Source organism: Anthonomus grandis, chromosome 9, assembly GCF_022605725.1.
Source record: "Anthonomus grandis grandis chromosome 9, icAntGran1.3, whole genome shotgun sequence".
In the NCBI taxonomy this organism is placed as follows: Eukaryota; Metazoa; Arthropoda; class Insecta; order Coleoptera; family Curculionidae; genus Anthonomus; species Anthonomus grandis.
In genome coordinates, this window is record NC_065554.1 from 16,906,039 (window position 1) to 16,960,875 (window position 54,837).

General features: G+C 32.3%; 1 protein-coding gene across 1 annotated transcript; it reads right to left on the reverse strand.

The window, feature by feature from the left end:
- Positions 1–4,431: 4,431 nt before the first annotated feature.
- Positions 4,432–53,782, reverse strand: LOC126740364 (hornerin-like). The gene is made up of 20 exons (XM_050446343.1): positions 53,612–53,782; positions 29,676–29,784; positions 16,590–16,722; positions 15,295–15,419; positions 14,990–15,244; positions 14,652–14,930; positions 13,364–14,455; positions 12,880–12,957; positions 11,236–12,825; positions 11,014–11,133; positions 10,849–10,884; positions 10,575–10,620; positions 9,481–10,388; positions 7,971–9,319; positions 7,708–7,906; positions 6,090–7,637; positions 5,448–5,618; positions 5,265–5,386; positions 5,027–5,190; positions 4,432–4,945 (listed from the first exon to the last, which is right to left on the reverse strand). The coding sequence occupies exons 2-20, from the start codon at positions 29,743–29,745 to the stop codon at positions 4,804–4,806; spliced, it is 8,427 nt and encodes a 2,808-aa protein (XP_050302300.1). The 5' UTR covers positions 29,746–29,784; positions 53,612–53,782; the 3' UTR covers positions 4,432–4,803.
- Between the last annotated feature and the right edge of the window lie 1,055 nt (positions 53,783–54,837).

Genomic DNA, 54,837 nt, shown 5'->3' on the forward strand with positions numbered 1-54,837 from the left:
ATGATTTTTAAAATGGTATCCTAACTGCAAAATAAAATATATAAATTCCATTAAATATAGTCCGTCCATAAACGAAATGTTCAAAATTAAATATATTATATACTTTTAATTTTTTATTTATTTTAAAACTTGCTGCGGGAATATCTGACACATGGAAATTGAATATTTTCTGCATATCTGCTAAATATATACCTTTTCAAATACGGTATTTGGCACATTTGTAGGATATTCCAGGCACATTGCAATGTATTTCCAGTTTTAGGAAACTATGGGACTTGATACTAGATTTGGTGGCATTAGACGAAACTCATAAAGAGAAAAACCGAAAATTCATTAAAATAAATTCTTTTCCTGATATATCCGAAAATAGTGACATAATTATGTACAAAAACCACGCAAATTCTCTGAATAAGAGGCAAAGAGAGCCTGATAGTAAAGAGAAAAGTTGTATATTGTTTGATGAGATTTCTGAAAATAATAATGTTATGGTAACAGTATTTTTTTAAAACGAAGCCTCCATTACAGCAGGCTGCAAGTAAAATAAAACCCTCTTTCTCAGATTCTTCAAAAATTTCACTAATTTTACTAAATACGAAAAAATTAAAATACTTAATGAAACAATTTTAGCCCTTTTTGAAGTCCATGTGCCATTAAGGGAGGTTAAAGTCTCAAAAAAACCGGCTCCGTGGCTTAATAACGAGGTCGTAACGGCACAAAATAAACGAAACTTAGCTTTACAACAATTTAAACAAACCGCTCAAATGAAAATCGCCTCTTATACAACCAATTTCGTAACAACCTAGTTAAAATAGTAAAAAAGGCTAAAAAACAATACAATCTGTGCTCAAAATAATTCATCTAAAACCTGGAAATCTCTATCCAACATTGGCGTTACGACTTCCAAGAGCTACAACTTGCCTTCTTATCTATCCAACCCTGATTCTATAAATAATTATTTTGGATCATTTCTATAGAATGTTTCTACCAAAGGTACTGAAAAAATCAACTTTTACAAAAATAATACATGGAACGAAAACTTATCTTTTAATTTTACTCTTTCCACTTACTAAATGTAAATAAATTTAACTATAAATTTAGGGAATATCTATTTCAAAACAACCGTAGGAGGGCATGCCATCATGTACATTGTACATACAGGCCTTTAGCCTTAGATTTTATATGAACAAACAAGATTCTTATTATTTTATAAAATTTATTGTTTAATCATATGTATTTGATTTTGAATGGGCTCCTGCATCTATAACCTTATATATTCTTTGTATATATTCTTAATATTAAATTAAAATACGTATTACTTTATTGATCTCTCCCGGCAAGACTCTATAAACCTCATTATTGTTATGTTTAACCTATAAATATTATATTATAGTTTTATGGAATAGAATCTTAATTTTATTATTGTTAGTTTATGTAATTAAAAAAAACCATATGCTTTTTGTTCTTTTTGTGATTAAGTTAGAGTAGCCTTTAGGGCTAGACTTCGCCATTACTCTAAAATCTTGTATTTATAATGTATATTTATTGAAATAAAAGTCTTTATTATTATTATTATTATTATTATTATTATTATTATTATTATTATTATTATTAAATGGACAACCATTGAGAAATAAATCTTTTTGCGTGTTTAGGTAGCATTCTTTATAATGGTATATTAATTAATGAGTTAATGAGCAGTGGCTAAAACCGGGCAAATATTTCTGTATCACTGAATATAAGTCGACAAGTATTTCAAATAGAGAAGAGACATACGAATGCACAATGTGCTATTGTAAGCAGCTTAGGTTATATATTATTTGTTTGTACCGTTCACCCTCCGGCTTAATGAGAGAATTTTTTTACCCTCTGTTCTATCAAATGTTACATCTTCTTCAAAGGTTATTTTGGTCGGTGAATTCAATATTTATTTTAATGATAATGATTCTTTAAATACTAACCTGCTTGCAAATATGCTTGTGACGTATTGATTAAATATGCATATTAACGAACCAACTCAGATTATTGTTAACTCTTAAACTTTGATTGATTATTTTTGTTCAAATTGTGACAAGATACCCTGTTTATTTTAGAATGCTGGTTTCTCTGATCAAGAGGCTATCAGTTGCACAAAATATTTAAAGAATATCAAGGCAAACATTTAAGAGTAGGCCTGGAATATTCAGTAGTGCGAATTTTAATAAGTTGTATGCTTCATGTTATAGAGTTGATTGGCAAAATTTCAATCTTAGTTTCGATCCGATTGCTGATTTTTATATGATGTTGTGTGGTATATTAAATAAGGCCTTTCCCCTACTATTATTTACGAAAAATTCTAGGACTAATAAGCTCCGGCTTACTAAAGGAAATTTTTTTTATTACTATTTCGCTTTTTAAACTAAGAAAATTTAGTGTTAAGGAGTTGTTTATTAATTATTGTAATAGTTATTGATAGAAAACTAAAGGCTGCTAAGAGAGTGTACTACAGTGAACGAGCTAGTCTTAAGTTTATGAATTTCGCAAAGACTCTGCTCATATTAGCACAGATATTGATCAAGACCAGTTGAATAAATTTCACTGTAATGCAGCAAATAATTTAACACAAACTGTAGCATCTACTTCGGACCTTTGTCTTAAAAATGTTTGTAACACTGGTAATTTGTTTTTTTATGACACAAACCGGCAAGAAATTAGGAAAACAATTTCTGAAATAAAAAACAAAAAATGTAGTGGTGAGGATAAAAATTTCTTCTAAAATACTTTTGCGACTACCTGATAAGGCTCTGGATGTCTCAGTTAATATTATCAACACTTTTTGGTTTGAAGACACACTTGCAAACCAAGAAGGGTTGACATTGATTTCCTACTTGTTTCAAGCCTTTTTTGGTAGTTCCCGTATTCGAGGGTGAAGCTGAAAATCCTTATAATTACCGTCCAATCTCTTTACTTCCAACCTTATCAAAGATAATGGAAAAACTGCTCAAGAAAAAGGTCTACGATTACCTTCAATTTTTCAGAATTGTAACTGATGTAACACAATTTGTATTTCAAAGATCTAAGAGTACTCAGGATGCTATTTCCAGTTTTCTTGAGTGTGTTTATTTTGATTTGAACGTGGGTAGTGCATCGACGGCGGTCGTCTGTGATCTGTCCAAGGCTTTTAATTGTGTGGATTACGGAATTGGTTTTTGCGTAGCATACTACTGATTTAGATTTTACCTTTGAGGGTCGATGACAATCTGTTGTGCACTCAAGTAAGCAGTCATCGATTCTTAGGATTAATTGCGTACTTCCTTAAGTCTCTGTTCTTGGCGCCGACTTGTTCTTATCATTGATCTTGTTAAAATTAATATTTTTTGGAGATTTCAAACTGTTTACGGACAAAACATTAATCAAGCAAATGACCTCAAGATCATGTGATCATCAAGAGACTTGTAAGGGTTTTTGTTTAAACCTGGGTAACACTCACATAGTCCGATTTAAAAGTACGTCACATTTGGTCTGCTCTTGAATGATAGTCCATTGCAAGAAATTATAAAACCTAAGTTTCTAGGTATTCTAATCGACCAAGAATTGCGTTTCGAGGATCATATACGTACTAATTTTAGGTGACTCGCTTTCATCAAGATGTTTCGCTGTTCGAATGGCAAGGAAAGAATTGGTTTTTTTTTAAATTAGTTGAGCCTCACCTTATGTATGGTATATTTTTCTGGGGTGTTGGTAAGCAGGGCTTATTGAATGTTCTGTAAACTTTTGAAAAAAATGGCAGTCTGCTTTATTATCAACGTCACTCAAAGGAAATCTTGCAGACCACACTTTGTTACTCAAAAATATATATAGAAGACTTCTTCTCTTATCTTTAAAACCTGTGATGTGTTCCGGAGGCCTTTTCCTCAATATGAGACACCTGAAGTTTACTTTCTTTCTATACTACCAATTCCCAAATCTTCCTTTTTAAAAAAAATCCCTAATTTACAAGGATCAAACAATTTTTAATCATTTACCAATAAGTTTGAGAACAATTCGCTCTGTAAAGACTTTTCGCTGCCTATTATAAAAACTACTTTTGCATAGGGCATTTTACCATACTAAGTACCATAATAATTTGATGCGCTTAATGTTATTTATATCTACATACTTACCATGCTTTGTCAACAAAATTTATATTTTTTGATCAATGTCAAATTTTTTAAAATTAAATTAAATGAAATACGAATATTGGGTGCCGTTTGGTTTCTTTATGGTTTTTGCGTGTATTTTAACAGAAATATCTTTCTTTCAGGATTTTTATGTTTTTAAATTATTGTTTTAGTGTACTTATTGTTTAAGTAACACTAAAACGTGCAAATGCATTTTACAATTTTCTTTAAATGTTAATACAAAACGAAAAAATACTCATATTTTATGTTTTCACTTTTTTATTACAATATTGCGATAAAATAAATCACATGAAATGGCAGTATCAGGTGACAAAATATGTCTGAATAAATAAATAATTTAGCATAGTCAGTTTCAATAAATTAAAGTTTAGTTCCCACTACCAGATCCCAAAAAACAACTTAATAAAAATTAAGTTTCTTTAACTTGTAGAATTTACAAATTATAAGTAAGATATAACATCAATCACAATTAATTTTAGTTTCTTTTATGGCATAAAATATTTTTTTAATAGTACCTTCGCATTAGTACTTTTTATAAAAAAGATACAAAAGTAAGTAGTATTCTCTAATTGATATCGCCAACACATTTCCCGTTTATTCGTGAAATATGTAGGCAAATGAGGAAATTATTTTACAAAAATAAAACCTACGAACTAAATATTAATGGCAAGGGTAAGTCTTTTCTTCTTCTATAAGAAACATCTATCGTTTCTAATGGTATTTCCCATTTGCTACGTTGGAGCATGTAACCTGCGCAGTGTAGAAGCTTAGTTGTCCTCTCGCATCGCCTAAGGAAAGAAATTATGATAACATGATATGAATGCTAATATAGGTCTTATACAGACGTGTAACTAATTTGATTAACTTACCGACTAATTTGCCAATAAGCAAATCCTTCTGGACATTGGTACATGAAACCTTCTAATTTTCTTGAATTTCTTTGGCATTTAATAAATTGCTCGGAACACTCGGAGGGCTCCATTTCGTAAGAACCTTCAGTTGGGCAAAGGGATCTTTTAGTTGGTACTTTGATCTGAAAAAGATGTTTATAAATTAAATTGTATATATATAATTGTATAAATATAAAAAACAGATGCTATTACATACAGGCGCTATGGCGTTTATATCCATCATCCTGTACAAACTAGATTGAGCAATTTGAGCGGTACAAGTCTGAGTAGTTTCATTTTGTGGCAAACACTGGATCTTTTGGTCGTCAAATATGGTTCCTATGAAATATTGTAATAAATTAAAAAACTTATTTTTTAAATACTCGCTATAGATACTCACCGTGAGGACAACTTAGCACTAAGACCTTATAGTCATGTTGGTTATTAACGGTGCATTGGTAGAACAAATTGCAATATTTTGGATGCCTTCTAAACCCAGTGGGACAAACTAGAGCGATCTGGTCGCCCTCTAATTGTCCGATAGGACATGGTTCCATGTGGGTTCCGGTGGCTATAATAAAAATGATTTAAATATTTATTTTGTCATTACATGCTTTTCTGACTTTATTGCATCAATAATTAACCGTTACCTTAACCTTTTTAAAATTATATTTTTAATTTGATTCCCAGTAAGTTTTTTTGGATATCCTGTGTATGTGCCCATGTAAATGCTCAAATTAGCTTATGTAACCTCTTCTTTTATATTTACCCATACAAGGCATCTTACTTGAAACCACCCAGTATGACAGACATGCTTTTACGTCCGTTAAATAAAAAATAAAATTAACATGTTAGTCACAAAAACGCGTAAAAAATTGGTTAGCAAAACATACATATCAGTGCAAATAATGTGCTCAGTGCAAAAAATATTAAAACAGAAGACGATAATGAAATATGCATTTGCAAATGTCTGCGTGTGATCGTGAGGTGCAAAATAGTGCAGAGATATCCATGTCCATCATTCCGTTTAGTGATTATTTACCTCCAGAAACCGTAGATCCAGTAGGGATTACAGTAGTTATTTCTGTTTGTATTTCTACAGTTGTAGACCCCGTTGTATTATCAATAATGATGTCGGTGGTAGTTTCTTGAGAATTAATCATTGTTGATTGGGTTAGAGTGGTTGTTTCTAGTGTATCAGTGGTAAATTCTGATATTGTTGAACTCGCTGAATTAATACTTTCCGTAGACACTATGGTAGATGGGCTAAATTCTGAGGAACTAACAGGTTCAGTTTCAGATGTTATTGTGGAGGTTTTTATAGACTCCCCGGAATATGTGCCTTCTGTAGAAGTGTATTCTGAATTCGGGTTATTAGTTGACGGTTCAATCACCATACTGGTCAACTGTTCTGTCTCTGTTGCAGGTTGTGTAAAAGATATTGTTGAAGTGATTGACTGTTCTGTTACCGTAGTAGTAGACAGTATTGTAGAACTTGGTACCTCAGTTGAGTATTCGCCGGTCGACGCATCAGTATTTACAGATGTAGACTCAGTCGTTTCCAAAGTTGAGGTTTCTTCGGTGTTGGATTGTGTGGAGAGCATTGTAGAAGTCTCGTCTGTAAATACTGTTGTCGAGCTCGGTTCTCGAGTTGAGTATTCACCGGTCGACGTTTCAGCATTTACAGATGTCGATACATTCGTTACCTCAGTTGTGGTGTGTGTAGGAAGCATTGTAGAAGCCTCTTCTGTGAATATTGATGTTGAACTAGGTTCCTGAATTGAGTATTCACTAGTTGACGTTTCAGCATATACAGATGTAGTTGAGTATGGTGTGGAAAGCATTGTAGAAGGCTCTTGTGTAAATATTGCTGTTGAACTAGGCTCTTGAATTGAGTGTTCACTAGTCGATGTCTCAGCGTTTACAGTTGTAGATTCATTTGTTACCAGAGTTGAAGTTTGTTCACTTGTAGATTGTGTGGAGAGCATTGTAGAAGCCTCTTCTGTAAATATTGTTGTCGAACTAGGTTCTCGAGTAGGGTATTCACTAGTCGAGGATTCGGTGTTTACAGATGTAGACTCATTAATTACCGTGGTTGACTCTTCTTTAGTTGTGGATTGTGTGAAGAACATTGTTAAAGTTTCTCCTGTAAATAGTGCCGTACTTTCAGATGAAGTACTTTCAATAGTTAAATTCATTTCTACAGTGCTGTCAGTAGTGAATACATCAGTAAATGAATTTTCTTCTGTAAATGAAGTACTTTCCGTATTCATAGATAGACTGGATGCCTCTGTAGGGATTTCAGTAGAAGCGTTTTCTTCTAAGAGGCTTATAGTCGAGCTCTCAGTAGTAGAAATTATTGCATTATCAGGTAAAGTGCTGGTTTCAATAATTAAAGACTCAGATGTACTAAAAGTGTCACTTGTACTAAAAGATTCGGTGTTATATGTTGTACTTTCTAATTCTGCGTAAGTGTTTTGTGTATCAGGTGTAAGAAAAGTAGTAGAATCTGTAGACTCAGTAGAAGTAATTATATTTTGATCAGATGTTGTGATTGTTGGTGTTTCTGTTGTCTGGCTGGAAATAGTCTCTATGGGAAATTCTGGTTAAAATTAAGTATCTACAAGATGTACAAAAGAAATATTAGAAAAATTCCTTACCTTGAGTAGTACCTTCAGTGGTCCAGGTAGCTATGGTGGTGGTACTAGGTGGTAATGTGGTTGTCGTTGTTGGTTGAGTAGGCTGCGTTGGAGCAATTGTTGCTGATTGTGTTGATTGTGGAAGTGGTTCTGTCGATGGTGATAAAGTACTTCCCGTAGGATTAACAGGAGTAGTTCCTTCGTTAACTGCAGTGGTGGTCTAAAAAAATGTTGCATAGAAACTAAGATTCTACTGCCAAAAATATATATAATTTATTCCTTACTTCTACTACCAGTACGAATTTGCTACACTCTCCTTGAACAGCCCAGGGATAATTGCAAGTCAGACTCTGATAATCCCAAACCGTTCCGGATCCGCAAGTAAACTCATAACTAATGTATCCCCCTTGTCCGTTATCAACACATCTGTAGAATTTGGAACAGTTTTGAGAGTCTCCTACAAAACCGTCTTGAGTACAGGAAGGTTTTTGGGAGGGCGAGGTGGATGACGGTTGTTCTACTATTGGCGCAGAGGTTGACATTTGTGGACTCTGGGTTGAAGGGGTACCACTAGGATATTCACCGGGCTGGTTAGTGACAGTGCCTCCTGAACTCTGACTACACTTTCCACTAACAGCGCTCGGGTAGTTACAAGACAAAATGTTTTGATCCCAAACAGTTCCAGCGCCGCAACTGTACTCATATTTAATTAAACCTCCTTGGCCATTATCTACGCATCTGTGGAACTTAGAGCAGTTATTTTCATCACCTGTAAAACCTGCTCTCGTGCATTTTCCATTTACTATTTCACCAGGAACTGCAGGGGCAGTTGTACTGCTGATAGGTTGACCTGGTTGGCCAGAAGTGTCCGGTTGACCGGATGTTCCTGGTTGTCCTGGTGATCCCGGCTGCCCAGGTTGTCCCGGAGATTCTGGTTGACCAGGAGTTCCTGGTTGTCCCGGAGTTCCTGGTTGTCCCGGAGTTCCTGGTTGACTTGAAATGCCAGGTTGTCCTGGAGTGCCTGGTTGTCCCGGAGTGCCTGGTTGTCCCGGAGTGCCTGGTTGTCCTGGAGTTCCTGGTTGTCCTGGAGTGCCTGGTTGACCTGGAGTGCCTGGTTGTCCCGGAGTTCCTGGTTGTCCCGGAGTTCCTGGTTGAACTGAAGTGCCTGGTTGTCCTGGAGTGCCTGGTTGACCTGGATTGCCTGGTTGTCCAGGAGTTCCTGGTTGACTTGGAGTGCCTGGTTGTCCCGGAGTACCTGGTTGTCCTGGAGTGCCAGGTTGTCCTGGAGTGCCGGGTTGTCCTGGAGTGCCAGGTTGTCCGGGAGTGCCTGGTTGACCTGGAGTGCCAGGTTGTCCGGGAGTGCCTGGTTGACCTGGAGTGCCTGGTTGACCTGGACTGCCTGGTTGTCCAAGACTTCCTGGTTGACTTGGAGTGCCTGGTTGTCCCGGAGTACCTGGTTGAACTGAAGTGCCTGGTTGTCCTGGAGTGCCAGGTTGTTCTGGAGTGCCAGGTTGTCCTGGAGTGCCGGGTTGTCCTGGAGTGCCAGGTTGTCCGGCAGTGCCTGGTTGACCTGGAGTGCCTGGTTGTCCCGGAGTTCCTGGTTGTCCCGGAGTACCTGGTTGACCTGGAGTGCCTGTAACATATGACCAATTTTTGAAGAATTTGGAATGATGCAAAATAGCATCTTTAATATCATTTTCTTCTCTTTTTAACCGTTGTTTTACTCCTGCTTTACACATGTAATCTTAAGAGACTAAGCTACAAGAAATTCTAAAAATCAGAATATGTACTTACCAGGTTGTCCTGTACCACAGTTTCCACCAACAGCGCTAGGATAGTTACAAGACAAAATCATTTGATCCCATACGGTGCCGGTACCGCAAGTGTATTCGTATTTGTTTAATCCTCCTTTGCCGTTATCTACGCATCGGTAGAACTTGGCACAGTTATTTGAATCGCCTGCAAACCCTGCTCTAGTGCATTGGCCATTTACTACTTCACCTGCAACTTCTTCATAGATTGCAGTGTTATTGTTACACGGTTGAGTACTTTGTTGGCCAGGTTGACCTGAAGTGCTTGGTTGACCCGGGGTTCCGGGTTGTCCAGGAGATCCTGGTTGTCCAGGTTGACCGGAAGTCCCTGGTTGTACTGGACTACCGGGCTGTCCTGGTTGTCCCGACGTGCCTGGTTGGCCTGGACTACCTGGTTGTCCTGGTTGTCCTGGTTGGCCTGGTGTACCTGGCTGTCCTGGTTGCCCGGGAGTACCAGGTTGTCCTGGTGAGCCCGGCTGTCCTTGTTGATTTGGTGTACTGGGTTGCCCTGGTTGTCCTGGAGATACTGGTTGATCTGGTGTGCCTGATTGTCCTGGGGTACCTGGTTGTCCCGGAGTACCGGGTTGTCCAGGCGAGCCAGGTTGTCCTTGTTGACTAGGTGTACCGGGTTGGCCTGGATTACCAGGTTGACCTGGCATTCCTGGTTGTCCTGGTGAACCTGACTCTCCAGGTTGACCTAAATCACGACATCGGCCGGTAACAGCATACGCGTGGTTACAAGAAGTAATACTCTGATCCCATACTGTTCCATTGCCGCATGTGTATTGGTATTTTATAAACCCTCCTTGGCCATTTTCAACACATCTATAAAATTTCTGGCAATCCTGCTCATCAGCCATGAAGCCGTTCTGAATACACGAATTTTGTCCAGGTTGTCCTGGTTGACCGGGCTGTCCACTAGTGTCTCCAGGTTGTCCTGACTGTCCAGGCTGACCGGGTTGTCCTGGTTGACCGGGCTGTCCACTAGTGTCTCCAGGTTGTCCTGGTTGACCTGGTTGTCCTGATTGCCCAGGCTGACCGGGTTGTCCTGGTTGACCGGGTTGTCCTGGTTGACCGGGTTGTCCTGGTTGACTCGGCTGTCCACTAGTGTCTCCAGGTTGTCCTGGTTGACCTGGTTGTCCTGATTGCCCAGGCTGACCGGGTTGTCCTGGTTGTCCTGATTGTCCAGGTTGACCGGGTTGTCCTGGTTGTCCAGGCTGACCGGGTTGTCCTGGTTGACCGGGTTGTCCAGGCTGACCGGGTTGTCCTGGTTGACCGGGCTGTCCACTAGTGTCTCCAGGTTGTCCTGGTTGACCGGGTTGTCCAGGCTGACCAGGTTGTCCTGGTTGACCGGGTTGTCCTGATTGCCCAGGCTGACCGGGTTGTCCTGGTTGACCGGGTTGTCCACTAGTGTCTCCAGGTTGTCCTGGTTGACCGGGTTGTCCAGGCTGACCGGGTTGTCCTGGTTGACCGAGTTGTCCTGATTGCCCAGGCTGACCGGGTTGTCCTGGTTGACCGGGTTGTCCAGGCTGACCGGGTTGTCCAGGCTGACCGGGTTGTCCAGGCTGACCGGGTTGTCCTGGTTGACCGAGTTGTCCTGATTGCCCAGGCTGACCGGGTTGTCCTGGTTGACCGGGTTGTCCTGATTGCCCAGGCTGACCGGGTTGTCCTGGTTGGCCGGGTTGACCATTGTTGTCTCCAGGTTGTCCAGGCTGACCGGGTTGTCCCGGTTGACCAGGTTGACCGTGTTGTCCTGATTGGCCGGGTTGACCATTATTGTTTCCAGGTTGTCCGGGCTGTCCACTAGTATCTCCAGGTTGCCCTGGTTGACCGGGTTGTCCTGGTTGGCCAGGTTGCCCACTGGTATTTCCGGGTTGCCCTGGTTGACCAGGCTGTCCACTAGTATCTCCAGGTTGTCCTGGTTGACCGGGTTGTCCATTGGTATCACCGGGTTGTCCTGGTTGACCGCTAATATCTCCTGGTAGACCAGGTTGTCCTATTTCTGGCTGAGCTGAATGACATCTCCCAGTAACAACATATGGATAATTACAAGCCTGGATGGCATTATCCCAAACAGTCCCTTGACCACATGTAAATTCGTATTTAATAAACCCTCCTTGACCATTTTCTACGCATCTATAGAATTTTTTGCAATCCTGTTTGTCCTCGGCAAAACCAGAAGAGACACATTGACTATTGAATACTTGCCCAGGCTTTTCGGTTACTGGAGGAGTTTGAGTTGATCCTGAAGATTCATTTTGATTTTGTGTAGTTCCACTCTGATTTGATTGATTATTTTCATTTTGGTTTTGATTAGAAGTGTTTTCATTTTGATTAGATCCAGAAGATTGGTTTTGGTTAGATTCACCTTGAGTTGACTGATTTGACCCAGTTTGCTGTTGGTTTTGTTGAGATGTTGTGTCGGTAGATTGATTTTGTTCTGAAGTACCCTGGTTCGAACTTGAACTACCATCTGTTGAAGCAGGAATGCCAGGTTGTGCTACAAAACACTTGCCGGAAACGGCGTAAGGATAATTACAAGCCAATATTTGTTGATCCCAAACGGTGTTGTCCGGGCAAGGAAATTGATATTTGATGAGACCACCTCTTCCATCTTCTACACATCTATAGAATTTCTTACAGTCTTGATCGTCTGCTACGAAGCCTTTTTTAACACATTGGCCGTTATTAATTTGTCCAGGTTGAGCTTGATTTTGCGAACTAGTCGTTTGGTTGGTAGATCCAGAAGATTGGTTATTAGATGAGCTTCCGGACTGGTTGTTGTTGTTAGAAGAAGAACCTTGATTATTAGAAGAGCTTCCTGATTGACTATTATTGGATGACTCTTGGCTGTTTGAGGAACTTCCAGATTGGTTGTTGTTACTTGAAGACGATTGTTGGTTATTAGAAGATGAGCTTCCCGATTGGTTATTATTAGACGATGATCCTTGGTTGTTTGAAGAGCTTCCTGATTGGTTGTTGTTAGTTGAAGACGACTGTTGATTATTGGAAGATGAACTTCCTGATTGGTTATTATTAGACGATGATCCTTGGTTATTTGAAGAGGTTCCTGATTGATTGTTGTTACTTGAAGACGACTGCTGATTATTGGAAGATGAACTTCCTGATTGATTATTATTAGAAGAAGATCCTTGGTTATTGGAGGAGGTTCCAGACTGATTGTTGTTTGAAGATGAGCTTCCTGATTGGTTATTACTAGAAGAAGATCCTTGGTTATTGGATGAGCTTCCAGATTGATTATTGTTACTAGAAGATGACTGTTGGTTATTGGAAGATGAGCTGCCTGACTGTTGCGATGAACTTGAGCCTACCAACATTTAAGAAATATATTACGGGAATTTATAGAGTTTGATGATATTACCTGATTGGTTGTTGTTGTTATTAGAAGATCCTTGATTGGATGATGAACTGCCGGATTGTTCTGATGAACTAGAGCTACCTATTAATATTTTTTTGTTAGAAACAAACTAAATATTAAAATGTATTTCAAGTTTTATCAAAATCATTGTTAGTAACTAATTATTCTCTATGGTGCAAAATCTACTAAAGAAGTAATGTGCAAGGCAGTCGGTGCAAATTGTGTGAAAATCATAAGGTGCATTAACAAGTTACTATTTGGTGCTTGAAAAAAAGTTGTATATTGCCAAGTTTTAGTTTAAATCAGGTTTTAAGTTTTAAATTACTCAACTTATAAACTGTATTACCTGTGTGCTTATTTAACAACATTTATTAAAACAAAATATCATAGGGCTGTAAAATATTCATAAAACTCATTTAACAAATATAAAAGTTAACACAGTTAATCACACTTTTTCAACACTCATAAGAAGTGAAATTGTCCTTACCTGTTTGATTGCCACTGCTACCTATGGAGCCTTGGTTAGACGAAGACGAACTTGAAGATTCATTATTGCTGCTTCCAGAAGATTGTTGATTTGATGATGATTGATTTGAAGAGGTTCCAGACTGGTTGGAAGTGTTTACATTTTCTGATTGGTTATTGGAAGAACCTTGGGAGGAGCTCCCAGATTGATTAGAAGAAGTTGAAGAGCCCGACTGATTGCTTGATTGGTTTGAAGAGGAGCTTCCGGATTGGTTAGAAGAACCTTGGTTAGAGCCAGATGAACTTGATTGGTTGGATTCATTATTGTTTCCGGTAGACTGTTGGTTAGATGATTGGTTGGAGGAGGAGCTTTCCGATTGATTTGAAACACCCGACTGATTATTTGATTGGTTTGAGGAAGAGCTGCCAGATTGATTGGATGATCCTGATTGATTTGAAGAAGAGCTTCCAGATTGATTTGAAGAACTTGAAGAACCCGATTGATTAGATGACGAGCTTCCGGATTGATTATTTGATCCTGATTGATTTGAAGTAGAGCTTCCAGATTGATTCGAAGAGTTAGAAGAACCTGATTGATTAGATGATTGATTTGAGGACGAGCTTCCGGATTGATTGTTTGATCCTGATTGATTTGAAGTAGAGCTTCCAGATTGATTGGAAGAGTTAGAAGAACCTGATTGATTAGATGATTGATTTGAGGACGAGCTCCCGGATTGATTGTTTGATCCTGATTGATTTGAAGAAGAGCTTCCAGATTGATTGTTTGATTGATTAGAGGACGTGCTTCCAGATTGATTGGAAGATCCTGATTGGTTATTTGATTGATTGGAGGAACTCGAAGATCCTGATTGATTATTTGATTGGTTTGAAGAAGAGCTTCCAGATTGATTGGAGGAACTCGACGATCCTGATTGATTGTTTGCCTGATTGGAGGATGTGCTTCCAGACTGATTGCTTGATTGGTTATTACTGCTTGCAGAATTACTTGAAGATCCTGATTGGTTGCTGCTTTGTTGTTGGTTTAATGATGATCCTGATTGATTGGAGCCAGACTGATTTTGATTGGATTGGCTATTGCTTGAATTGCTGCTTCCTATTTTAAAGAGTTTTTGAAAATACTTGCATAGTTTTCAGATCATATTTTGTTTAATTTATTAGATATTTTAAAATTGATTTTCCGTCGCAAAGTCAAATATTTTTTTAAAATGTAGGATTAAACAAGTTAACAACTTGATCTGAATAAACAGGGTGCAAAATTCTACAGTGCATTGGTGCTAAAGTGATCTTACCTGAATTTGAGTTTGAAGTGGTGCTATTAGTATTACTTGAGAAACTAGAGCTAGAACTAGAGCTAGAGGAGCTAGAAGAAGAACTACTAGAAAAGGAACTAGAACTGTTTTGTGCTGACGAATTGGAAAAAGAAGTGCTGTTTTGCCAAGAGTTGTTATTTTGCAGTGAGTTTTTAAAAAGCAAGTCAGACTGACCACCGTCTTTCTCTTCAGTGCAATCGGTTCTTTCCACAGCACTAGGATAATTGCATGTAGTTGCAATGGAGTCAAAAATAGTTCCTAAAAACATAAACGAGTTAGAAGAAGTATTAAAACCCCTATAAGGCTTCTCCTATTACCAACAGCACATGTAAACTCATACTGAGTATATCCATTTTGGCTATTTTCTACGCATCTATAGAACTTTCTACAGTTGATAGGATCAGCTCTGAATCCTGATGCTGTACATCTGTTTGGTGCAGGCTCATTTTGTTGCACTGTAGATCCTACAGTGGATGATGCTACTGTACTACTAGATGTGTAAATTGGTTGCGATGTAGTGGATGGTAGAGTTTGAGGATCTGACGGTAGTTTTCCTACTTCTATATTGTTTCCTATTATAATATGGATCAGAAAGTGCATCAAATTGTTATAGTTTAATTACCTCCACATTCCTCCCTGCTGCTTGCGTAAGGATAGTTACAAACTGAAATCGCTGGATCGTAAACTGTTCCTTCACCGCACTCGAATGTGTAAGGGATATAGCCATTTTGTCCATTTGAGACACATCTAAAAGTTTTTAAAGCATATTTTATGATGTACATTAATATTTCATTTAATTTATAGCAAATATATAAGGTCGGGAATTTATTATTTTATGTCAAATTTTTTTGATTTAATGAGAGCTATACATACAGTTGGAAAATTAGAGTCAATGAAAATAGTAAAGCCTTTGGTTTGTCCGTAGAAAGGTCTTTAAGAGGAGCAAAAATGTAACTCGTATAAAAAACTGTGCTTTTAGAAAACATGAATATGCCAGAATCCACATCTTGTAAATTATTTTACTAGATATTAAAAAGAAGACCTTTAAATACAAAGTTATTGAGTGTTTTCTGAATTCCTGACCAAAAAAATGCTGAAAAATCTAAAAACGGGAGGTACTGAAAAAAGCCTTTTGTCTATAGGAAAGTCACGGAAAGGTGACAACATATTATAACATTTAAAAAAAGTCACCAGAATGAAATTTCTATGCACTTGTTCACAAAAAAAATCAGAAATGAGCCCTTCAAATAAAAAGAAAATACACTACTATGCAAGTTAGTGTTTTTTGGTTTTCTGAAAAAGTTTTTCTAGGACTCTCTCGACTTTCTACGAATTTCTTCCACTAAAGACCAAAATATGTTGCTAAGATATTGGTCTTAAGACTACAAAACTTAAATGTTCCAATTCAGAGAGAAAAGAAAAAAGTATTTTGTCAAAAGCCTCCATTTCTTATAGGAAACCCAAAAAGAGATTAAAAATATAATTCCCTGTGTAAGAACCTGTATTTTTTTAAAATTGTCATTTTTGAAATTTTTTACAGATTCTAGTTAACTTTCTACATATTTTTTTGACTAAATATTAAACATTTTAAAGACACAATACTAAAGAATCTTCCGATGTAAAAAATGTGTTTTATAAAAAGAACTGTAGAAGAAAGTTCTTTTGATTTAATTTTTCATACAATAAAAGAAAATATAGAAACCTTTTATAGGAAATTAAAAAACTTTTAATTTTCACAATTAATTCCTGTTATACTTCTATTTGAATTTATTTTTCTTTTACGTATTAAGCATGACAAAGAAACGAAAAAAAATTCAGTTCTCGTAGTTTATATTATATACGCGCTATTTCTTCAAATTCACTTAGCATGAAAGTACGTGAATTACATAAATTAAATAGATTTGTCTAAAAACCTACCTATAAAAAACTTTACAATTCTGATTATCAGGAAACGTTCCTTCACTTTGGCAAATAAAACTCTTGCTAATAATTTGCCTAGAGTTTCTGCTATATGGCTCTAATAAGTAGTCATAGTCGAAAAATCGATAATCTGGAAAAAAAAAAGAAAATTTATTTTAAATATGTTAAGCATTTTCTAAATCACAGTTACAACTACAAAAGATTCTTTAACCCTATAAGCATATTGAACTTTTAAAAGAGTCACAGCAATTAAAATACCGCAGAACTACCAACGACACGCCAAGAACGGCGGGCACTTTACACTGGATTTACTCGGTACCACTTTTAGTTTCGCGACATTTTTTTTTAACGTTGCAAGTAGACACGCCACATCAGATACGTCTATAAATTTTCTTTGTAATGGAGGTGCAATGAGACTTGATATTAGCAAACTTGTTTTTCATCTTGTTGGGAGGTAGTTTTTAATTATTGCTAAAAAAACTCTAATTACCCTAGAACAAAAGCATTATTTGACATATAGCCAAAAGATTGTATGACGATTTACTCTTTGTTTGTTATATCTCTAGACATAACAGTTTTTTTATGGAGATATAAAACTTTAATATTACAGGACAAGTGGGATTTAAAAACGAAATTCTCCGTGATTTAATAACGTAATTTTTCAGAAGGGTTCTTCTGTTTTTTTTTCAGCTAAAAGTGTTTAAAATGCAAACATAATTCCAAGATATTGAGTTTTTTGGAGTTTTAGTCTAAAACTAACTGAAAAATCTGAAAATGAGATGTATTAAAATAGCCTTACCTTAAAAGCCTCTATTTCTCTTTGAAAAGGACAGGAAAAGAACTAATTTACATAAGATACTATTTTTTTTGGAAAAGTTTGAAAAATGTGCAAACATGATTTTCGAGAGTCGATTCTCCACACATTTTTTTGGCTAAAATAAGAAGTGCTTAAAGTTCAAAAAAAATCTTTTTTGAATTTATCACCAAAGCTGCCCGAAAAATCTGATAATAAAGAGTTAGTGAAAAGCCGCCATTTCTCAAAGGAAAGCCAGAAAAAGATAGGAAAACCTGTTGTGTTTAAATAAATTGTATTGTTTAAATAAATTGGAAAATTTGTAAGAATCCATTAGAATCGAAATTAAGAAGAATTAAAATATCTAAAGTTATTTGTGTATTTCTTTTTATTTTGTAAAATTTAAAAATAAAATCCAGAATCGCTGAATTTTGTTTGTCTTAATCAAAAAGAAGTCTTTAACTCCAATCCCAAGGTAGTAAAACAAAGCCTCCATGTGAATGAATGAATACAAAAAATGACTAAATTAATGTTTTTTTTTTTAATTTCTAGCTAAAACTAGCTGAAAAGTCAGAGGTGGTAATTAAGCCTCCTTTTTTTTTAGAAAATCCATATAAAGTAGGTAGAAATCCCATCATATAAAAACCTATGTTTTGGCAAATTTCGAATTTAGCAGAATCGAAATTAAAAAAGGAGCCCTTAAAATGTCCAAGTTATTTGTAACAAGGGTAATGCCCAAAAAGCCAATGAACTCAAAAGGTTACCGATGAATTATTATTATTGAATCTTAATTGTAGCAGCATAAATTAAAAAATTCTTGAGTTGGATGTTCTACTGATTGAGGTCAATCTAAATATTTTTTGTCTCTTAACACTGGCTAAACAATGATGACATAAAGAAAGCACACTTGCAAGTTGGTCTGCCACTCTGGAAGAACTGAGTCTCGAGGTGGAGGCACAGCTATATATGTCAAAAGCCTAGAATGTTTTCACAGACGTAGATTTATTTATCACAGAAATCGCAGAACTTCTAAATAAGATTTATTGCACTAGGAAAGGTTTAATTATTAATTAAGATTCTAATGTAAATTTCTCCAATGAAAGTCATCTTACACTTTCAGCTTTACAGCTATTTTTGGGTTATGGTCTCATATAAATGAGGTGATTAGAGTGAGCTCCACTTCTAGAATATGCATTGATCACATTTTTAGTACCCTAAGAGATGTTCTATACCATGAAATGGGGTGAATAGAAACTGCTGGGAGAATAGCAACAAAAACGGGAAACTTCTTTAAAAAAAAAATCAACATCGGAATTAAACCTCCCAACGCTTCAAATTTGTTCTCAAACGGTCAACAGATGTCGCCATAACTACTTTAACAGGCCAAAGATGTTTTATGTTGGCAGCCCTGATTGCAGTACCAATCACCCGTCGGAGTGAACACATGTGCTTTTTTCATTACTAGCAAAACTTTATTCACAGTGGTTAGCTAAAAACAGGTAAGACATTGAGTTTTTGGTTAAAGTAACTGTAAGGTATCTGGTTTATATTGCCTATTTCAGAAATTGCTTGTCTTGCTTATTTTTTTTGCTATGATGTAATATAATACATAACTTTTAAGTAATTTCGGATTGGATAGAAACAGCGTTTCTATTCACCCAATAATTGTTTTTTCTTTTGCAGGAAAATGCCTCGCGTTTATAAACCAGACCCTCGAGGTAAAACATATAAGAAAATTGATGAAAAAACTCTAAAAATAGCCCTTGCTTCAATTGACAACGGGATGAGTTAGAGTGGCTCACGAAACATACAACATTCATTATTCTGTGCTTTATCAGCACCACAAAAACCGAAATCTAAAGCGTCATGGAGGACAAACAGCCCTAACCAAACAAGAAGAAGATATTTTAGTCCATCAACTAATAATTTGTTTCGATTGGGGGTATCCACTTGACCATTTGGACGTCAGGATGATGATAAAAAATTACCTAGACAGTAGAGGTAAAACAATAACGAGATTTAAATATAATATCCCTGGCAGAGACTTTGTCTATTCTTTTCTAAAACGTCACAAAAATGAATTAAGATCTAGAATCTGCCAAAACATCAAGCGTTCAAGAGCTGCTGTTTCTCCCAATACTATCAATGCTTATTTTTGACAATTTTGATCAAGTCTTGGAACGCCTTCCGCAGCAAAATCTTGACGAGAAAAATGATGAGAATCAGAACATTGAAAAAGGACTTAATAACTCTTTGGTAAACCTTCTAAGAACAATGATATATGGCGATGGTCGAAATGTGAAGAGTCGACGTCGCAAAATTTAAGTTCCTGCTGGCAAAAGCGTTACAAGTGCAAATTTTGAAAGCATGTTGGTTCAAGACAGTCAAGAGGATAATGATTTGGAAAGACGTATGGAAACCTTAAGATTCAGACCCGGAAATGAATTTGCCCCTTAGTAATATCATGCCAATAATTCATCAGCATCAGTCTGCTTAATTAGGGTAAATCGTTCCGATGTGTTTCTCCTAATTCGCTTGATTTAATATATAAAGAAACTTGGCTTCTGGTGTGTTTTCCAACAAAATATCGAAATAAACAAAGAAATAAATATTTTATCGGACAAGTCATTAATATTACAGAAAATGACATTGAAGCTACTTTCTTAACAAGTCGCCCGACTAAACACTCGTCAGGATATATTTATGGATTTCCAGAAGTTCCGTATGTTTCCACCTTTCATTTTAGCCAGGTTGTTGGAGAGGTTTTCGCAATTCATGACGACATAGAAACATCTACGTCAAGAAGAGACGTTTTAAAATTTAATTTGCATCAAAGTTGTTTAATTTAAATAATATGTTTAAACTTGTTACATTTCTATAGAAATAAATGTTTTTTTTTTTGTAAAATTGGTGTTTTTGTCATTTTTTTTTGTGTATTTATATTTTTTTATCAATTTAAATTTTTTTTCAGGTGTTCCTATTCGCCCCATATTAAGGGTGAATAGAAAAAGAGCGTTTTTTTGTGGACAAACCTCTATTTAAAAAAAATCTATTATGCGCTTTTTGATCTACAAGTCGAGACCTGTAGATTCCTTATTTTTTGTTGTCAAAAAGGTGACTACCATTTTAGCAACAGAGTAGGAAAGGTCCGAAACTGTTTCTATTCACCCCATTTTACGGTAGTGTCAAATATATATTACTGATATCTCAGATCACTATGGTCAGGTTCCATGTAGTAGAAGCTCCGAACAAGGTCAAGTACATAAACAAACGTTTTTTTCTAATACAAAAATTATGAAATTTATTAACTATATAAAAGAAGAGAATTAGCAGGAGGCCTACAATGCAAAAAAGGCAAATAAAACATATACAAATTATATCACTATTTTTATATACTACTTTTATCTATCGTTTGCTCTGTCTTTATTAAAAATCAAAATTGACAAGACATCATGGATAACCCTTAAAAGAGATAACCCATAAAGGATCTTTATATTCGGTATAAAAACTCCTGAGAGGTTTTTAGGCATTACAGGAATTATAGAGAAGCCTACTGATTTTTTTTTCTGATTACCGTATTAGTATGTTAGTATGTATGTAAATATGATTTCTAATTCTAAAAATGATAATAATTAAGATCAAATAAACCAGTAATAGTGGGGTATACTCGGATATATGTTTATTACTACGAATTACTACGGATATAAAAATTAACAATAAAAAAATTAGATCCTAAGACTATTACTGAGTTATTCAATCACAAGTTTAACATTCCAGTACAGGATTTTCAAAAAGATGTAACTGACATACAAAATAACGAACACTTTCCCACACTATTTCTAACTCCTAAGATTTATAGGTTGTTGAATTTTCAAAATAAATTCTCAGCGAGTCTTGATAAAATACCAATTATTATATTTAAGTATGTTGCCGTTAACAAATATTATAAATCAATGTTTTACTATGGGAATTTTTCACTGGTTACTTAAAACTGCCAAAGTGATTCCATTATATAAGAATGGAGACAGGCTTCCTATTATTATTATTAGCTTTAATTTAAAAGGTCTTCAATTTTAACTTTTCAGTACAATCATGATTTTTATTTTGAGGGCATGCCAGTTGTTACCAGGGGCAGAGACCGTCATAACATACCCACTCATTCATCCAATAATTTTGTTTACACACATTTAAAAAAAAAAAAAATTCAGTTATACAATATATCAGTCTATGTATATCAAATGCATGTATATCAACGCATATAATAATGTTAATTTAACTTATTGGTGTTCGATTTTGGATTAAAAACAAAAAGTAGAAATAGATATATCTTATTCTAAGCGCAAAAATAACATCTTTAAAGCAAAAATAATTGGAATTTCACAATTCAAGAAAGAAGTTCATGCGCTTTTATTAGAAAATTATATTTCTATATATAGTATTTTAATTAGTTATTTGCATTATACCTAATTATTAATAATTTCAATCTCGTAATATGTTTTAGTATAGAATGATCCTGATTACATTTAAAACGCGTGTCTAACAAAACAGATTAAGTTTTGTTTATATTTTGGAAAACTATTGGCGATTGTATCTCTAATATTATTTTTTACTTTTATTTATTAATAACTGACCAAAACGGCTGGATATAAAAATATCATGAACTTTTATTGACATAAAAATCTGCGATTTTTAAAAATTTTTGACCAAAATAAAGTAACCAAAGCTTTTGTTTAGTTTTCCTGGAAAAACTGCTTTTGCGAAATAAGAAATAATTTCCACTCACTAGAAGTAACAGAAAACTATAATATAATATACATATATTTGTCCACTAGTGCTAGTATAGTATCTAAAATAAAGAGATGATTCATTGACGGATATCTATTACATTTATGGTATGCAGAGGATTTAGATTGTTTATGGTATAAGCATGATTAGTGCTGTATATTATGCTTTCTTAAAAACCAAAATGGTTCATTTTAATTGATAACTGAAAATCCCTTTCTAGTAACAATTTTTCTTTCGTTGAAGAACAATACTCTTCAAGGCTAATTAACAAAAAATTCTATTTTCTCCATTTGACATTTAAAAACGATATTAGGCAGCTCTTTGACTAAGAGTCTTTCAAATAATTGTATTCCATTAAGTAAAAATTGTGCAACAACATTCTTGTTAAATAAAGTACAATTTTTAGAAAATATCAAAAATAAAAAGAAAGACGAGAGAAAAAGAGAGAAGCCCAAGATCATGGATTAAAATTTCGCATAATATGCTCCCCACTTCATTATATTCAAAAATGAGATTCACACTACTCCACATACTATTCATATGTTATACACAACTGCCTTTTGTAATGTATTCTAGAACTACTAGTAGATAAAAGATTCATTTCAATTAATAAAATATATTTACGACCAATTAGTTATTACCAACTAATTGCTGACAAGAATCTGCATTAAAATTAATTTTACCCCTATAAATAAATAAATTAAATAAGATTTTTCATGCTGGCGGTGTTTACTTATTCAGAATAATCGGCATTTGCATCTCGAATAGGGCGAGAGTCGTAAATATGGCAGAAGCAGTCATAAATCTGTCGGAAGATGCACTTGTTGGTTTATCGTTTTTTTTTTGCACCTGCATTTATTTCATCCCGAGAATAAATAGAGACAAGAAATTTATGAACGGTTTTTAGGAGTGAAAAACAGTGTGTTTTAATATAATTTGAATGGTGATTGACCTAATTATTTACAGAATTACAATTTTTAGTCAATCTCTTCAGTTCAGTTTTATTAACGAAAATTTCCTCGTTCCTAAACAGTATTTTTAGATTATTAGAAATCATAGAATTCTACCAAAAGCACATAGAATTTCAGTTAGAGTAACCTAATGATTTGTTAAAGGTAGCTTATAATTAGAAGAAAAATCAATTTGCATAGTATTAAATGTGGACGACGTTACAACTTTCTGAAACATAGGTAAGGTGAAACATAGGAGCCTTATCCTTTTTGAGGTAAGATATTTATTCTAGGCACACATACTAACATAAAAAATATTTTATTCAAAATCTTCTCTCTTCTTGTCTTGAGAAGGAAGAAAATCTCAGTCCAAAAATTTTTTAGGTTTGTTTATCTTCTCCGAATTCATTTAAAGACTAATGCAAAAGATGGAGCTTCGCAACAGAAACTATTGATCAAAAATAAAAATTAATTTAAAGTCATTATTGTTAAATAGATAATAGATTGTACGTGATGTAATAATATGTATAGATAGATGGACGATGATAGATATTAAAAGAAACATTAAATTATATAGCGTTAACTATAGAGAGCCCCAATACTTGATAATAGAGTGTGGTACCTCTTGAGCCGCATTAAAGAGGATTCCAGAAGTGATCCTTCTGGGCATACTTATTTTTGGGAATGGTATTTAGGTTGTATTTGAAGTGACTTAGGAAACATTTGTATAGATATTTGATTGGATATGTATACAATCTTCATATCTTTAAAGCCAACTATAGTAAACCTAATATGAAAGAACTAAAAGCACCTGAAGACCGATGGCCCGATGCGATAATGACAGATGATGGTACCAAGCAATAATCATGCAGGGCATCTTCAGGGCACAAATCTAGAAAAATCTGAAAAATATAGAAATACTTAAATAACACAAAAAAAGCTCTACAATGCTCAGGGCTACTGAATGAACCCCGTTCTCAGCCTGCGTGAGGAGCCAAAATAATCCCAAGTGAACCCATTAAAAAACATAACAAAGTTTTTGACTCACGACTAATGACAAGAAAAATCAACTATGATAGTGTTTTGAAAAGAATCTATTAACCATCTGAAAATAAATAGGATACCTTCCCATCTAACTTGCTGGAAGGCAATGTATCAAACTGTCATGATTATTGATGATAAAGGGATGATTTTCTTTAAGGAATGGCTAATTGCATGCAAATGCGTACCTTATTAAAGCTAACAAGTTGTTCTGAAAAAAATCATTTTATGGTGAAAAGTCACGAATCGCCATAAAATTTGAATTCCCAGCTGGTTTGTTTTTACTCGGTGTTTTCTCAGTCGGTATGAATTACAAAGTCGTTCTAAGAAAACAAGAAAACACACAAGGCAAGGATGCGAAGATGACACAGACAGTTTATGTGACTACGTACTTTTATCGGACGGTATCCTGGAGAATTTAGTACAATTGCTACGAATGTCACATATTTTTATACGAGATGTTGAAGCATTGTTACTTAGCTCACATAGACAAAATATTTTACATAAATCTGTAGGTATTACTATTGTCTAATTGTAAAATAAGCAATTACCTTGATGTTTCCAAAAAAAGAAAAGAAAAACTTAAAAAAATCAATTTGTTTTAGAACTTTATTATTGCAGTTACCTTGGCAAGGCTGTTATAATAATGATTTTAAATCGTCGTCATGCAGAACATTTATTAATTGAGAGGAGCATCTCGAATTTATGGAATAAATGCCGGTTTTCATTTTGACTTATCATAATATTCTAAACTTAATGATCCTAACGAACGCCAACAAGTTTTCAACCAGTTCTTCTCCGCTTGGATTCAATTACGCATGTTTTGATTTATAATGAGTCAACGCGGTGATAGATTTAGATCTTTTACGTCATGTCCCTTCGTAGATAGAGATTGATATGTTTGCTAATTATGGTATAATTGGCTTAAGAGTTACGTAGTGTTTATATTGAAGCAACGCAAAGATATTTTTAGATCTTCGTTTGTGTGAATAAACGAACAAGTTGACTTTTATGGAAAGGTATCTTAAAGGGAAACCATATATGGCGAGTCAAGGACAATGTTAGGACTATTACTTGTATGCGAATTAATGACATAAGATAAAAGAAAATCAAAACATAAGTTTAGGAAGCAAAAACTGGTTAACTAGATAAGGCAATATCATAGCTAAACTATATACGAAAATTTAATAGTATTTTCTTCAAATTTTTGAAGCAAGTCTCATATAGGTTTTTAAACTGTTAATATGATTTTCATACAGATATAAGTTCTAGATGTGACTTCGAGTGTCAATTTAAGCAAGCCATTTTCAGTCTTATGAACTTTCAAAGGTCAGGTCGTTGTCGTCGAGTTATGACAGATGTTTCGTAGGCGTAACTCTATATTTTTGAGCTCACTTAATTCACTTAATTTCTAAGTACGAGATCTGCTTATTTTACATGACGACGAAGTACTCTCAGTTGTTTGGGCTCGGCTCAGATGGACACTAAACCTAGATCTGAATAATCTGAGAATCGAGGATCTATCCCAAAATTCATCTTAATGTATTTGCTAAGGTCAGATTACTAGTTATAAGAAGCAATATTGATAAGATACACAAGTTTTAATCCAAAATTTACAAAGAATATTAAAAAAAAAAGAGTATATTAAACTCTTGATTATACAATTAATGATAATTCTTCTTCTGTTTCTTCTTCTCCTGCCCTATCCGTTAGGAATCTTGGCGATCATCATAACTATTCAAACTTTATTGACAGCACATCTAACCAGCTTAGTGGAGGTAGCACTATACCATTTCTGGAAATTTGCCAACCAGGAAATTCTACGCGGGCCTCTCTTTCCTTTTACTTTACCCTGTATGATGTTCTGTAGGAGACGATATTTATTTTAATTTCTCATTACGTGTCCTAAGTATTTAAGTTCTCGTGTGTTAATTGTGAGTAAAAGTTGCGGTTGACACATTCTGCTTAGTACTTCATTATTTGTTATTTTAGTCCAAGGTATCTTCAGGATGCTGCTGTAAAATCACATCTCGAAGGCCTCAATTCGTTTCTCTATGGGCTTAGAAACTGTCCAACTCTCTACTCCGCATAGGAGTATCGGGTAGATGTAGCAATTTACTATTCGTTTTTTTCAACTCCAAACTGAGATCTCCGTTGGTGAGCATGGTTTTCATTGTAATGAAAGTCCTTCGTACATTCTCTATGCAAAATTTCTCCACAGAATGATCCCAAGTTTCAGATAGGGTGGTTCCTAAATAACTGAATTTGTCAACCCTTTCGACGACCTCATTATTGACGATCAGTTCTATATATGGTGTTGGAGTTTTGCTAATTACCATGTACTTTGTCTTTTTGGCATTGAGTTCTAGACAATATTCTCTACTGGTAATATGAAGAGAACTTAGTAGGTCTTGCAGGTTTTGCCAAGCTGTCGGCTATCAAGACTGTGTCGTCGGCGTATCAAATGTTGTTTACATTTTCTCCATAATTCTTAGAAGATGATTTAGAGACCAATGAAGAAGTAAGCAAGATAATATGATATTGCTTCCTTTTCAATTAATAGTTTCAAATCATGGTCATAAGTTTGATGAGAAATAAAGGAGATAAGGCTTGAAAAACTGCTTAAACTACATTTGTTTTAGTTTTTATCTTCAGCCCTGAGTACCTTCACCTCTAAACTACTTCATTACATTCACTAAAAATAGTAGTACCTTCACTACTTTTGCTTAGCCAAAATTTCCTTTTAATATTTTACTAGGTCCTGTTGGAATTAATGACATAGTCTTATTAGGCTTGGTTTGCTTAGTTTCTATACAGCTTCTATGATTTAACAGAAATAGTAATGTGTAAATCATTCATTGAAATCTTCAGAGATTTATAACTGAGATAAATGCATTTCTGATGTGCTTAACAATTACTCAATTTTCAAATTGGTTTCAATGACTTGCTAATATTGGATGATCAAGAAAAATTATTAATTAAAAAACGAGTGGAACAAGATCTCAAGGAGTCTTAAATTGACAAAAGTTTAAACACAAATATACAACAAAGAAGTGAGTCATGAAAGAAGATTTAAAGAAAGAAACTGATTACCGATAAAAATATCAAAAATCGAGTAAAATTTCAACGTTTTAAATTGAGGAATTGCCATAAAAAGAAAATCGAAAAAAACAAGAACAAAGTTATGCTTTCTTTTGAAGCAGTACTGCTGGAACATCAAGTTTTAGAAAAGTCATTGCGAAGTTTAAATCTTTAAAATTTATTGATACATTTGCTTGATACTCTTGCCTAAACTAGTTTACTAAAACAAAGAAGCTAGACATCAATGTCTTTAACAACTTAAAGAAACCAGAAAATTTCGTAAGATGCAGAAGCTGGAAGGGTTCTACCAAAATATTACTATGCATTAATGTAAAGTAAGAAAAAATATAAAGTGAGTATAAGTAATCGAAAACGCTTTGGCATATTATGAAGAATAAATTTAAAAAATAAGAGTTAGCATGGAACATAAATAAGAATAAAGTGAATATAGTTTTTAATAAAATGTAAGTACTTTTGTCCCAAGTAATAAATTCCTTGACAGAATCTTCTTGGACAAAAAAAACATATGAAGTCTTATATCTTTCTCGTGTAAATGTTGTTGTGGTGGCCTCAGTTCCCATCGTAAACGCCTGGTAACTATCATTTCTTATTTAGTAGTATTTACTTCTAAAGAGCCGAACTCTTTAAGAGCCAAGCTATGATCATAAAAAATCATAATTGCTACCCATATTCATTAAAGATTTATGTTATTACTTTTCAAGGTCGTAAGCCTCATTACGGACCGATTTTATCTAACTTTTTAAAAATTTTCAAAATAGAAAAGCGGTTATGGATGCTCTCAGTCGGTATCCAAAGCTATAAATTTCATTCCGATGAAATCGTTATCCTTGAAGCAGTAGAGAGTATTTTTGCAGAGATAAAATATATGGTCGAGGCGGCAGAAACGTGTCACAAATTACACGAACAAAATAGCAGGGTAAACTATCTGAGGTATTTTGCTTGGTAAATATATGCACTGCTGTATACATGCTGTTTCAGGCCGTGTTCCTATTAGTTCTTTTAATGAACAAATTGCATAGAGATATGCCATAGCAAATTCTTGGCCGATTCCTTCTTGTACTGTATGTTGTAAGCCAAAGCGATAAATCAACAAAAAAAATCTAAAGATCTGTTACCAAGTCCAAAGGAGTAAATAATGTGTTTGCAATGCAAATTTCTTCATAGGCAACAAAAAAATGTTTAGTTGGAAGAAAATATTGGAAATAAATTCATGCATCAATTTTTAATTTATAAATAATTCATAAATTACTATATTCATTTTCAATGTCAATTAGTGAAAAGATCAATTCAAAAGAACAATTAGAAGATAACTGATAGGAAGATGTATCTCTACCAGACGTAACTCTTCCCATTTGAAAACATAACGGTGAATAAGGGGTTGAAGGTATAGTCATTAAATTTATGTGTAAATATGTCCCTCTGAACACGAAACTATACCGATTCGAAGATTTTTAAAAAAAATCACATTTAAAGCTTTAACCTTGCTACTGTTTTCGATGACTCTGTATATTAAAAAAAAACGCCAATACCAATTATTTCACAGTTACTAGAGCAGCATTTAGTACTCACTGATTTTTTTTTGGTTAATTTTTATTTTTGATATTTTACGATTTTGTGGTTTGTTTACAAAATAGTAAGATTTGGCGTTAAATGATAATGCCATATTTATCGAAAAAATAAATACTTAAATTTTGCTACGTATTTTGACCTTGTGCAGACTGATCCATTGAGATCCAGTTGCTGCAATCTCTTTTATATTGTGTCCAGCGTGTGGATGGTTTGCTTCTTCTAAAAGCTTTGGATCTTCCTAGCCATATATAATCTTTTTCTATAATGTTTTTCATCCATTTACCATCTCACATTCTGGCCATGTGGCCTGCCCAGTTCCATTTCAGATATAGAATAGTCTTAACGGCGTTTCCTTAAGACTATTCGAAACATGAGTACCAGACGCGGTTAAGACTAGTATCGACTTTTTACTAAACCATAGAATACTCTTGGATATTTTGTGCCTCATCAAGCAACGTAATCAAGCAACGTAATCAATTTTTAAAAAATACTAGTGATTAACAAACAGCATGGTATATTTTTTGTTAGTGACATTTCTTCACTTGCTTCATTTGAGCTTAGCAAAGCATTAAAGTAAACAAATTTAAGATATTTTGCGCTACTCAAGTGATAATATCAACTTTTTCGCTAGTAACTAGTGAAAAATTCAGTACACTCTAATTTCTCCTTTGAGACACTTCATGATGTTGCCATTACCGAAGTTAATAGTATATGAACGAAACATATATTTTTAAAAAATCAAGCGACAAAGTCAATTTTACGAAGTCACTAGTGTTTTTCATTATAGTGCACAATGTTTGATAATAATATATGAATAAAAACGATTATACAAAACGGACTTACCATTATTATTCGCTAAAACACAGGAAAACCACCCCACTACAAGGAGCATCAATGTCGCTCCCGTCTTCATTTTGCTTCGTACCACGTCCTTTCAACACATCGGAATCTTCTGCAAACAAAATAAATTGTTATTATAAAGCTACTTGCTAGTGTAAAGTAAAAAAATTACTACAAAAGCATCATCGTTAGAAATGCCGTCATTTTAAGTGCATCGAAAGAATACATTGCTTCTTTTTCAATTATATATTGTTTATTACATAAATTAGGGATAAACAGCCTTGAAGATGAGGAACTGCATTTTCTTGTTCGAGGAAGTAAATATTGCTAAATGTTTTTTTTTAGTATATTTTATTACCAAGTAATAAGACATTAAAGAAATAAATGTAGCCCAGTGAACTTGATGTAAAATAAATTATTATAGTTTCTGGGACACATCCAAACAACATTTTTATCTGGGTCAATTTTATGCTGATCCCCAATTCTAACGGTAATATCCGATTTAGATATGATAAAAATTTAAATTTAATGTGAGTTTTATGTAAATTTTGCTAAATAATTTTGTTGTACGTCGACTTTTTGTTATCTAGTAGATCTGTTGTGCGAATATTTTTGTGAACTTTATATTTAGACTATAACGGGGATTTTTTTTACATTTTAGAAATGCACGATGCCTGAAAGTTGAAACAATTAAGACCAAAATAAATTTGTGATTGGAGCTATTAAATTAACCGAGTGACAAAATAAAAGCTGTTTTCTTAAAACTTATGTATATTCTGGCTTATACGTTTAATTAAACGCTTTTATAATTAATAAACTAAGTATTTAATAATAATTAAATTAACATTATGGGTAAAAGAGGCAACAGTTCTTTTTACCGATGCATTTTAACTTCAGATCAATCACAACTAAGGATCGGTGAAAAGAACTGTAAAATAAAAATATAATTAGATTTCGATGTTTAGCGTTTAATTTTTTTAACACTTTGAAAACTCTTAATTAAGGCCCAGTGAACATAAAGTCTGACTTTAGCAAGGTCCAGAGGCAAGTAAAAACTTTATAAATTATAATATTTCTACTAATCCTACAAACAACATTTTTTTAGTTAAATTAATTCAATTTAAGTCCAAAACCGTTAGGCATAACTTAAATGGATGCGATCTACCTTTTATTAAATATACATTTATATCTATTTATTTAAAAAAAGATGGAATGGAGTAAACCTTAATAGGTAAGACTTAAAAATTTACTTTATAATATTGATAGTAGGTTTAAAAAAAACATCTGGAGAACATTTTATGAAGTTTTTGTTAAAAAATATCGATAAGTTGAAATTTAATAATAACACTTTTCTCTCTATGAAAGAAAATTTGATTAAGTATGTGAAAGGTAAAACAAAAAAAAAAGTGAACAGTGATTTGCCCTTGTGACACAATATAGTCGACAGTATGTCCATTTTTAGGTTATGAACACTAAAGAAAACACTATGGACAAACAAAATTATTATATGAAAGCATTCAATATCAGTATACTAAATAAACTGTACTTCAAGTACAGCACAGCAGTGCTGGGTTTACTTAGACTTTTTAATAAGCTAAGTAGTTCGAAAATTAGAAAGCACTTTTTCTAAAAATCTGAAAAATCTCAACCTGTACATCTTAGGCAAATCTATGCTCATAAATTATTTTTAATTTATTATAATAATAAATAAAATCCCAGACTGACCCTATCAGATAAACAAGAATAATTCTGTACATCCATTAATCTGAAACAATACCGTATGTTCGCGTAAGGGAGCGGTCAGGTCTTCGCATATAATTGGTCCAGTTGTCGCTCAAAAATCCGCCTTTATTTAAATAAATTTTTAGCGAATAGCGGTTTGCGAATGTCAACAAATAGGGGTCAGGGACGGATTGTAGATGCAGTAATTTGATATGCGGAACAGGTATATTAGGTTAACTACCTGATTTGTAGGTGGATTTATTTAAAAGGGTTTTTCCGCTTATGATAATTTCATGTCGACGATATGGTCGCTAAGATTGAATTATTAAAACATCGACTACTCGGTTTATGTTTACTAGGTCTTCATTAAGGTATCTAGTTAGAATGGTTTGTGAATATTCTAGGTAAATACTCCTTGTAAAAGACTATTCCAGATATCACCATGGACCAATTAAAGTTCAAGGAATATTTTTAGCCGAATATTTTGAACAGAATTTTACCTATGATCTTAGAATAACTTTTTATAATTTATAAATAGTTAAATATTTAAGTAATAATTTTTTAAAATATAATCAAAATATTTGTGTAAAATATGATACTTTGCCCTTGTTGGTCAGCTAATATGACCAAAAGGAATAAAATGATTCAATCAATAAGTATGATCGAGTTAAAACTTTCTTATTATTATTTGAAATGAATATTAATTTTTTTCAATTGTCAACGCTTGTGAAAATTAGATATTCTAGAACATTATATTTTATATTTAAAATTTTGGAAAAGAATAATTTTTTTTTTGAAAGGATATTCCAGCATGGACCAAATAAAAATCTTCAAGGGATATTTTTACCGAATATTCTTAGAATAATAAATTTTAAATCTTGTTTCAAGAAAAAAAAATTTTCAGGAACATTCCGAACATAATCTCAATTATTATCCTAAGATAACTTTTCGCATTATTTTCCGTATATGTATAAAAATTAACATAACACCAATACAAAAAAATTATTATAAATTCTTTTAAATGTTCTCTGGATATTAAAATAAACTATTGTCAGAATGTTATAGAGAAAATTAATGTTCGAATTACCGTCCCGAATATTCTACGAACTAAAACGTACTTGGGTCACATTTCTAATTCCTTTTAAATTTAAATTTTATAAAGTATACAATATATTTCTGTCTGTAAATTCTTCTTTCGCTTCTTTATCTAATCTCTTTTTAGTAGTATAAGTTTCTTTTTTATCAAAATTATATCAATAATAAAAAGTGCCAAAAGTATGCCATTCAAATTATATTAAATATTTTTTTTGACAGAAGCTGCTATACATTAGCTAAACTATCATTAACACTCTCTATAAATAAAAATCGCTTTTCTTTAAATAAATCAAAATTAAAGATTATAATCTCCTTTAGAGGATATCACACTCATAAGCAATCAATGACCTAAAAACTGCATCGTTGAACTTGACTTGTACTAAAAAACAACCTGGAAAAACCCAAGCAAATGCGTATGCGACCTAAAATGTGATAATGACCGCCGCATACAAAGTGCCCACAACATTCGTACTTTTATTTATTTTTTTTAACCCGCCTTGCCGATATCTGAGATCTCTTGCCTCGTTAGAACGGTAACTGAACGCGGTATAATACGTCCCCAATTGTTTAAGAATTTAGTGCCTTAAATTGCTGTAATTAAGAGAAATCCCTTTAATTAAGGGTCGATTAAAATAAATGATCAATTTCACTCTCTGACACTTTAGCTGTTAACATAAGACTTGACCTCGTGATATACATTAACGGTACCCCGAAAAAACCTGTCCCATTGATTTTTGCCAATCATGGCCATCAGTAATGGAAAACCTGAATCTGTTAATATAACTGTTACAATGCGAGGAATTTTTTTTATGCATTTCCTTGTTTGGATAGCGGATTTGGGTTGCAGCTCATTTGTGGTCTGGTATGAGGACATCAGATAATAATAAACTTTCTTTAAGGTTAAGGACAATGATCGTTATTTTGATTCGTTGTTTTCGAATATTAATAATTTATATTGATTTCACTCGCAAAACAGTTTTTCAATTTGGAGATGTTTTAAAATATTAAATTATGTGTGATAATTAAAAATCTTACTTTGCAGTTTTTTCATTTGAACGTATCGTTAACATACATAATTTACAAAAAATATAGTAACTTATTACAATATAGCTTAACTTATTATTAAATTAGTCAATTATAATGATCAACTATAGCAGGAGATATCTCTGAATTGGGAGAATGTTCTTAAAGCATAGTTACTAAAATAAGGTTTTTGATTAAAATTTGTCTTAATGGTTAATAAATCGACTATTAGGATAAAATGGGCTCAGTTAATAAAGCAATTTCTTACCACAAAGCTGCTTTATGAGTGCTGTTAAAAACGTAAATTAAAAATGATTAAACTTTAAAAAATTCAATTTTATTTTATTGTCCTTATTGACACAACATAATGCCACGAGAAAATAAATGAAATAGCAGGAGTATATAGGAAATATATTTTCTCTAACATATAAAATAAACAAGGACAAATGACACAAATCAATGCATAGAGAAAAACTGTTTGAGAACAATATATTAGTAACCTCTTTGCAGATGATAGGTCTCATTTAAAAGTTAATCTGAAAGATGACTTGTCTCGGCTGTCAATTGCAATAGAAGAGATTACTAAAGCAATTAAAAGCTCGAAAGATAAGAAAATGGATGGACTAGGTTTACTAGATAAGGAAAGTATGAAGAAGCTATAAAGGCCTTTTAACCAAATTTACAATACAGGAAAATTCCCAAATAAATGTTACATCTCTTTTTATCCGCTCCTAAAAAAGCAAAACAACGCAACAAGATATGAAAATCACAGCTTGGTGAGTGACACTCTTGAAAGTATGTTTGAAGGTCATTCGCTAAAGAATTTCGACAAAACACGTAAGGACTATTTGATCCTCGTAATTTGGATGTAGAAAAGTTCTCGGAAGAAGAGAGGCACTGGTCGCAACCCAAGTGTTGGTTCAGAACTGTTACGATCAGAGTAGTAGTGATGTATTTCATTAATTATGAAAAAGCATTTAATAGAGTGCAACATTATAAACTCGTTCAAATACTGAGGCGACGTGCTATAGATCAAAAAAATATACGCTATATTGAAACTTGTACCGAAACCACTCAGCTGCATTAAGATTTGACAATCAAGCTACAAAGGTACACAAAATTCTTAGATGCGTCCCCTCCCTTTGGTTTAGTATTTACTCTAAAAGCATCATCCGAGAAGCTCCAAGGACAACAATTAGGCATCAAAGTAAATGACACATGAATCAATAGTATGCAGATGAAACATTCCTGATAGAAGATTATATGAATGACCTCCAAAAGCTTCTGGACATAGTTGGAATACACGGACGACTTATGGCAATTAACCTCAACATAAAAAAGATAAAATTTCTAGTGATCACCAGCGATTTTGATAAGTTCCAGAATGCGAAATTCTTAAACAATAGTAAAGACGCTGGTTATGTGAAGACTGGTCTTTAGACGTAGAAATTAAATTCCGGATAGACCAGATCCGCGAGCAGCTCACTCATGAGATTCAAAAACGGCTTTAGGAACTCTGAAATTTGACCTCAATCTAAGAATAAGATTTATAAAATGTTACGTATGATGTGTATTGTTGTATGGAATAGAATGCTTAATATTGAAGGTTAGCACAATGAATAGGCTGGAAGCATTTGAAATATGGATCTATCGAAGAATTTTGATAGTCCCATGGACAGCAAGAGAAATCAACGAGGAAATTTTGAGAATTGTAGAAAAAGAACGCCAATTTCTGGGCACGATAAAAGGCAAGAAAACAGTATACCTGCTATATGTGTTACGCAAGGAAAGATATCATTTGCTCCTACGATTTATACAGGGAAAAAGAGGTTTAGGCAGAAAGATGATGTGGCTCCGAAATATCAAACATTGGACAGGAAAAATGGTCAAAAGTGTAAACATCCAATAATAGCAGCGAGAAAAGAATCCTCATTGATATATCTTTAAACCCATGTTATGTTATTTTTCTTCATTGCTTTAAGATGCTGCTGTAGATTGAATAATAACTTATTATTCAATCGACGACGAAACGATGCTGCTGTATGCTGCATAATGTAATCTGTGTACTGTATGATGCTGTTATTCAAAATAAAACTTGGAATTTACAAGATCACTTTAATAATCTTAGACAAATATAATATATTATAATCCTATAAGATATAGTTTACATAGATTATCGCTTTATCATTTAAAAGCTGCATTAATATGAATACCTTAAAAGTAGAAATACTTAATTTTGTAATTCATATTATCAATTTATTATAAAAGAAATATGGTTAATAAAATATTAAACTGGATCAAGTTGTGCAACCCGTTCAATAATTTTTAAATTTGTAACAGCAAAAAAATAACTAAAAAAAACTTTTATATGATCTTCACATCTGTTGATTAACAGTAAACTTTAAATCATTTTTTGAGATACATATTATTGAAATTAGTAATTTATTTGAATTTTAAAATTTCACAGATATGTTAATAATGTGCTTTTTCTATTATGTACTATCTAATGCATTTCAGGGATAATAAAAAATATAGTCGTAAATAGCTTAGTTACGTCAACAAAATAGTATTAATAAAGACTAATACAAAAAAATGAAATCTTTCAAAGATTTTTAAAATATCAATAAAATAACGTATTTCTAGATTGAAACTGGTCCTCCAAATTTTCTTTAAGAAATTTACTTTTTACAAAAACTACAAGTTTGGTCAAAGTCTCGAACTTATATTACGATTAATGATTACTTGGTAACACGTGTTCCACTCCTAAAGGTATCATCAGACCTGATCAACAGTTTCTAAAATTTACCTTCTTAAAGCCAGCAAACTTCCGTAAATTACTGTAAAAAGTATAATGTATACGCCTTAAATTTGCTGCTTTTAAGAATGTAAATTTTAGAAACTGTTAAGCAGGTCTTTTGATGCCTTTAGGGGCAAAACACGTGTTATAACATTTATACTTTACTGGTTTTTTAACATATTTCTAAACCAAAAACTACCTGATTTCAAATCTTTGGTGTATACCTGGCTAGAGCTACCCTACCTAGATCGAATAATTCTTCTCATTAACCTCACTGAAGTATTTTACGCCATTAAAAATTAAAAATTAATTTATTTGTCCTGATGGAATTCAGATATTCCATTCAGATTTTGGCAAAATCTCTCTCTGTTGAGAGTTGTAATGAGATTTCAATTAAGAAATAACATGACTAGACTTAGAAGGTCTAAGGTTACAAGCTGCTGGTAATCATATTTAAGAAGTTGAGAGTATGAGACTGGGTCACCGATAGATTAACAACTTTTAGGAGAAAGAAACATGATTCATACTAATAATTTTATTCCCAGAGTATCCAAAGTTGTTTGATGTTCCGCAGAGATTTCATTGTGGTCCTTTACTATTATTATTTGTTTATGACATATGGAATTTGATACATATGCCATGTTAAAGCCCATTAAAAAAACTTGATTTACTTAACATTTTTGTATGAAGATGCAGCTATAAACTTCGAAACCGATACATAATAAAATTTGGAAAGAATTTGTAAGCTTATAACTATGTAAGTTATTTAATTAAAAGCTGGCTCACCAATATGCATATTTGGAAGGAAAATCATATACGTAATAATTAATTGTCACCTCCTAAAAGTAATTATGACAAGACTATTAATATGCGGTAGTCAATTACCAGAGAAGCTTCGAAATTAATGACTTCTGCCAATACGTTTCATTAACATTTTTGCGTATCCAAAAAACCTTTTAGCGGTTCGTCGGAGCTTAAGGCCGAACCAGTGTAATCTTTATTGGATTATTATAATCGGAAGTTTTAAATTAAAAGTCAGTGTTGTCTCTATTAAGTTAATATTAATCTTAATTTAGTGGTGAGATTAAAATAATCTAACGGTATAAGAAAAAATAGAACAATAAATAACGTCGTGTAATCTACAAATTTCGTGTGTATTAGCAGACACGGTTATTTGGACATTGATAATCATGAATACAAATATTAAAGAAGTAATAGCAATGAGATTTTGATTTCATTAATATCATTTTAATTCTTTTATACCAAAATAACATCATGTAGTAAACCTTCTGATCTCGATATTTTAAAATATACATAAATTCCTTCTTAATTTACTTGTGGCAAAGTTAGATAACAGTACCTTAATAATTACATTAACTTTATTTTAAAACGGGTTTCTTACAAGACACTCGGCCGATAATTGCGGCATTTTCTGGTTAATAAAATGCCCAAAATATCTTTCTTGATTGCCAAAAAAAAACTTTGCCAAAAACAAACGTGATGCAAGTTGGAGGTCATTGAAAGTTCGTTGATTCTTCGCTCGATCTTCTGTATTGTGTAATTTAATGATGCGGTTTCTTTGATCAAGTTTAAGGACATATATTTTATGTGACTTATATCGGATTTAACTACCTATACTGGGGATATTTGATGATATATTTGAAGTTGTGTGTAAACTTCTTAATCTTTATTTACGATACTAAAAAGTTATTTTGGGTAGTTGAGTTTTACTTTATGTTATAGGCATCGAAAAAAAGATAACTTATCAAGGACATAATAAGAATATACTAATTAATTAGTCACAATAACTCTTTTTAGACTGTAGTTGAAAAGCTGAGAGTAATAACTGAAAAGAATAAATAGAAAATTGATATTTTGCTATAAATTGCATAGAGTAGAACACAGAGAAATACATCGATGTAGATATAGATTTTTAAGACATATTATTCAAGTTTATGTAAACAGAAGCCAAAAGAAGAACAACATACATATAACCTGATCTGCTAAATCAAGGATTGAAAGAAGATGATCAGGATACAAAAGTGAATAAAAAATCTACCGGTTTTTCCATTCACTTAAACACAATTAAAATAAAAGAGATAACAATGTGAACATTGAAATAACTTAGGTTCCCTTTGAATGAAACTTGGCTTCAGGTCGTTAATATGGACATTGCCTGAGAAAATTGCCAAGTTAACCTATATACCAAGTTTTTGACATGGGTTCTGTTGCTATTTTTTCTTTCAGCAGGTTTTGTACTATTTAGTAAGCTTAATCGAATATGATATAAAAGACTGACTCATGGCAAGGCTTTTTTTACTCACTTTTATTCCTTTACAATTAATCATCCTGTGTATTGACCTGGCCCAAAAAGTAAACAGCTCTTAAGCATAGTAGTAATATTATAGCTTTTCATGAAAGAGATTAATTTTAATCAGTTTATACGCCTTTCATTATTTTGTATTAGAGAATAGAGTGCAGTGTAGCTTGAAATTGGATAGCACTAATTATTTAGAGACATCAGCACCAAAGATCTACGAATGTTTGAAAGCTCCTTTAGGAATCGTCGATATTGATATCTTCTGACCAGGAATTCTAGATTTACGGTTAATTTGGGAATATTTGGAATATTAGAATTTTGAGACTAACTTTAAAAAAAATTCTCTATTAATAGATGGCTCAAAACTGGATAACTTTATAAGAGACAATTTTGTCAACCAAGGACTAATAGCCAGCAATTCTGATTTAGATCAACAAAATTCATGCTTTTCATTTAACTTACAAATTTTCAAAAATGTTCTATAATTATAACTTTTCAGATAATAGCTTTATTACCAACCTGAGAAATTTTGTATTCATCCATCATAAACTCACTGAAATAAGGCATGGAGGCAACTATCTTTGAATAAGAACCTAACGTAGAAAAGTTAGTAGTACTAGAACATTTGACAATTGACATTCAGTGAATGTTCCCGAAATTATCGTTAATTATTTATCTTTTGGATGGTACTGATTTCATATAATGGATAAATTTGTTAATAAATATTTGCCTTCTCAGGCTGTCTTTTATCAGATGATTCCCTGGTCTCCCTTATTCTTTGCAATATTTCTTCAACAAAGTTCTTTAATTATTTTTAACTATTAGCTTTATTAGCAAAATAAATCGTGCTCCTAACACATTCACTTTTAATTATTTAATTTATAGATCATTAGGGAAGGAACCCAACACTTTAAAAAAACTGTTTAATATGCAGGTGAAAAAGAAATTATCCCTAATGATTCGCAATAAAGCAGTAGTTCGCTGATACGTGATATCTCAGTAACTAACGTTGCAGAAATGCATTATAATGTTTATTTTAATTTGCCAGCGGTCATACGTTAATATGTAAACACTGTTGTTAAAAGGCATCGAACTAGGCTTTGTTTCGTTGTAAATTAGTAAAAATATATATTGTTTACTGTTTTACTTTATTAATATTATTATTACTATTTTTTAGCATTATTTTCTTAAGATCATCAACCAAGCTGATTTTAACCTTGTATTCTTCTTTAAATTACAACTTATTTAAACGCTAAATCATCAAAATTACAGTATGATTTCATTGTTTAAGATGGTAATTAATATTATCTGATGTTTTCAACGAGCGAATATCTTCCTTAATGGGTATATTGACCATTTTTTGCTCGGAGTTGTTTAAATTTGCATTAAGCAAATTAAAAACCGTAATTTCAGGTACGTTCACACCAGTTTTAAATGGTTTGAATTCAACAAAGCTACATGAGAAGTGAAAACTCCAAAAACAAAATTTCCACTTCCTCTTAAATTAAAAGATAAGCGCGTCAAAAACTTAAGATTAATATGCACAGCCGATGTTCGACTGTTAACATGATGTCATATTGTGAAATTGAAGTCTTAACAATAATTTATTATGTATGCTTTCTGATATCATTAGTATTCAAGAGGTACATGCCTGGAATGTTTTAATTGAACTTGGCGTAAAATTTTTAATTCGTTTATAATATGTATTTTGTCAGGTCGACTTTGGTTTCGGAATGAGGAAGTATTTTGCCGGATTACAGTCAAAATATTAAGTACTTATATAGTAGCGGAATATGTTATTAATATTCGGGAGTATTCTGCTTAAAAATAATATTCAAATATATTCTGAAAACGATATTAACAAAATTATTTAGCTCTTAGAATAACGTTGTCCTTATATTGACATATAATACTATGTACATATCTTTAGAAGCATTTATATTCTTTTAAGAATTAGGAGCCAATGGAGATTTTATAATGTTGTTCCTGTTAAATTTTCATATTTTTTACTTGATCCAGATATGAGGAATCAGTTTTGAGCCTAGTGACTCCAGGAGGATTAAAAAAATATTTAAATCTAGGGGGAAAATTGTTACTGTAGTGGGAAAAATATGAAAAAAAACTACCAAGCGTAAGTACTGAAAATATGATAATAAATTGTTATGCGTAAGATATATTGAATTTACCCAAAAATTAGAAAAAAAAATCAATCAGAAAATAGGAGCAAAACAATATGAAAACTAAACGAGAGAATTAAAACATATGATCCCTAACTAATAATTAAAAGATAGTGAAATAAATTTTAAAATAATGTTCGTAATGGAGTGCTTTAAGATAATCGATTGAGATGCAGTGTGATATTTTATAAATATTTTTCTTCCTGATTTTTTTATTCTCTCACTGAATATTTCCATTTTTTCTGTTAAATTTGGATAATTCTTTACTTGGTTCCAAAATGTTAAACCTAACAACAGTAATAATATCTATAGAAGTCTAGAAGGAGTCAGAAATTATATAATTTCCTTGGGTAAAATATAACTCTCTAACAGAAACAGATTGTGCATAGGATATAATAATTATGTATGTAATTTGGGAAAAATGGAATAAAATAATATAAAAATTAAATAAGAAAATTACGACAGATGATAATTAACAATTAAAAAGTAGCTAATAAAACTCGAAAATAATGCCCTTGCGGCAAATTATATGCTATTTTAGAAATGTCTATTAAGATTAAAATATTTTTGAAATAAAATCATAAGACACAAATATTTCCTCCTTTTTTCATTTAAAGAATATGGCTTTTAATACTTACCAGTCTAATTTAGATAATTTTTACCTGATTCAGGAATTTTGAGCCTGGCAGAAATAATAAGGAAACCTGGAGCCTGGATGGAATACATAATTATTGTACTTCCTTAGGAAAAAATACTGTAACTCACTGGCTGGAGCAGAAATTAAACAAATTGTATGGAAGGAATAAAATATTACTCCAAATAATTGAAATTATAAAAAAAAACTGTGCATAAGCCTATTTATATTGTCTGTAATTTGACTTTAAGAAAAAGTCAAAGGCAGATAAAAAAACAAAGGAATATACAAATTATATAAGAAATTTGTGACAACCAGCAATCAAGAAATAAAAAAAAATTGAAAATAATTGAAAAATAATATTCGTAGAGGTCAGATGAGTAGGTTTTGCTGTTTTATGATCTCTATAATAAAATCAAAAATTATTTCACTGAAAGGACTGTTTCTTTGAAACTTTGTTGTAGAACTTTTTTGAAAAAACTTATTGGAAGATACAAAAAATATACCAACTGCATGGTATTAAAGAATATTGTATAAGTTCCTCAATAAGTTATAAATCATAGTGCACCCAATAGTTTTTTGTTCTATTTACTGTAATTTAGTAAAAAAAATTAAAAAAACACTAGAACAATTTAAAAATTAAACACGAAATTTAAGACAGATGACAACTAACGCTTAAAAAAATATTGATGAAATTCTATAATAATGCCCATAAAGGAACGCTTTTGCATCTCTATTTTTAACTCATAAATAAAAAAACGAAAAAAAGGATTCCTGGTTTTTTAACTCCATACAATTTATTTTAAATAGCCTAGATAACCTAAATATGATATACAATTACTTTTTTGCAACTTACCATAATAAAATACAAAAATTATACTAGCGCCAAAGCCTAGGCTTGTGTCGCGCTTAGAACCATTAATTATTATAAAGTAATTATAATATGTTTTGCTTAATCTAAAAAAAACTGATCCAAATTGTTATGAGGAATAGTATTGTCTCAAAAGACCATTCAGACACACATATATTATTCTAAATATAGAGAAGGATTTAAAATTAGGTGTTTCAATTTACGTTTAAAGCATTTAATATTATTTGTAGCTTTTATGATATATGGGGCCTGATTGTAGTAAGATTGTAAGATTTGTAAGATGGGTTTTTGAGTATTGATTTGCTTTTATGTTGCTGTTTGTAAAAAGCTTGTGACAGTGACATATTTATGAGAAGAATTTTCTTATTCACCAATGTGTTTTCTTACGAAAGCGAGTCATAACATATTTATGTTTTATTTTAGAAAAAAAAAAAACAAAAAAAAGAATTAATAAAATAAAATGAAATTAAAATTAAACAAGAAAAATAGTACAGATGATAACAAATGGTTTAAAAATAAAGAATTAAGAAAAATTAAATATATTGATCATATATGAAAACTTTTGCTATTTTCAGATTTCTTTTAGGAATCAATAAAAAAAATCTTAGGAATCAAACTAAATAAAAAATAATCTAACTTGCTATCTAAAAAGATATCTATATCTATATATTTATAACTCGCTGAAAAAAATAAAAATTGAACAAATTGAATGAAAGAAGTAAATACTATAAATACCTAAAAATATGAAATAAACATTGTGCATAGGACAGATTTATATTGTCTGTAATTAAAAAAAAACAAACATGAACAAAAAATACAGCAATATAAGAATTAAATATGAGAATTAAGACAACCAATAATTAAAAAGAAATGCTTATGAAGCATGAAAGGAACAAAAAAATCTATTATTTCATTTTAATACATTGTCTAAAAAAAATTAAAACTAGAAATATCGAAACAAAGAATAAATAATTATGTTTACATTATAATTATAAAAGTTTTTACTATTTTAGGATCATTATTAAAAAAAATGCAATTTTTAAATAATTTAGACAGTGATAGACAAACCAAATGCAGTAAAAATATAGAAAAGTAAATTATGAAATTCAAGAAGTTCCACTCTTCTAAAGATTTCTTATTTTAAGCTTCCAGCTTCGCAGTACTTAATTATGCATTTATCTAAACCTTATCATTTAAGTACTTCTGTAAATAATACATATTTTACTATATTATTGCAAAGATATGGAATAGTTACAAAAGAAAGTTCTGGATGTTAGACTATTTTTTTTTCTAAATTATTACCACCTGCTCAAACATAAATACATTGGAAGAATCAATGTTATTTCAATTTTCATCAATGATTATCGAAAATATTTCGTTATTAACTCATGCTTTGGAGATAAGAAGAATTCTCCTATGTAATGACGGTGAGGGCTAAAAAATATGATAAAAAATATTTTTATATTTACAAATATGTGAGCTGAAAATAGATAGGTTTTATGCTTCTTTTATAATCTATTATTTTCCTTTTCCTTCAAACCTTCCAAATCACTTCTGATATAAATATTTACAGCAAATAAAAAATAAAAGATACTTTTTTATACTCGCATTGTCTCGATTAATTTGTTAAATCGACAAGGATCCACAAAATTTTTTTATACTTGTTCCAGCTCGATGAATTTGCTAAATCTCCGTCGAAGAAAATATTTTAGTATGTCCAAAGCATAAGGGAGAAAAACGGCAAAAAATTGATAGGAATGAAATTAAATATGTGCTTGCAGAAAACTAAGCTGACGCCCAAACCAGCCGACCGGCAAGTTTCGCGTCGATATGCGGTTTTCTCCTTAATTGAACATCATCAATTTTTTTTATTTCTGTTATTCTGAAGAAGATCAATTAGAACTGGTTCTTCGTCATTTTTTCCACCGGTTTGTTTACCACAGGCCTTTGTGTCTATTACGAATCTGAAAAATATTTCTGAAACAAGACTGTTTAGAAATATTGTATCGAAAATATCTTCCTAAGCATGTTCTTCAATTTTATCACTAATATAAAAACTAATGGTTTTTAGTTACACAATCCTTAAAACCCCACAGAAATAAACCGGATAGATATATCTATAACACAACTATTACCAACCCAAGATTATGGCTTTTAGACGCTAAACAAGACGGGTTTTTCGCATTCACTTATAGTAGAATGTTATTACCCCGACAGAATCTTGTGTAATTCAATTTGATAGCGCTGAAAGATCCGCTGACGCAGTGAGTCTATCATTAACGCTGATCTGTAGATGCTGTCAAGAGATTTGCAGCGTTGGTGACTTAATTTGTTTTATTGGGTTTACGTTGAAGAGAGATTAAGTTAATCTTTAGTAGATTAGGAAGTCGGCTTTAATTGGCCCTAAATAATATAGTTTGTTCTTTATAACGTGTGATCTTTCAAAAGATGAAACAGTAAATCAGACATGCCATCTCTATTATGAATTATCTCAATGCACTCCAGGTAAGGAGTTATATAGGTGATTGGAACCGTAGTTTCTAAGTCAATTCCGGGCTGTTGTACATTTTAAGTCGTTATTTTTTAAGAATCATATTTGAATAAGGCTGGGCTGGAAATTAAGGTTTTAAAGCCAGTCAAACACCAGGGGCGTTACGAATGAATCGCTTATCAAAAGGCATTAAGGCATCATCGATCATAATTTATAAATGCCGAAAACTAATAGGTGTTTTCCATTAGATAAAAAGGAGCGTGGGCTTAAAAGGATCCCCTAATAAAATATTCGTGACAGGAACAGCCCATGCCTGTCTTGATTTAAATATTTTATTTTGTGATTTAAATGCCCAGTTTTGGGAGAGTCCAGCTTATATTTATCTCAGTAGGGGTCTTTGTATTTGCGAATAAGTAAAAAAGAGGAAATAATAATAATACCAAAGGGTTAAGCTGATTTGGATTGTCTAAATTTAAAAGAGTAGAAACAATCAGGAAATCAAAATTCTTTATGACTTAAGTATTAAAGTATTATTGAAGAGGATATGGTAACTATTGAAACTTACTCCATACAAAAGTAAAACCTTTATAATCGAGGATATAAAGGTTTTTGGCAGCTTTTTATTTGGCTTGTTAAATATTCATATATATTGCTGCTGGTTTTCCATCATCAATCATTTGGCCAATTGTGTCTTGTTGTATGATGCCTACTTGAATATACCTGAGGTATTGCAAATAATTCTTGCTAAAGAGTTTTATATTTCTGAGACGCCTTCTAATAATATCGCTAATAGCTTAAGACATTTCATATATATTAAAATGTATTGATTTGACATTAACTATTTCTGTCCTTTAAGCTGATGTCCCTGATTTTCAGTAAAGATTAGAGCCATATAATTTAAGGAAATCAATTACTTTTTCTTAATGTATATAAGTCATAAGTAGTTAAATTCTCACAATCAGATACTGATTGATCTGTAGAGTAACTTAGACTGAGAATGTATATTTTCTGAAAGAACATGTTAATCAGAAGATATCTATGCTCGTTAAGTCTTCAAAATAAGGAAAAGTTAAATTAATTTTCTTATTTTTAGTCATGATAATTCATGCCAAACTCAAATATCAAGTAGAAGTGCAATGGAAATAGTCGAAAAATAGTTTTCTCATGCTGGCAGCCAAATGTGACGATAACTCATATAGTTATAAAGAAATCCAATTTTGTCGAAAAAAGGTTGTAAAAGTGTAATTTTAAGGTCGTCTGGGCAGCTGTAGGTAATATAATGCAGATCCAAATAAAAATATGAAATCTAGTAGATTTTCAAGATCATTTGGGATATCATAAGTAAATCATATAGAAATGAAGAATCACAAAAAAAGTAGTCAGCTGTTACAGCATTCTGTGTTCATATCCAGTTAGAAATTATATATTTTCGGACAACTTCAATAATTCTTATAGGATCTTGGTAACAATTAATGTCAATACCAGGAGGATGCACTGGTCAAACATCTTTCGTTTAAGACACACTCTCGTTGCTTGTTGAAAGCTTCTTCGAGAACCTCCAGGTTGCTGTTGATAGGAAAACCTCGCAAAAGTTTCAAACTTATGCTGGCGTCCCTCAGGGATGTATCTTGTCCCCTACCCTCTTCCTGTGGTATATTAACCACATTCTCGATAAGACTTCTAATCCAATTTACAGCTGATGATGACAGTTCATTGGTGTCTTCCTTTAAGTCGCACGACCAGATGACATCAGCCGATACCCAATGCCATAGGCGTCGCCAGGTAACAACTATTAATGCCCACTTTAATATCATTTTGGAGTGGGGTAAGTGCAATCTGATTGAGTTTAACGTAGGTAAGACTCAGGCTCCTGTATTTACAAAGAAGGCTATCTCTGCTTCCCAAAGATTTATTATTTTCGCGCTTATTTTGCTACTGTCCTCGTCAGTTTACTTGTTAGGTGTGGAGATTAAAAGCAATATGTCTTGGCATGATCATGTAGCGGGAATAGCTAAAGCAGCTTCTCAAAAACTTAGGGCTCTCTTAAAAACGAAAAGGCTGTATACACCGCATTGTATAAACGCTTTACAAGGCTCAGATTGTCCATCACTTGAGTATTACTTTTACATATAGAGCTTTGCACCCAATAATTCCATTCAAAAGATTGGCCATCTATTTTATAGGAAATTCAGAGATACTAAAAGATAGAAGTTAACTAAAAGGTTGGACAGTTTGGTGCATAGAAGGAAGGTGGACCCCGACTGTTTCTCTGTTTTATCGATACCAGGGTTGTTCTCACAGCAGTAAGAAACAAGTTTTCGACGAATAAAGATGCGCGATAGAGTAAAATGCGTTTGCACAGAAACTTCTAATGGGTTTCAAATCAAAAGTTTGATGTTCTTACACAAATTTCTGATCGTCAGTAGTCAGACTTAATTTTCCGATTTATTTCAAGCAAAGTGTCAGACAATTCGTGTAGCCAGTCAAAGCCGATCTTCTGAATATGAACAAAACCTCTAAATTATTGTTTCTGTTTTGTCGTTTTGTATAATCCCTGATATTCGTTTTAAAATTATATTCTAAATTATTGGAATTCTCTAAAAATTCACATTAAGGAAATGAGTGACTTTGAATCATATCCCGACATAATTTCCAACCATTTTAGAGTAAGCCCTGAAGTAGCAACTAATATTTCTGAGCAAATCACTAGCTCCAGTAAATACTATAAAGAACAGGTGGGACTCGGGGAAGGCAGTATGTTTATGTTTTTTTCTGATATGTGATATAAAAGTAAGGTTATTTTTCTTGCTCTTCTGCTTTTAAATTGGAGTCCATTTAACCCGTGTTTGATGTTCGCACAGATGGCTTCAAATCAATCAGAAGTTGCAATATTTTACGCATGCGCATCAAGAATGATTTGGAAACATTTTCAAACTTATTAAAAATTCAAAAATTTTCTGGTTGTGTCGCTTTGAAGCAACTAATAAGCAGAAACTTCACACCTTTTTTATTATATTTTACCGATTTGCGAAGAATCCCACCAAACCTATCCCCTGAAAATAAAGAATGCCTAGATTGTATAGCTTGTTTGAACTAAATTCTAAATCATTTTAATACCATTTGAATAATGTAAATTGTAATTTTGGCAACCATAATTTATTAAATGACTCGATACGATCTAAGCATCCAGATGCAATTTTAGATAACAACGTGTTTAAGCCCCCGTGGCATAATACCTATTGTGAAGTGCGGTTATTTACTGTTTGTAATAATCCTGTTCAGATTAATTATTATTTGTCGCGCCCACATAATGGTGGTATTGAGTTATTTGACATGAAATCGATGGGAATATCAGCTGTTTATTATTCCATAAAACGACTTTATTTAAAGCCTTTTGGGTTACTGAACCTGCATTTATAAGAGATGAGCCAGCATTCTTCACAGTTTCTAATAAATAAAACATGCTTTACATCATCCGATGTCAAAACCTGATGTATCTAACGACAGATTAAAAATGGTTATAAATCACACCGCTACTTGGTTTATACTATACACAATGACCTCCGGAGTGATTTTATTTGTTTTAGCGTAATATTACGACAGTCATCTCTCATGAATGAATGAATTTCTACCGATTGAGTAAGCGCTTTCGCAAAGTATTTATAATGCCAAGGTTACTACGGATTGTGGTAATAATATTTTGGTTGTTGCGGAATTTTCTGACTTAGTTGTTTGGAATATAAAGTATTTAAATATCTATCATAAAAATGTTAAATCTGCCCGCATCGTATTATTAAAAAAATAAAATACATTAAGTTAGTTATTTTTTATAAAATAAGTTTCACATAATCATGGGTTTAAAAGGATTGCCAAAATATTTATAAATTGCAAAATTATAATTAATTAAAGCCTGAAAAATATTCTCACTATTGATTCATCGTAAAAATATGAGTTATTAGTGATTTTAAAGATATTTTAATCAGAAACCCTTAAAAATCATGGTTTTCTCTCATGAGCTTGGCATTAATAAAATATTTATCATAGCAATGATTTAAATGCTTTATTAGTTTGAAACCGTTAAAAACATTTTTTTTCATTATTCTCTGGGAAATATTAAAATATTCATAACAGCAATGATTTCATATGTATATCTATCGACCTGTAACCAGTAAAGAAGTTTTTTTTGTGTAGCAGTAACCTAATATTTATCTAAGCAGTGACTTAAATTCAAAAATTACAAACCATTGAAAATCCTTCCTAAAAGGATATATAGTATAGGATCAATAAAAAATGCACCAAAGTTACGATTTTTTTTTGTGGTTACTAACAGTTACACTAATCTTCGCAGATTTTAATCAACTTCTAACTTTAATATAAAATTTTATAATGAACTTACTTTTTTAGGTTTTGTAATTCTTTATATTTCTATTTGTCATTTATTTTTTAAATAAGCGTTATTAAATTTAAATCTCCATAGAAGATTCTTAAACGAATGCACAATATTAGGTTACGGCCCTAATTGACTGTTCCTATCTTAAATACAAAATGGGATACTATAGTCACAGTCTAACATGAAAGTCTAACAGTTGAAATCTATATACTTTGCTATAGTACTCGCCTGTTATTCTCTTATTTAATTCCTTTAAAAAGGACATTAAATATTTTAAGAAAGTTGACAAAAATCATCAATCAAGTTCACTCGTTATTATTTCCAGCTAAGAAAATTAATTTGTTAAGTCCTGGATGTCTATCAATTTTTTAAAGCCATAATATTTAGACAGCCGTAAGCGATAAATCCCATAACAAGCCAGTCAAAAAACTGATGATGAACTGTTGCTTGTACGTCCAAGCCTCAGTTCGTTATGTCTATCACATTGAGATCAATAAATTCTGAACTTAAGTGATAAAGTCAAAGTCTTTAATTCGTTGTAACTAAAATAAAGTTATTTAAATTAAATGTTATATGCTCTTCTTGTTAGATGTCTTTTGCAATACAATTTAAAAAAATCTTTAACGTTTTTTACATAATTTAAAAACGAGTAAATAAAATTAAAGCTACTACCCTATGTGACTGTTGAGCTTCGTAACATCAACAGGCTAGAATCTTAGGAGAATAATATGTATTACTATAGGAAAAATAAAAAAGTTTATTCTGACAATTTGTAATTTTTCTAAACCTTTTTTTACCGCTTAACATCAACTTTCCACTTTTAGGATGCCCATTTCATGAATTACGTAAAATTATTCTTTAAAACTAAAATAATCTAATTTAGCGTATATTCAAAGCGACTAAACAAAATTAGTGTTACTGTCTTACTTGACTGCTTTTTACTGAAAAGTTGAATATTATACTATTATAATATATATTGGACTGTTGATGTCTTTGACAACGTAGTTTATTTAAGACATTTTAGGAGATAGTTAAAAAAGAAAATAGTGTTATTGAATCCTCCTGTAGTTTTTCTGCTACCCAAAAAAAAATCAATTTCTCGAATGCCTCTCACATCAATTTTTTAACCCATTATATTTTGGCAGTCTTAAGCGATAAAACGCATAATAAACCGGCCAAAAAAGCTCGTACTCTCAAATTACGGTCAATAATGCTTATTTCTGCTGGCGGGAATCCGTTGCGCCTTCGTAATGAATATATGAGATGTAAATTTTGGCGCTGAGAAAATTTATAGGTTCGGGTTTTTTATTTAACATATATTAATTTCATTAGTATTGGGTCTGTTCATTTACCTGGTATTTATTTGTAACAGTCTTATACATCTGTACTTTTACAAGCTAGGTAAAAAGCATAAAATAATATTTTACATAAATAAAAAGCGTTAAAAATAAGACAATTTCAAGAATAAAATAACAAAATTTTGGACACGTTGACTTTATTTTTGGATATTTTTATTTTGGAGTATATAATATATAGGGTGTCACAAAAAGTGTGACAGAGTCATTCATCCTTGAACTAAACTTACATTTAAACAGGCAGCCACTTCAACTAAAATAACTATTGCTCGTTTTCAAAGGTTTTAGGCCTTTTAATCAAAGATGCACTGTATTTAGTCTTAGACAGTTCGACTTTAGGAGGAATGAGTGGCTTGCAGAAGTTGTGTGTAATTGCAGAGTCAAGGGCTCCAAGTATGCGAATTAAGTCTTTTGACTGTTGTTGAGAAACCTAGAAATATAGTTATTTAATAATATACAGGGTGTCTGCGAAAGGTTGTGAAACCTCGAAACTGGAGATATTACAGACTAAAATATGTGAATTGACTCAAAAATACCTTAGTCCAAAGCTAGAGCTATAGGGCGTCAAAGTTACAATTTTATTTTCTATTTTTCTTTATTGCTTGTAAAGCATTTCCGATTTTGGCATAAGACTCGGTACGGGAAGGTTTTCTAGTATAAGAAACAAGAGTCCGTTATTTCGTATAGCCACAGCACTACTTATCATAACTTTTTGTGCTATCCTGTATACAACATCTGACAGGAAAATATTATTTTCTCATATTCCGTAACAAAAAAGGTCCACTTGTTAGAAGTGTCCAAAGTTAATAGTTTTAGAGATATTTGTTTTTAAAATTTTTAATGTACCTATACCATGATGATGAAACATTTTTATAACATAATAATCAACTTGCTTTGGATAATATCTGAGTATTATTGCTATGGTTTCTAATGTTATAATATCATAGAGTATACGTTTATTGAATATTCTGATATGCATTTAATGTACGCATTGGCAAGATGTAATGCTTTAAAAGCACAAATATTGTATGTTGACAGATTCGCTTAGGCAGGTGTGTACTGCCTAATGAAAAGATTTTCCAATGTATCCATCAGCAATTACGGGAAACTGGTAAGAAATGATTATAGCTTTATTTTGAGTCAAGCTTTGAGTAGTAATAACGAATTGGATTTCAGATAGTTTTGCTTCAAATATAAGCCGTCATAGTGGAGCTGCCAGAACTGAACGTACAGCTGAAGTTAAGAAAAATGTTGTAGATGCTGTCTCTGAAAATCCTACAGTTGGGGTTAAGAATGTAGCTTGACAATTTCAAGTTTCCTAAAGTAAATTCTATTTTTCAAAAGCAACTTCTCCATCCATACCACCTGTAAAAAATACATAGTTAAAGCGCGAATACGCCGATTAAGTCGCAAGGGTAGAATTTTGTACATGGCTCTTAAGAAAGTTTAACCACGATAATGGATTTACTTCGTTAATATTATTTTTTTACGAAGCGTGATTTCGAAGGGATGGGCCGATTAACTCGCATAATCTTCACATCTACAGACAGAAATAATTGTTTTTTTTTTAACTTTATATTTTGGAACATTCAGTAGGACCGGTTGAATTACCCGTATAGTTATAGACTAAATGGCTAGAGATATTTACAAATTCTTGAAGAACAATTGCCTATTCTGCTGGTAGATCTTCCATTACAAACACACACGAATATGTTGTTTATGCATGACGGCGCTCCCCCTCATTTTAGTTTATTAGTGAGAGACCTAGTATAATGACGTATTTCCTGGACAATAGATTGGTCGGAGAGGTACCGTAGAATGGCCTGCTAGATCTCCCGATTTTACCCCTTTGGGTTTTTTATGGGCTCAGCTAAAAACTAAAGTCTTTGCCACAAAGCCTGACTCCCTTGAAGATCTTTGAAATAGAATTGCTAACGAATGTCAGTTAATAACGCCTAAAATATTCGCTAATATGCGCAGACGTTTTAAACAACAATTATCTTTTTGTATGGAGGTCAGTGGAGATCATTTTCAACATTTAATAAAATAGGTGTTAGATACTTTTTATTTTTTTCGTTTAAAATAAGGTTTTTTTTTTATCCACATTTATTCATACTTTTTGAGGATGAATTGATAAAATAAAAAATTAAATGAGGGCCTATGTTGGTAATAAAATTGCCTTTAATTCAAGGTATCACTCGACTTGTATTCCCATTTAAAAAAATTGACAGGGGGGTTCTGGGTGGTGAGGTAATGATGTCAGAGAAGAGTAATTTCTGTGAATAAATATCCCCCTTAATATTAAATTTGACGTGTTCGGCCGTTTATGGCTAAACAATTTATTTTTCTAGATTGTTAGGGTAAACTGTTTTGTCTCGGACAACTTGTATAAAAAAATCAACATTTGCAGTTCTCTAAGAAAATCTTGGAAACCGAACGCTTCTAAGTCATAAATTATATTTAAAATAAAAAATGTGAACCTGGGAGCCAATAATTATATCTACTTAAAAAAAAACACATTTCAAATTGGTTTGAAATAGATAATAAAGACCAAAAGATAAAGAGTAAAAAAAATATATAAAATAAACTAAATTTTGCCTTAAGTATTTTTAATTTTTAAATATTGCGATTTTTATTAGTTGTATTATTTCTTATCTTTTATCTTTTTTTTACAAAATTTATTTAGTTCTTCAAACTATAAAAACTCTCTTTTACCATTTGTATTAAAAATTTTTTTTAATTCTCTTAATAAATATATTAATTAAAAAAAGGAGAATACTACAATTTTTTCCATAAATATCAACCAAGAAACTGTCTTAAAAGTCTATAGCCAAAAACTATTAATATTAATGAACACATTTAAAGGCTTATTTTCTTATAAAATTTTATGGTTTCTAAAGCTTAATTTCATCCATTTATTTTATTTTTGATTAAATTTTATTAAGCTATTTTCAGGTATTTATTGAAACTGTACTTTTGCACATATTGTATAATGAGTTTTATAACCTTAAAATTGGAATTTTAAATATTAATTTTATTATATTTTTTTTCTATTTAAACTTACCAAAAATATAAATTGAAACGACAACCACTCACAAAAATTCTGAAAATGTCTCTCAAAAAAAAAAATTAAATAAAAACTTCACTATCCCGATATATATTTCTTAAAATAAAAAAGTTTCAATTAATAAAAAGTAGAAAAGAAAAGATCCCGTAAAAGAAGATTTTGTGTGAAAAGATCGCAAAATACTTTAACGAACAAGTGGTTCGCCCTGCGCCTTTATACCCATCCCCACTAGACAGTTTTTCGCGAAAGAAGAAGATCGCTGCCGGTGCCGGTGATGCAGAAGATGTCCAACCCAACCCAACCGACCAACCCGATGACGAAGAGACCAAACAAAACCGGCGGAGGTCGCGAAAAATTTAATGCGAACACTATTCGAATCGAAATATACACCGTTCGAATTATTTTTTTATTTCCTTCTGGGTTACCGACGATGATGCCCGGGTACCATTTCGGTCATCTACACTATAATTGTTTCTGTTTCGGATATTCCTAAGGTTAATTGATTCAATAAACGTTACAAAGTCGGCTGTGTTAATCGATAATGGAAGTATGGTAATGTCCCTACCAGCAAAACAGTTTTATAATTCTTGTTGTATTCTGTGATATCTTTATTTTATAGTTATTTTATGATGGTGGCTATCGACAAAAACGATTAAGATAGTTTTAAGTACCATCTCTTATTTCATGAACGATGACTAGGTTATGGAAAATGTAAAAAGATCGTCCGGTATATTGTGATGATATTTAAAAGAAAATTTATGTAAGTAATTATGAGTTATTTTGAGAAACTTAAGAATTAACGTTCAAAAACTAGCCAGACCATATTACACAGTACAAAATAATCAAATAAAGTCAATTTAAAAATATATAAATATATTTATTTTATATATTATGAATAAATCAGAGGTTGTTAGTTGGCAGTTAAATTAAGTGTTACATGATGCATTATTCTCTTAAAAAAAACGAAACTACGCTAAGCCGTGATTTCATCGCAATATACTGTATGGTTTAAATCTAAAAAAGTGGAAATTATATTTCTTTTACTGAATAAATTTCAAAGTTTTTTATAAAATATTTAAAAGTAAAAACTTATTTGTATAAAAGAATGAACTGAATCATATGCTTTTTCTATAAGTTATAAAAATAAATCCGCATTTTCTTACGAAATTTTTAATTAGCAGTGTAGGTCTCGATTTAGACCATAATATAGGTTATGAACTATG

Coding starts and splice junctions, on each gene's coding strand:
- LOC126740364 (XM_050446343.1), bottom strand. CDS start 29,745: ATGAAGACGGGAGCGACATTGATGCTCCTTGTAGTGGGGTGGTTTTCC. Junction 12,826..12,879: donor TAACAACAACAACCAATCAG/GTAATATCATCA, acceptor AAATGTTGGTAG/GCTCAAGTTCATCGCAACAG. Junction 5,387..5,447: donor AGTGCTAAGTTGTCCTCACG/GTGAGTATCTAT, acceptor AATATTTCATAG/GAACCATATTTGACGACCAA.